Consider the following 72089-nt stretch of genomic DNA (forward strand, 5'->3'; position numbering starts at 1 on the left):
CTTTAACTTTTTCACAGCCTTCTTCACAGCTTTTCTAACGGCTGCATTTATCATGGTCTGAAGAACATCCTTGGAAATTCTAAGGCTTACAATTTCAGCATCATTAGCATGCGTTGCGTCATCAATGGCGCGATTGACTGTTGTCTTATCCGAGTTTGCCATACTCGATGTGGGTTCCTAACACCAATAAAACAATTCCTTAGTCGCAATCCATCAACTGCTATTCTTCATCCTGATGGCTTTAACATATATTAACCATGGCATTTATAGACCATATTGGTTAATATAGTACTAACATTCTCAATGAATGTTATTAAATATATATTCATTATGTTTAGCCTAGGTCACGAGGGGCCATCAACGGCATTTAAGGTTTGGGCCTAATTCATCATCTTGTTGACAGGGGATCAAAATGTCACATCCGTCTTTGTTATATTGATGAATTTTGGATAGCTCGAAAGCTTGCCATCAGGATATTAGAAAAGAGCGATTCCTAATAGATACAGACATCAATCTAGGATTCGTTGGAGTGTTTTCTTAAGTATTAACGACAAATTTTTCATCTCGGATTAAACGATAGGAGTTCTATCAGACGGAGACAATAATTCTCAACAATCATTATTCATTATAGAGTTATATGTGCCAGTGGTAATTAATTTCTGCATACTGTTTGATAAGGAAGGTACCTGCTATATATATATCATACTGCATTATCCCCTGGGCGTTCATCCTGAAGATTCATGCGTTTATTTTCCTGGCCTCTCCCGGCTTCTTTATAAGCTCTGGGCAGCTGGTTTTGATGTGCCCTTCCTCGTTGCAATTGTAACATGTGGCGTTCTTTAACCCCTTGCAATCTAAGGTTCTGTGACCCTTGGTCTTGCAAATTCCACACAATTTAGCACGTGGGTTGATTGTACATTTTCCAAAATGTTGCTTTTTGCAGTTACTGCATTTGGGTTTGTAATCAGGCGGACTCGAGTTCTTTCCAAACTCAGAATCTTTCCCACGCTCCGAGCTTCCCTTCTTCTTCTTGTTAGTTTGATGAGAGTTCTCCTCCTCTCTTTCCCTTCTTCTCTCGCTAGAAGCCTTAACAGACTTAAATCTGATTGCATCTAAGGTGAGAGATAGGGATAAGTCCACCGCGGACCTATATGTGGTTGGCCTAGATGCTTTAACATTTCCTTTTATCTCTGGTGCTAGGCCTCCAATGAAACGCGCTATGCGTTTAGGTTCAGGGGTGACTAAATAAGGGACTAGGCGGGACATAGTGTTGAAACTTGTCACGTATGCCTGACAGTTCAAATTTTCCATGACCAACGTCAGGAAGTCCGATTCTATCTTTTCTACTTCATGCTGAGGGCAATAGTTTTCTTTGACTAATGCAACAAATTGGCCCCAAGATAAGTTGTAGAGTAGAATCTTCCCCGTGGCTTGGAGTAATGACCTCCACCATGCCAACGCTTCTCCTTTAAATGATTGTGAAACAAATTTCACAACATCTTGCTCCGCACAATCGCTGATGTCAACAACAGCGTCCATTTCATCAAGCCATGTCATGCAATCGATGGCCCCATTTTCTCCTGTAAAGTCTCTGGGCTTGCAGGAGACAAAATATTTATATGAACAGGTCTTAACTGATGCCTCTTGATGAAACACAACTTGTCTAGACGGAATACTCCTTTGATTTGACAAGTCATGGACATCGTCCTCCCTTGACTCATGCGTTTTAGGAGTGGGCTTATTACAAGCCATAGATAGAGTCGAGTGGGTATCATTTGGTTCATCATACTGTCGATCAAGAGCTCGAGTAACAGCATAATCTATTATTGCCTGCAGTTCTGCTCCAGTTACATTAATTCTGGTAGCATCATTGTTGCCCTTCAAGTGACTGTTAGCTTCATCTAATCCAGCCATGTAGCTTGATTGCTACATAAATATTAACAATGATTTATTCAGAGATTATTATGGAATCATCATCTTTGACGATTTATCAACCATGGTAATATAAACCATATTGGTTAACTTGTTAGTTATATTTAATTAGTATTTTCCATTTTAATTTATCCTAGTTATAAAACATTAAGGATATTGAAGTGGCGCATAAGGCCTAGTCACAAGGACAATTCTAAATTTTTGTAAGCCATGATTTCAGAGAATCGAGGCATTTAAGGTTTGAATCACGTTCATTACCTTCTCTTGACAGGGAGTTGTAGACTTCAACTGTCTTTTGTCTTTTAGGACAATAGGTATAGCCCGTGGGCATTTCCCTTCTGAGGGATGGTTATAATATGATCATCTTCTCCGATGCTATTAGTCGAGATCGTATGGATCCTACCGACCATTATGCTTGGACCTGGTCCAACACTTTCAGACAGGAGGTCACAGACCACCACTGTCGTTGTCTTATCGGACAACAAGTTTAGCCCGTAGGCACTTCATCACTATCGGATGTTTATAACGTGATCATCTTATAGGATGGCACAAGCCATGATCTCAAGATCACTAGACTAGATAAGAACATTGGAAGAATCCAATATAAGGATGACTGCTGTGATTTTATCGAATCACATTTGTCAGGAGTGCTAACATGTTTTTAGGTGTTAACAAGGATTTGAATCCCTTGGGTAGGTTTCACCCTCTTGGCCGCGTAGGCTAGATTTCACCTTTAAGATTCCTTTTAAAAATGCCTACTGGCAGGGAAGGAAGGATATTTATTTTTATTTAGGATTTTATCATAAATCCTAATTTATAATTTAATATTAGCACAAATGGCCTAGTCGCGTAGACAAGTTTTATAAGCCATGATCGTCTGGGATCGAGGCATTTAGTAGTAGCACAAAAGGCTTAGTCACACGGACAAGTTTAATTTATAAGCCATGATCGTCTGGGATCGAGGCATTTAATAATAGCACAAAAGGCTTAGTCTCGTGGACAAGTTTAATTTATAAGCCATGATCGTCTGGGATCGAGGCATTTAATAATAGCACAAAAAGGCTTAGTCACACGGACATATATAATTTATATGTTATGATTTCAGAGAATCAAAGTATTTGAGGTTTGAACCTAGTTCATTACCTTTTTCTGACAGGGAGTCATAGACCACCCCTGCCTTTTGTCTTATATGAAAATTTGCATGGCCCATAAGGACTGAAGGATAATTATGTCCTTATAGGGACTAATAAGAAAACGATTTTCAGTAAGAGGAGTTTCTCTTTTTTTTTATTATTTTTGACTGCATTCTCCTCGGGTGTTCGTTTCATTTTAGTCGCGGTACGAAGCTCCGCATCTCAGGACCCCAGGTATGGAGAACTCCTATTACGGCTTCTTCTCTTGGCGACGTATCCAATATATAAAAATAATTGGAAGCAATAAATTTCAGATTAGAGTCGGGAGTAATCCTATGTTAAGTCTAGACTCAAGTATGTGCAATTGTGTCACTGAGATTAAACACAGTAGGATAGTGTTTAATTCACTCAATGTTGGCTCTGATACCAACCTGTCACACCCCGATTTCCACGTGTCTCACCAGTGGGCCCGGTGGGGGATTACCGTGACGATGTTGGCAACAATATAGTCAAACCACACAATTATATAATGCACAGCGGAAGCTTAAAGATAAATATATACTTCAACCTCTGGTTGTAATATCAAATGTATTACAGAAGTCGAATATATCCACAGCGGATCAAAATAATAATAAAATATTGTTCCATCAGATACTGCAATCAAGCTTGCGAGACTTATCACGACGCTAGGGAGCTAATACCAGCCAATTTACGTTTAGGTACCTGCACTTAATCTTTTTGGGGAAAATACGTCAGTTTACACTGGTAAATACATTCAACCGACTCTTTTGAAAAGAGTTGGGAAAATTGATTTGAATGCACAAGGCACAAAATATTTTGACACGTTGATTAAAATGCCCAAAGGCAAAATTTATCTTTTATACTTGGGACAATTTTGTTAATAAAAATCTTGTATCCGATTTACATGGTTGTCCAACATTTAGGGCCGGTGATTATACAATACAAGCCGGACAAGATTAATCGACACACCACAAATATAATCTCACAAGAAGAATACTCTCACGAGTGAGTATACGTTATACATATGCAACAGGAGGTGTTTTGCCTACACCTTGTGCTTACGTCGTGGCCATTCACTTTTTAAAATGAGCCAAGGATATCCAGGACACGGTCATTAACCCCCAATGTTATTTGTTATCAATCAATACAGATTAAAACGGGATTATGCAATTTAATCATCTCCGATTAAAAGGTTTCTACACCCGACCAAGCGGTATATTTAAAATACCGTATCCCAAGCCCGTATAAGGGAAAATAAGTTAAAAGTATTTACCTTTGCAATGTATATTCCTTAATCAATTAAATCACCGATATCTTTTACTGGGGCTCCTTATTCTGGAACGAAGGTTTTCAAAATAACCTATTAGAATCCTAACGGGTCTTTATATTAGCCGTAGCCTAGACCGGTTGGTTTCAAAAGATAGATACGGTTTAATCGCGCGGAAAGGCGAAAACCGTGAATGGAATGTGATTCTGACCCAACAAGTCTGGAGACTTGTTTTATATGGGTTTAATATTCACATTCTGGATTTCGGGGTCGAAATGATATGGTTTGACCCGTATCGGCTAATTTATGTAAACTAGTTACATAAGCCGAACCGTGCACGCAATAGGCGTAACGGGTAACCGTGAGAGTCCTACGCTTGCTTCCTAAGTCAATATACCTTTAAGAGGTTGCGGTATCATTAGGATACCTTCCGTGATGCCCGTAACGAGTTTAAGTTAACATTATGCCCCGTAGGGGTTTTTCGGTCATTTTAAAGACTTTAAAGAGCTTTTCGAGTTCTACAGGAAATCTGAGTTTCCCGAACAGTTTATAAAGTCTAAAATACTTTACTTATTATTTAAAATTAGTAGCAACTGGAATCGGGTCAAAAGACCTTGTAGAACTCATTTTATGGCCAAAAAGGGCGTATTCGGTTTTTACCGACCCATAGCCATAACCGTAGGTTATGAGCAGGCTAAAAATAATTAAAAATCTTTAAAATTCCCAAAATATTATTTTACAACAGTGGGTAAAAGTTTTGGTGATAAAATCTTGGCTTAGATAGGTGTTATGCTAATTGCGTCGTTTATTACAAAAGTTTATTTTAATTGCGCTATTTAGCATAACTCTTATTCTAGACCTCGGATTGACGTGAGACTTTAAGGACATGCTTATAATTTAGTGAGCAAGGTTATGGTCCGTTCACGTGTCCGAAATACTCGTTTTATTTTAAAAAGGGCGTTACGGTCAACTTTTAGGCGATTAACGGAAATGCGTAAAAGACTTGGACAAACGATGAACCGGTCACAGAGGGTTATACCATCACGTGACCTGGTCCTAAGAGAGTCCTAAGGCATATCTATACTTCACTAAAACGGGTCAGAACTGAAGTCAATGCAAAAGTCAAACTTTTGCGACATTCGGCTCCGAACCGGGTTAATATAGCAAATGGTCGATTCAAACGAGCGCAAACAAGTTTATATACTTAATATCATGTTTTATGATCATCAAAACAGGTTCCATAGTATATACATTACAGATTATGCAAGATTCGCCAAAACGACATTCTGTTGACTTTTTGGGTGCACGTTTGACTCGACATTTGACATAGTTAGAGTGGTGATCAGTGGGAACCCTTTTAGAGGTTTATTACCCACATAATTACCAACAAATAACCATTCTTGATTCGACAATTCACTGAATCATTTGTGAGTTATCGCTAAGTCGACCGTTAGTTACGACGGATCGACTTTTAAGCTAAAACTAAGTTAAAGCTCAAATGGGAAAGGAGTGGAACACTTACTGAGGTCCTATGCACCAAGTGTGACCACTTGAGAGGAAGTTGGAGCTCCAGAAATGACCAAATGATGCAGATGATGGGGTGTGAACTTATGGTTGCAACTTAGGCCTTATATAGTGGTTTCAAGCACCACAATTGATTGACAACAAAGTCTAGCACACACCACAACTGATCAACACTTGTCCTTAGTGTTAGGGGTCGTTTAGGGGTCATTTGGAGGTGTTTAAATGCAGATCATGGCTCTTGGAAGGCTGAACAGCCAAATTAAGCATGTTTCTGCATCTGGGCGCCTGACGCGGCCCGCATGGGGGAATCCATGCTTTTGTACGCGGGCCGCCTGAGTTTTAAAAATCAGGCGAGAAAAAGAGGAGGCTCGCGGCCCGCCTCAACTTAACCCTAAACTTCACGCGGGCCGCCTAAGGTTAGAATTTCAGGATTTTTAAATCTTTTTGTAATGATGACAAAATCTGGTAATTAATAACGAAATCTTTCGTAATGATTTACCTGACCTTTCGGGTTTGAAGGGGTAACTTTGCGGTTTGGCCCTCGGTTAATTACAACTAGGGACCTCGTGATATTTACCCGCGTTATTAAGTCCCCGGTTAGTTTATTAATTATTCAGAAAGCCTTAACTTTCATTATTGACGCTTTTAACCCTTCTCATACGAATTTGAGTATAACTCTCTCGTTTTAAAACGGAACTTCGCGGAATTTTTACAGTATATTCTAGTGAGCGTATAATACTGTTACGAAGCCTTGGGAACGTTAAAGGGTCACTCAGAGGTATAATTAAACATGTTGACACAGTTAACCCCTGTGGTTTGTAATTTCTCACTTTCTTCTGCGTTCCGCTTCCGTACGATCCGTGATTTATTCGTTTGAAGGTACGAGCATCGTTTAGGGATACTATACAGTATATTTATCTTTGTTTGACATTTATAACCCTCGAATTTATATACTTTCAAGGTTTGTCAACATTAGTCCTTTATTTAATATTAATGCCACGTGTAAACTTAGGACACGTGTCGACACATTATTGGACGCAAAAATTTCGAGGTGTTACAATACTCAACACTCTACATCTTTTAACCAAGAAACAAGATGAACAAGGGTGTAACAAGGAACTTACTACTAGCACAAAGGCTAGGGATGAATCTCTAGTGAAAAGATGAAGAAGATGAAGGTGAAAAGCAATGTATGAAGCTTCTTGGGGTTCCACAAGTTGCAAGCTTCTTTGAATGACCTTCTAACCTTGAACAAAGCTTGAAAAATGGAAGATGATGGTGGTTTAGTGGTGGTGATGGGGGCGGTCAAGGGAGCCGAGAGAGGGAGGGAGAGAGAGTGAAGGTGTGGGTGTGAAATGATGAAGTATGGCTGTGATCTTAAGGGCCATGCTTTTATAAGATACTTTCACATATCTTGGTAAGATCTACAAGTAAGCAATCTACTAAACAATTAGGATAAAATCTAACACAAGATTGGAAGTATGGTAGGGTGATTTTTGTGGGTCCTTGTGACCGAGTTCGGTTAGGGGGGGGGTTGGTTGTAACATTTTGCAACTATTAGGTAATGGTAAGTTAGTTTCCAAGTATGAACTTCCTTATGTTAGTTAGTTGCTTTTTAGTGGGTGTTAGGGTGTTCGGGGATCATGACTAGTCAAGAAATAAATAAACAATGTGTTTGGTAAAAATTTAGTGTCCCGGGTAATGTCCGGTCATTCGGTTGGATACCGTTCCGTTAAAGTGTTTAACTAGTCCGTAAAGTGTCTTTTATATATATTTTTGCAACACACTTAATTCCCGGCACTTAGGTAAGCATACAGGATTATTCTGCCATATTTTTGCATCCTACTAGTATGTTACAATGCTGAATTTTATTAATAAATGCAGAATTTTGCACTTAAAGTGCGTTTCGGGTGCTTTTTAGTGCGTATTTTGGTCTCTGGAAAGTCTATATGTTAACCCTTGTATGTACTCTTGGGTTTCAATGTATTCTTGTCATTGGACCTACACCTAGGCTCCAATTTTATTGTTTGACTGCTTTCTTACAGAGTTGTTGGCATATTGTGTCTTACCGGTGAGTTTACTAGTATTTCTGACGCAACGCTCTCGTTAATGCATAAAGCAATATTTTGTAGTATAAAACGTGCATGAATTCACTTGTATGGTATGTAATCAGACAATGTTGACATTTAAGCACATAATTGCGGTCATCAAATAATAATTAAAGTGTACGGAAGTTACCGGTTTGGTGCCAGTTGGCACACATTTTTACAAAAGGGTTAAGTCTTGCTCAACAAAGTGTGTTATGTGAAAGGTTAGGGTTGCATGATATGTTTGCAGTTTGAATTATGGGGGGATGTTGAAATATAGTAATTCATTATGCAAACATATAATATTATTGGGCTGGGTCAACTTCATATTATGTTATATTGTTATTGGGCTGGTTTATTAAAGATCTGTTAAGTTGTTACAGGCTGTTACTAAGTTGTTATGGGCCCAGGGTCTAAAGTGTAACGTTCAGGGACTAAAGTGTATAGTTCATAAACATCAAGGTGTCTATTGGAAGTTCAGCTGATTCCAGCTATATATTGGATAAGAGAGAAAGAAGATCTCAATTGTTCAAGATATTTCTTAGGGTTTCACTTTCATTCTCTCTGTATTTCGTTTTGTACTTGTTCATCTGGTGTTGAAGATCATCATCTCTGTATTGTTGTCTTATAGATTTTGTTAATCTCTTCGTCTGTATCCTTTGTATTTTTTATTGTATCTTGGTTTAAGTTCAACAGATTTCTTCAATCTGTTGAACTAGTACTTTGTATTGTTAAAGATCTCATAATCTTGAGATCTAGGGATTTGGTTGGGTTCTTTTGGGTTGGATAAGTAATAAAGATTTTGTCACATGTTTTGTCACTATTTCTGGTGTATGTGTATTGTTCTTGTTAGATCTATACCATTTTACACAAACACCAAGATAACGCCTAAAAACCAGTCTATCGTTGAATTTTCGGTGAAGAAAAGCTAGTCGGCCGGAGGGTCAACGGATCCCCTGATCCCCTTTCGTTCCGCCGATGGTTTCTTTGAGAAACATTGAAGTCGAATAACGTAACCATACCATAGGCAGAGACATTGGGTCAACTCTCTATAAGAAAATGAAGTTGGAAATATGAATAAAAAATAGTTCGGTCTTCAATTGAAACACTTTTAACCTGCCAAGAAACACTGAACCGATGAGATCATTTAACGACAAACGACCAAATTAAATGGGAAGTCATTGTGATTGAAACCGAAGACTGCTGCGTAACTCATATACATCATAATTTTACAAATTTATGTCACAAGCACCTCTCAAATTTCACAACTCCATTCAAAGAGCCTCACCATGGTTTCTATGTTGTCGCACACCGCCACCACCATCTCGCTACGAACCGGTTCGTTGCCGACGCCGTCTCACTCAATTTCAATAAATCGCAAACAACAACTCCCTGTCATCCAATTTGAGAGCATCAAATTATGTTAGAAATAAAAATATACGATCACAAATTTCTACATAAATCATGTATTCAGAAAGAATAATCTGAGGTGTATGTATAAGTTAAACGGAGGTTAAAACTTTCTAAAATTCATTAATGGTTTTAATAGAAAACAAGTCGGTGTATTACCTTAGATATGATCAAAATCAAGGTGGCCAGCCATCGGCTGCGATTAAAACTCCAGTGACGGCAAGTAATGGCGATGAGACACCGGCGCGCATGGGGTGGTGGTGGTTTGTGGCTGGTAGTGGTGATTTGTTCGTGAGACCTTCAAAGGTGTGCGGCAAGGGCGACGGTGGTGCTCCTAATCTGTATAGTATGATCTTGTGTGTGAAACATGTGATACCCATCTGCTTTATAATGATTATCAGTTACCAATTAACAAATATTAACTCAAGTCATTCATTGTGTGATTAATACATGTCGGTTACGAAATGGAGTGTGCGACCTGTGAAGTTCTTTGAATTAGATTGGAAAGTTGAAAAGGTTTTCCATTTTGTCTTAAAGGTGCATATTACAGGCGGATGATATTCAATTGATTATAATTAATTGTGGTTAAATTTTCATTTATTTAATTTTTTAATATTAATGTCGAAATACTATTTTACCCCTCACTAACTATATTAATTTGTTGTATTGCATGCATAAAATATTGTAATTACTTAAATTTTACTGGTACCCTTGTCAAATGCTTTATAATATAGTATAGATATATACTAGCAGTATGCCCGCACGATGCAGAGGGAGCGACACATTGCATCATTGTGATAGATATAGATCAAAAGAGAAGCAATCGGGTAATCCATTTCATTGTGTTGTGCATTGTTTGGTCGGTTAAGTTATTATCCTCGACGATACCAAAGTCATCGGTTAGTCTATTTTATTAACCAATCGGTTTTTGGTTAATCACTTCGGCTTATTCGGTTAGATTGACGGCTTTTGGTTTCGTTCATTTAATTTCAGTTAATATCAAAAACCAAACTTGGGCTAAAACTTTTGTTTAGAAATATATGAGATTGAGGTATAAATACATGAAATGAAAACATAAATATATGAAATGGAGATATAAACTATACAAATATAGTATAAAAGCTAGAAATATATGAAAATATGAATGATTAGGTCTAGTTCAGTTAATTTTGGTTAAACGAGAGTAAAAAAAATTGATAACTGGTTTTTGGTTAATTCGGTTTTCAGTTCAGTTAATTCAGTTTTTGGTAGATTTCAGTTAGGTTTCTCTTTTTTTTTGTTTGTATAGGTTAACGATTTAGTTATTGCTCAGCGATAACTAGTTTTGGTTATTAACCAATAATAGCGCGCGATGCGACGTGAAATGCAGAAATTGCCACGTTGTGCATTGTTCGGTTGGTTTAATTATTATCCTTAACCGAAATAGAGGTCATTGATTAGTCTATTTTATTAAACAATCCGTTTTCAGTTAATCGGTTTGGTTTATTCGATTAGATTGATAGTTTTGGTTTGATTCATTTAATTTCGGTTAATAGCCAAAACCAGACTTTGGCTAAAACTTTTGATTAGAAATACATGAACTTTAGGTATAAATACATGAAATGGATGTATAGGTATATGAAATGGAGGTATAAATACATAAAATGGGGTATACATATCAAATACATGAACTGAAGGTATAAAAGCTAGAAATGTATGAAAATATGAATGGTTCCGTTCAGTTAATTTTAGTTAAATGACGGTACAAAAAAAATCGAAAACCGTTTTGGTTAATTCGGGTTAGGTAATCAGTTTTTGGTTGATTTTGATTCGGTTTCGGTTAACGATTCCGTTATTACTCACCCTTATATACTGTTAATCACATAACATATCAATTTTTTTAATTTAAAAAACAATAGTAATACTATACTCAAATTAAAGAGAATAAAATACCCGTTTATATGATGTAATTTAAAAAAATATATATTAACGCACCAAAAAGTTATGTCTGTTTAAAAATATTGGGGGTGGTTTTTTTTTTTTTTTTTGTAAGGGGATAAAATGTAACTACTAACTAATTATCTATAGTTTCGTTAAATATGAGGGATTAAGGTGTAATCTAAATGAGAGAATTAAATTGACAGTATTTAGTCACTTGACATTCTACAGCTATTAAACATTTTAGGATAATGACTAAGTACGTTTAGCTTTAATCACTTGTACACGAATGCATCATCTATTTGTACCTTTTAATCCACACGTCAATACTGATCAGGACAACTATCGAAGAAACATCGACAAAAATGAGTAGATTGTCACGATAGTTTTAATTTTTTTTAAAACGTTATAGTTTAAAGGATATGGCAAAATGCGTAAAAGAATTATAAGTTTGTTGTGGGGGGAGGGGGGAAGTGTAACTAATTACCTATAATTATGTTAAAACTCAGAGATTTGAGTGTGAGTGTAATAAGATGGGAGACTAAAATATAATTATTGTTTAAAAGACCAATTTACCCTCATTTTAGGGGTATATTTATAAATTAAGAGGGAAAAAGTTCTTATTTTTTGTTATCTTATAATACCCATCCCTCATACATTATAATAAATATATATAGAGTTAGGTTCCGGTACAAATAGGTCACAAATTGGCTTAACGTAAGAAGTGAAGCAGGGAACTTTTTTATTTAATTTTTTTTCTTATCTTATTAAGCACATATTTTAGTTGCAGAATCTAAAAAAAATGTATAAATAACACTGGTAGAGTAATATAATTACCCTAGGATAACTATGTCCACTAGACTAAATACATTAACTTTTTTTTTTATTTTGTAACTAAACATCATGCTTAAGTAGATGGAAAAAAATTAAAAAAAAAATCTCCTTATTCACTTCTCATGGTCTTATCATTTAACATTTTTATTTTTAAAATTATTTATTTTGTTAAAATTTATAAAGAACAATTTGCTACAAATTTTTGACAAATTTAACATTTTATTTTTTAAAATTATTTATTTTTCTAAAATTGATAAATAACAAATAAAATAACTTTTTTTAGGAAATTTGTAGTAAATGGTGTTAGTTTGCTACAAATTTTCGACAAATTTGACATATTATTTTAAAATTATTTATTTTTCTAAATATGAATAATTACAAATAAATTAAGTGTTTTTAGGAAATCCGTAGCAACTAATGTCAATTTGCTACCAATTTCCGACAAATTTTTTTTCTTTAAATTATTTACTTTTCAAAAATTAAGAAATGAAAAATAGATTAACTTTTTTTTTGTCGAAAATATGTAGCTAACGGTATCAATTTGTTACAACTTTCCGACAAATTTAGAATATTTATTTTGTTATTATTTATTTTGTTGTGGTTACAAATTATATAAAATTTTAATTTATTTTTTCTGAATTTTGGCGAAAAGCTAATAAATGTTGTGACGAAATTGCTACAAGTGGTTGTTGTGTGGAAATTTTGTTGGAAAATTGTAAAAAAAAAAAAAAATGGGTTTTTTTTGGTTTTCTTTTTTGTTAGAAAACCGTAGAAAACTTCTAACAAAATTTGAGTTGTGGGAAACTTTTGTAGGAAAATATGTGGTTTTCTAGGAGTGTTTTTATGTTAAGACCAATGTTGTAGAAGGCGCTAGGCACTAGTCATGCGGTGAGGTACCTAGGTATTAATCGGGATTAATAGGGATTAATCAGATTAGACTTTTATATTTAATTTTACAAGTTTAGGAACCATATGTAAACTAGTGAAAGATAGACGGGGCTAAATATCAAAATATCCAAACTTAATATAACCTAATACCCACCCACGTTTTCATCAGACACAACCCATACTCTAAAACCAATTTCGCTTCTTCTGGATTATTTCTTCAATATTGTTCGATTTTGCACATTGGAGACAAGTGCAGGTCAGATTTAGGTTCTAGTCAAGGTAAGAACTCGTTCTAATTTGACTGTACTGTTCTGATTTCAACTCATTTTGATCCAATTTTGACCTCATACTTAACCGACTAGGCCCGATTTAAAGCGATTTTTGACTGATTTTTACGAGTTTGACCATTACCATCTAATTTGACCGATTTGGCTATTTCTGGGCGATGGACCTCCGATTACCGCCTAGGCGCCGATTAATCGATCACCTAGGCCGATTTCTGCAACATTGGTTAAGACCCATTTGTATTTGATTCTTACACTATATATATATATAACCACACATTCTCGCTAGCATACAAATTTACAAATATATAACTATAATAACACAGGATGACAAGCTTATAAAGTTATAAAATCTACATCTTACCCTTCTCAGACCCTGCCTTAGCTTTGCTATTAGTAGGATTCACTAAAGTGACGAGGTAATTTGTGTCCACAACCCTCAATAAGTCAATGAAACGATTTTCGTTAACGAGATCAGCCAATTTAGGGGTGAGGACGGAACATATGCACTCAATATGGCTAGCTCGAATTCGTTGGCAACAAGATGGTGATGAAAGCTGACCATACAATAAACTTTTGCATAAGTTTACAACAAGTCTCCTTTCTTTCTTGCACTGACCAGCACTCGGTGCGGCACTAAACATAGCCAATGTATGCTCATAGTTTTAGTATTGTAATGTTTAGGAACAACGAATTTCTTTAATCATGTCATCTATGGGATCGACTTGAACCTGGCCAAGACCTCCAAACCTAGTTGTGCCTAAAGACTTTCCCTTTGCCAGTGGGTCACTAACCCATTGGTTCTCATTGATAGTTGATGAAAAGAAATTATTATATGGGTTATGGTCGGGAACATGTCCTCTTTTCCTAATTCTATTCAAGTAGGTACCCGTGTTCTTGAGGAGTTTCATGCCTATTAGTCCGGATCCATACCTTGGTCGCTAATTACTCCGTCCATTGGATCTTGAAAATAAGTTCATTTTGCCAATTTTGTTTCAATTCGAATGCGAGTTCCTTGATTGATTCCCCATTTATCATCTATATTCCTTACTTCACCTGCTTGTTTAAGAATTTCGCTGTAACTTTCATCTTAAGTTGTTACTTTTCTGAATTATTAGTTTTCAATAACCTTTATGGAATTGTACATGTCCACTTTGTTTTGTTGCTATGTTAGTGTGATGTCTAGTCACACGCGTTTGAAAAATGATGAAAAAAGAGAAAAAAAGGTAGTAGAAAAGTAAAGTAAAAAAGAAAAAGGAGATAATATTGTCGTTTAATTGCAACTATTGTAAAATGAAACTTAAGACACCCATATATCAGCCATTGTTCCAGCGGACATTGAAGATCAATTTCCTGCCACAACCCTCCATAAAGCGCACCCTCATCAGTCCCTATCCGAACTGGTTCGTCCAATGAACGAAGTCTGTTGAGTTGCAAGAAGGAACATCAAAGATCACGTTAACGGGTTGGAGAACCAGCTTTGATTGCCATTAGGATAATATATTAAGGTAAACATCATATATCACATGCTTTGGATTAGACATATGGGTTGTTTGATTTTAAATCGTGATAAAATGTTTGGCTTGATTGGATGTGACTGATAAAACGAAGAGGAGACTATCTAATGCAAGCTAGGTGTATGCAAACTTTGAATATATTGTTTCAAAAAGTTAAAAAAGATTACATAACTTAACTAACTATAGTTTCTGATCCTAATTATTTTGTAATTTTAATACTACAATGTGTATTCATTGCATTTATTCCTTATACCAAGATGTCGAGAAAAGTTAAAGCAACTCCAGTCGGTATTGATCTTGGAACAACATACTCCTGTGTTGCTGCCTGGTTCGATCAACACAACCGTGTTGAGATCCTACCTAATGAACAGGGTAATACCATTACCCCATCATGTGTTGCTTTCAACGACACGGAACATTTGGTAGGTGAGGGTGCCAAAAACCAAATCACTAGGAACCCTCAGAACACTGTTTTTGGTAAGTTGATCTCATGAACAACTTTGATGTTTATTAGACATTCACACAAGAATTCATAGATGCTAGCTGATCAATTTTATGTACTTTGATGTTAATCAGATGTTAAGCGGATTATGGGAAGCAGATTCAGCAATATCAGATTGCAAAAAGACATAGAATCGTGGCCTTTTAAGGTTATTGAAGGATCTAGTGATAAACCAGTGATCGTACTTGAACACATGGGTGCAAACAAGGAGTTTTCAGCTGAAGAAATATCTTCCATGATTCTAAAGAACTTGAAAGAGGCTGCTGAGGCATACCTTGGAACACCTGTTAGAGATGCAGTGATTACCGTCCCTGCATATTTTAGTGACAAGCAACGCCAGGCAACAAAGGATGCCGGTACGCTGGCTGGTCTCAATGTCATGCGCTTGATCAATGAACCCACAGCAGCTGCAGTTGCCTATGGTCTAGACAAGTTTGCTGATCCAAACCACCCGCACCATAAAAACGTTTTAGTCTTTGATTTGGGTGGGGGGACATTCGATGTGTCACTTCTTGCTATCAGCAAGGAAGGAACCATAACTGTTAAAGCTGTTGGGGGTGACACTCGTTTGGGTGGAGAGGATTTTGACAAGGCGATGGTTGATCATTGTGTACAAGAATTTAAGAGAAGACAAAATAAAGATGTCAGTAAAAATGCAAGAGCAATGGGAAGGTTGAAAGTTGCGTGCGAGAAAGCAAAGAGGGATTTGTCTTCAACAACACAAACGTCGATTTCCATTGATTGCTTGTATGATGGAACTGATTTTACGATGAAATTCACCCGAGCAAAGTTTGAAGAGCTAAATGCTAGCTTTTTTATAAAGTGTATTGAACATGTGGAAAGTTGTTTAAGAGATGGGAATATGCAAAAACATGATATTGATGATATAGTCCTTGTTGGTGGGTCAACTAGGATTCCTAAGGTACAACAAATGCTAAGGGACTTTTTCGACTCGAAACTACTTTGCAAGAGCATTAAAGCTGATGAAGCTGTGGCTTATGGTGCAGCAGTGTTGGCTGCAAACTTAAGTGGTATTGGTAATCAAGTTGTGAAGGATTTGATACTTTTAGATGTCACCCCTTTGTCCCTTGGTACCCGTGTCAACGATGAAGACATGGATGTAATAATCCCAAGGAACACACCTATACCCACCATGAAAGAGAAAATTTATGTGCCACTTAAAGATAACCAAGAATCCATTATAGTCGATGTGTATCAGGGTGAGTGTCGAAACGTGAAGGACAACATCTTCCTTGATGAGTTTGAACTTCATGGTGTTCCACCGGCTCCTGCTGGGAAACAACAAATTAAGGTTTGCTATAGCATAGACTACAATGGTATTCTTGAGGTGTTGGCTGAGTTGGAATCTACCGGTAAAAAAATAAGTATAGTAATTGATGGAAGTGGAAATGTGTCAAAGGATGACATTGAGAAGATGCTCCAAAAGATTGAGCTATAAATTTTATTATTTAGCATTGCAGATTATATATGTTGCTTTAAATTATATATGATAAATTTCTTATTTAGCATTGCAGATTATATATGATAAGAGCATTGGTAATGTTTGTACTTCAATGAAGTTTGTATTGTTTGTTGACAACTACAAATTCTAATATATGTTTGCTCTAAATTAAGCATCTTTACAGGCACCTCGTATATATGATTCTGGAATTATTCTGGGGTGAGCATAAACCGAATTCACCATAACCGATGTAACCAAATTAACCGACTGTTTGGGTTTTTGTATTCTTGAAAGCGGGTTTTTCGGTTCGCTTCCAATTATGCTTGTGTTACAACTCTAGCCCTTTTGTATTTTTGTGGTTCATAACGTACTGAATAGTTTCGGTTTGGTTTCGGTGCTTGGGACTAGAGTTAAATTTTTTAGTGTTTATGGTTAATAACTTTCTTAGATATTTATAACTCTAGCCAGTTTGTATTGTTGTGATTCCACGTAACATATGCCTGCTTTTCTTTATTAAATTCATTATGGTAGAGTTTAGTTAAGAAGTTTGTTGATTTAAAACTCTTGCCACTCGGTATTCAACTTTGTTGATTTAAAACTATAGCCATTTGGTATACACTATGCCCGACAAAATGGGTGGAGCGGTTTGGGTAACAGGCTTGTTTGTGTTTGTTTGTTAAGAAATATATGTGTTCACGACCTATTCGAGAACACTTACCAAACAAGATTTTGTGTTTGTGTTTGTTTGTTAGGAAATGAAATTTTTTGTGTTCATTTGTGTTTGTTTGTTAATTTTAGGCAACGAACATAAACGAACTTTGATGAACACAAATAAGTGCAAACTAATGTTCATTGACAAATGTAAACAAACGAACACAAAATGTTCATGAACATAATATATAATATATTGACACTTATTAAATATTTTATTGTTGGATTTTTGAAGTATTTAAATAAAATGTAAAAACTAAAAACACTAATAAACTATCAAACACAAACGAACACCTTACCGACGTTCACTAGCATAAATGAATGAACGCGACCACTGTTCATGTTCATTCATTTAACTAAACAAACGAAATTTCTTGTTTGTGTTCGTTTGTTAACGAACGAACACAAATGAACTTCTTGCCAAATAGTTCACGAACTGTTCACAAAATCTTTGGTTCGTTTGCAGCCCTAATAGTGAGTTTTTATAAAAAGGGTCATTTTGGTCCAGGTCGAAATGGTTTTGGGTTGAGATGGGTCATTTAAAAAAAATTTCAACTTAGTCGGGGTAAAAGCTCCCTAAAAATTGCTTGGTTTTTAAGCGAGCCGAGTCAGGCCGACTTGGTCTATATGTAATAATTAATTTATTATATATTTCTTACTTTTAATAAAGAATTTCAATTGATGTCATATGAAACTCTCTTCTTTAATTTATTGATAATATTATTAATATTAATATATTATGAATATATACAACTATTACTATCAATACTATTACTAATAAATACGAATACTTTATATAGATAGACATTTTTAGTATATTATTGATATGTGGTTTGATGTTATTAATATTAATCTATCCTTTCTATAAAAGGAGAAAACTGATGACATAAGAAAAGCTGCGGACGGATGTTGCAAACGGATGGAGTGTGTGTGGTTTGGAAAGTAGTACGTTTTGTACATTTGTTTAAATTGTGGTTTCTAACCGTGATAAGTTCATTTTTACATTTCCGCTGCAAACATAATGTACAATTTTAAGACTTTTAAACTAAATCACCAATTGTATCATTTGGAATAATTTACACATTCCGAATACGGTTCAAAATAATTAGTGGCTGGATCCTGGGCAGTCGCACTCCTTGTGGTAATACTCCGCATGTGGAAATTTTGAGGGTGTGACATTAATAGTAGAATAAAGAATAGGTCTGTTTCTTGGACCGAATGGAGCAAGTTTGTATATATGTAATCGTTTTGGTTGGCCTCCCCGATTCGTGGGCTGGTGGTTTTTTAATGAAGTTTACGTTTCAAAAAAACATCTAAACAATCACATCTAAACAGACGGTTAACCATATTCAACTCCCAATCGACAATCAAACTGCATAGAACAGATGTGGAAAAAATTTAGATCAAATAACTCTCAATCTTATTAACTCAACTATTACAGACTCTTAAACCATAACTCGGTTTCTCTCGTGTCTTCTCTCTTAATAATGTCTAACCCTAACTTGGTTTATATAGGCTTACCCTAACTTGGTGGCCAAGACATTACCAAATATAATTATAACATAATTAGGAAACTTAACCAACTATGGCCAACTTGTCAACACCGATCCCTCAAGTTCACCGGCTTGTGACTTGAAGTCCGCAAATTACCAGCAATCACCCTCGTAATTTCGGACTCAAAAAAGGTAGGTCTTCAAGTCAAACATGTCTTCATTGCCTTGAATCTTTTGGAAGTTTCCTCGATCTCTAACTGTGTTTTTCGGCTCCTTCCTAGCTCGAACATTCTTGCAACCTTGTACTTGACTAGTCCTTTGTCCATGACTCATCCTTTGGTCATATGAACTCGCACCACCATTGACTCGGTTGCGATCATGAGCAAACTGTCACGTCCCCCGACCCCACCTGGACGGAATCGGGAGCCGCGAGCAGCCAAGTGGTACCGGTGGTATATTATTGAAAAACATTGCAGCGGAAATTTCATCAGGACCGTGAGTTAGGAAAAATATCAGAGTTTAGAAACACCGGATTTTATTTAAATAGATGGAATAAATTTCATGTTTTACAAAGGTAGCTTTTAATATAAACTTGATTACATAAAACAACTTTTCTTAATTTTTATTTAATTGATAAATCAAGCCACTTCTGTAAGCCTTTTTGGTGTCGTATCCAACTCTTATTCCGATCTACTGTAATTACCTGAAACGCGTTTTAAAAAGGTTTTGTCAGCGGGAAATACTGAGTGAGTTCATTCAGGTTTATACAAAAACGTATTTGTTATAATTCACAGTATTAAGAGCGATTACAATGTTTATATGTCAACCAACTACCCACAGTATTTGTCACTCGACTCGTTTCGGTGACTGTGGTCATATCACTGTTGGGTCTGTTCACCCAAAAGTGAAGTATATCACTATTTAGGTCCGTTCACCTAAAAGTGACTTATCATGATTTAGGTGCGCCCACCTAAACTGATAAAAACAGTAGTAATGTGCACAATACCCCACATACCGGCTGTAATTGAAGACTACATAGACTTAATCCCTGTAATTATAACTTTGGAAAATAATTTGGAGTATTGTAAAACAATTGATAAAAAGAGAATGACTCACATTATAAGTAAGCAGTATTGATTTAACAAGCTTCCTGATTTAATTCTTCTGAGAATTAGCATCTACTTTGATTGTAAGTGTATGGGGTAGTGTTTAGTCTACTGATAAGCTTGATAACCTAATTTAAGCTATAATGCACACGAACTAGGTAAGTAACTAATACAGCATTTACGATAAACTCACGAGATTAAAACCCTTACGACGAATGAAAAAGTGCAATACTTAAACATCTATCAGATTCGCAACGAATGACAGAGTACACCCCGAGTTCGGGTGGCACTCAAACATTCTGTCGGAATCACGATTAATGACAAAGTATAGCATTTAAACATCCTGTCGGATAGTTTCAATCGATCGGATATTGAATTGTGGCAGCGATCAAGTTAATACCCTGTATCGTAGCAGAATTTGAGCTAGTGTGTGTTTGGTAGTAATCAGGTGATATCTCGAAGTGTAAAACGAATTTGTTCGTCATTCCAACGCAGAAATCTAAGTCCCACACCCCTCTATTTATAGCTGGAAAATGGTCTCCCCCTAGTGTCGCGACAGGGAGACCTGTCTCCTTCGCGTGGCGCGACGGGTCCAATTTCAGCATAGGGTTGCTTCGTGTCCTGGTAGCCTAGCTGAGTCGACGGAAATTGAAAATTCTATTTTGACAACAAACTGTGATGATAATCGTCAATGGGGAATATCCCCCTGAGTTTTAGGGGTCCTGATCCTGATTCTGATTGTTCTGAAAATTTTAGGAGTTGTGCAGGATTACTTGGGTGTCTTAATTAGGGTTTTCCTATTGGGCAAATAAAATAATAAATAGTAGTTTTGGTGAGAGTTGTTATGGTTTGGGATAAAAAGGAATAAAAATGGTGAGAAAAGAGAATGGACCCACTTTAAAACTTTAGGATTCAACTAGAAAATCTTCTGGTATAAATTTTGGGTATAATTTCTAAGTTATTAAAAATATATAATGCGCTCATGTTAAGTATAGTACCCCTAATTCAACCTTATCCCGATGTCCCGAGACAGAATCCCAACGAACTTAGTCGGGCAGAGCCCTGACATGAGTTATTGGTTCCAGATCAATCGAAAAGGGTAGCGGTGATCGGGAGTTACAATACTTAAAACGGAGCAGGGCTTTATTACTATGTAAAAATAAAATAAATAAACACTAGAGAATTTTTAGAAGGGGAATTGGCATGTAATAATCCCACCTAGACCTTATTGGCCATTAATAATCCCACCTCAGAATATTCCCCCCACTAGTCCCACCTTTCACATATTTTTCCTACAATGGTCCCCCGTTAAAAAATCTTAACGGAGTTAAGCTTTTTTCCAAATTGCAAACAGATTTTTAGGGCATTTGATCAGAACGATGATACGAGTCCATTGATGTAAAACTTACTTCGAAATGGTGCTTCAAGTGACTTGATTTTGGTTAATTGGAAATTTAAACACCCGAATTGAAGCGTTGTTTTCATCATTTGGAGCACCGTTTCGAGGCAAGTTTTACATCAATGGACTCGTATCGTCGTTCTAATCAAAAGCCCTAAAAAATCTGTTTGTAATTTGGAAAAAAAACTTAACTCCGTTAAGTTTTTTTAACGGGGGACCATTGTAGAAAAAATAGGTGAAAGCTGGGACTAGTGGAGGGAATATTCTGAGGTGGAATTATTAATGGCCAATAAGATTTAGGTGAGATTATTACAGGCCAATTTCCCTTTTTAGAAAGAAGAAGATGGGCGATAGGTATGAGAAGGAATGTTTATTGAATTGTCCTCATTTATATAGTTGTTAGGAAACTCATGATTTGGTAAGACACGTACCTCCTTCTCATCTACATTCTATTCATGCATGCTATACATGAGACACCTTGCATGAAATTATGAAATGTAAGAATTTGATTATTTTCGATTATTTTATTATACATGTAGACACTTCACATGCAATTAAATTTTCTAATTATTTTATTAATGTATATATGTTACACGTACATATCTATAACCATTCAAATAATATTCTTATTTTATTATTATATATATTATAATTAATTTAACTGTTTTACTTATTTGGCGCTTATAACTTCTAAAATATGACGTTCTAGAAAACAATGAATATGTCATGAGAACGAGAATAATTTTATCTACATTTTGAACCAAGTTTCATTCAAAACAGAGTAGGTTCAAATATAATGTATTTTTATAATATAATTATTATATGGTTACTAGGCTCGTATAGGTACTTCATATTTCTAACAGTCGACGTATCCGTAATATACCTATCTAATAATATAAGTTTTTATATACTTTTATTTTTAATAGAAAGGTCACCCATATACAGGTCAATTTACTAGTATAATATTTCAACCAACTATATATAAAATATTGTTTTAAAACTACTTAGGTTGAATATTTATATTAAAAAAAACTAGTTACTAGTTACTAGTGGTAAATAAATTTAACCAAACCTATGATTCTTATATAAAAATAGGAATGTTACACAAACACTAGCTTTCATGGATCATTATATGTACCTTCTTGCGTTTGAATCCCTTGCTTAACCTTTTCTTTGAATTCTTGAACATTTTTCTTTGGACTTTGAATTTTAGGTTTCTTCATTAAACTTGGATCTTTGAGAAGATTCTGACTCGTACTTGGCGTATCATCTTTCAGTTCAACTCTTTGTAGATCCCTACCCGCAAAATTCTTTATTCCATTCGTGCTAACTTGTGTACCAGAACTTGCTATCTTGAGGTTGATCTTGTACAAATGGTTCTTGGTCCTTGTGTAACACCCATAAAATTTTGTCCAATTGTGAGGTGACACGTGTCCCGAATTTCCAAATTAAATTAGGTAAGGGGATTTATCATTCCACTGTGTAACAATACATATTAAATCCTCTAACTAATTCCCGACTGTGTGGATGAAGGAAGGAAATTATATTCTACGTTCATTGAAACGTATTTCGTATCTCCGACTAATCCTGATTCAGGGAAGCGGAGAACTTTTATCATGCGTTAACTTAAACGTGTCCCGGATCTCCGACTAATCTCAACCACAAGAAAGGAGATGGACTAAAAGTACCCAATGGCCAAAGATATTAAATCTAAGGACATGAGCTACACATACCCTAAATACCCTTTACATAACTTAGATATAAGTTTTGAAGGGATAGGACCATGTGTACAAATCCAAACATTTTCGTATTCAATAAAATCGTGTATTTTATTGAGGAGAATGCAAAATTATCAATCGTTGCGAAATTTCGATTATTTTCGTGTTCGATAAAGCGTTGTGCGTTATATGCGAAACGCATAACCGTACAACTGAACGAATCGACATCCACGATATTTCCAGGCAAAATCCAAGTTACATATGCCTTAACACCTTTATATAACCTCGATATTAGGTTAAAAGGGGTTAAAGTGACAAAACGCGACAATACAAGTCAAGGGGCTAAATCTGCCAAACGTTGTAACTTTTGCCCCTGCCAGGGCCTTACGGACCGTAAAGGAAAACCCTATACGGTCCATAAGGGGCAATGTTTTCATGACCGGACCGGACGTCGAACCGATCTTTTTACCGGTCCACTGGTTTGAACGGTCGGATCGGTCGAACCGGATTTAAGAACCGGATATGTTATAAATATTATAAAAATTAATATAAAATACAAAATAGTCTGATTGATTTTTTTATAATTTGTACTTGGTTAAATATACATGTAAATCATAAAATAATTAGAATAATTTGTTTGGTTGGTTAAAAGAAAATATGAAATACGAAATATAAAATAAAAATAGAACAATTTGTTGATTGGTAAATATATAGAAAGGGAATTGTAATTTTAGAAAACAAATAACGGCTAAACAACACTTTATAAAAGTAAAAAAAAAAAAACTTTTCAAAACCCACCGTGCATTTCTCTTCCAAGTTCCAACCCTAATCCATCTCACAGTTTCCCAGCCGTCATCCTTTTTTCCTTCTGCTCGTCAGATTTTGGAAACAATACTTCGTCTCCAACCTGTGGTAACCAACTGAAGACCAGCGCCACCACTACTTCGTCTCCGATTCTGGAAACACTACTTGTACGCTGATTGAGTCTCCGGGTTCATCTAATTCTTGACAAGTGACAGTCGATTTTAAAACTGGTTTATTGTTGTTCATCTTAGATCGGCCCAACCGGAAAACCGCTAGATTCCCGGCTTGACCGCCGGCTACTGGTCCGGCCGGCCACCCTCAAAACGGTTTATCTCTCTCAACCAGACCGCTCATGCTTACGGTCCCCGGTCCGACCGGTTCAACCGGCCGGTCCGGTCCGGCCTTCAAATCCTTGGTAAGGGGTCCCCAGGAGTGGTTTTAATGTTTGGGCTCCAAGGAAACCACTTATTCGAATCTATGGGCAATCTAGCCGGTCGTGACACGTCCCAAATATAACAACCCTCGGTAAAACTGACACCTTCATAAATTTTCGACACCCTAATATATTTTAAAATGTCTCAATATGTTTTTATATGCACCTCGTATGTGAAAACCGAGCCCAATATACAATATAACATATAAAATAAATTAAAAACAATAATTATTAAGTTGAGGCGGGCCGCATAGACCTCACCTCAACTTAACGCGGGCCACATCAGGATATAGCCAGACTTCGCCAAAACCTTAAGTTCATGCGGGCCGCGTATGATCTCGCTTAAGTCCATGCGGGCCGCGAGCGACCTAGAATGTGGCGCAGCCCGGTGATGACACGTGTCATCACCGTGTCAAGTCTAGAGGGTGACCGGGCCAAGCTATACGTTGACCGGAGATTGACGCGGGCCGCGTAAGGGTTAGCCTTACTTAACGCGGGCCGCGTGAAGACGCGATATCAGCCCTATAAATAGAAGGCAACGGGCCTTCAGTCTGTTCGCTCATTTCCTTTCTTTCTTTCTTAATTTTCTGTAGTGGCGTTACTATACCCGGGTATTATACCCCCTAAAATAGCGAGGTTCTGCTACGATGTAAGTATTGTAACCCCTGGAGACGTATTAGATACGCTGCCCGATTGATCTAGGGTTCCGTAACGGCTGTCGTGGTTCTGCCCGACGTAGTCGTTGGAATGCCTTCTCGGGGAGGGTATTACTAATGTTAAAATGGGTTATTATACTAACACACGTGCATTTGTGTAATTTATAGATTATCTCCAGGAAACCCTTACAAAAAACCTAAAACAGCAATGTGAGTTGATTCACTTTTTGTAAACCTTTTTGTTTACTGTTTTTACAAAACCTCACTTAATTAAATATATACAAAGCAGTTATTGAGTATTTGTAAAGAATACAATTATAGTGGGTATGTTGGGGTTTTGTATACAAAATTGGTTACTGGCGTGGTAACATCCCATAAGTTGAGTATGACCGTACCACTGATGTTAATTGTGATGTCTTGAATACAAATGTAATTGCGGATGTGCCCTCAATACTGCAAATTGGTTTTTACTTAAACTTGATTAAACTGGGAATCACTCACTAGTATTTCCCACTGACAAAATGTTTTAAAAACGCGTTTCAGGTAACAATATGTGAAAGCCAAATGGAAGCCAGCTGGACAGCACTGGAGGCTTGGAAAAGTGGCAATAAAGTTACCTAAGAATAAAATGGATGTTTTTATTAAATAAATAGGATTTATTCCTATGAAACGTGTGTATTGAAAACTTGGGTTTTTACCCATATGTTTAATGTGATAAAACATGGAAAATAAATTAAAAACAATAATTATTAAGTTGAGGCGGGCCGCATAGACCTCACCTCAACTTAACGCGGGCCGCATCAGGATATAGCCAGACTTCGCCAAAACCTTAAGTTCATGCGGGCCGCGTATGATCTCGCTTAAGTCCATGCGGGTCGCGAGCGACCTAGAATGTGGCGCAGCCCGGTGATGACACGTGTCATCACCGTGTCAAGTCTAGAGGGTGACCGGGCCAAGCTATACGTTGACCGGAGATTGACGCGGGCCGCGTAAGGGTTAGCCTTACTTAACGCGGGCCGCGTGAAGACGCGATATCAGCCCTATAAATAGAAGGCAACGGGCCTTCAGTCTGTTCGCTCATTTCCTTTCTTTCTTTCTTAATTTTCTGTAGTGGCGTTACTATACCCGGGTATTATACCCCCTAAAATAGCGAGGTTCTGCTACGATGTAAGTATTGTAACCCCTGGAGACGTATTAGATACGCTGCCCGATTGATCTAGGGTTCCGTAACGGCTGTCGTGGTTCTGCCCGACGTAGTCGTTGGAATGCCTTCTCGGGGAGGGTATTACTAATGTTAAAATGGGTTATTATACTAACACACGTGCATTTGTGTAATTTATAGATTATCTCCAGGAAACCCTTACAAAAAACCTAAAACAGCAATGTGAGTTGATTCACTTTTTGTAAACCTTTTTGTTTACTGTTTTTACAAAACCTCACTTAATTAAATATATACAAAGCAGTTATTGAGTATTTGTAAAGAATACAATTATAGTGGGTATGTTGGGGTTTTGTATACAAAATTGGTTACTGGCGTGGTAACATCCCATAAGTTGAGTATGACCGTACCACTGATGTTAATTGTGATGTCTTGAATACAAATGTAATTGCGGATGTGCCCTCAATACTGCAAATTGGTTTTTACTTAAACATGATTAAACTGGGAATCACTCACTAGTATTTCCCACTGACAAAATGTTTTAAAAACGCGTTTCAGGTAACAATATGTGAAAGCCAAATGGAAGCCAGCTGGACAGCACTGGAGGCTTGGAAAAGTGGCAATAAAGTTACCTAAGAATAAAATGGATGTTTTTATTAAATAAATAGGATTTATTCCTATGAAACGTGTGTATTGAAAACTTGGGTTTTTACCCATATGTTTAATGTTATAAAACATGGTGGTTTACTCTGATTAAATATTTCCTAACTACGGTCCTGATGAAAATTTCCGCTGCTAAATTGGATAAATAAATGTGATACCACCGAAACTGGTTCACGGCCGCCCGTTCCCGGGAACTAGGGACCGGGGGTTGTGACAGAAGGTGGTATCAGAGCTATGCCACTGATTCAGCCACAGAAGTGTTCTGCTGACATCAAAATTCAAAGTGTTAGGAAATAAATTATGGAAATACGTGTATAATTGTATTTCTTGCTATGTGTTATCTGACTATTTGTTAGTTTACAGTATGAGCGACCAAGGACCTTCTGACGCCTATCGTCAACTGTCTGGTTCGCCTAGGAGCGAAGGCACCTCCTCTTCTCAGCCTACCCTCTCAGGGTATTCTGCTGACACGGAAAAGGAATCTTTGTGTTTAAGGCTCAGTCTGAAGAGCCATTTCCTCAGAAAAAGAGGGGATGGTTCAGTAGGGGAGCGCACGAGCGTAGGAAAAGAATGAAAAAGTTGCAGGAGCAGCGAGTGTTAGCCGCAGCAAAAAGAGAGACTGATGCTTATAATCAGGATATGCTCAATAGGGGTATCGCTAATATCCATATTTTAGCAACCACTGCTGCTGACCCAAACCTGGAACAAATGCTAGCACCCCAACCACAAATCCTGACCAACCCATGGAAGTAGAAAACCAGATAGAAATACCTGATTACAACCCGGAGGAGATACCTAGGGTACCTGCACCAGATCCCCTAGACCCAAACAACTACGACCCCTGGTGGGACGATATTAGGGACTACGTGCAACAAAACCCAATACAGGAAAATGTGCCAATGCCCAACTTAGGAGCTTACCCAGGGTTAGATCCTCAAGATCCCTACAACATTAGTGATGCATATGTTAGGGAAATTTTAGAGAATCCATACCCGTACCAGGCCCCTATGCCTCCGTATCAGGAACCCGTACCCCAGTTTCCAAACCCAGTCCTAGAACCTGCACCTCCAATGAGTGCAGAAAATGTCCAAGAACTTAGGACTTTTGAGGAGGAAATTTTAGAAAGCAGTGAGAGAATGCGACAGGTGGGAGAACGCCTCGTATGGAAATACAATGAGCGTAATATGGATTTTTGGATGAATCCATATCAGTGAATGCGATGGCAGGAACGGTATTAATAATAATAATAATAAACTAATATATGTGTGTATGTGTTAGAAAAAAAAACTACGGATGCCTACTATTAGTATTGTAGCTTTACATTTCAGTCAGTATTGTAATTTAAATTTCAGTACTAGTGTGTAATGATGCATACTATATAAATAGAGTAAAAGTCGCAATGCTCGACGCTTTTGGTTAAAAGTGCGTGTCATGTGATTGGCTATATTCAAATATTAATTGTGATATTAATATTTGATAATTGTTTAAAATTCAGATGGCCGGCGAGGGAAATCAAGATAATCTGAATAACGATAACCAGAGTAACAATAACGTGGTTAATGAGAATCCAAACAACAATGGAAATCAAATGGATAATAGTGTCGTTCAACATATAGTGGCACAAGGAATTATAGATGCAATGCCATTTATTATTCAAACAGTTCAAGAAGCGAATAATAAAAGTAAGCATAGCAGTAAACGACCAAGTGAACCAGAACACAGCGTGAACAATGGACCCGTACTTCAAGCGCCCATTCCCAAAAGAAGAAGAACCATGCCACATGGTTGTTCTTACAAAGAATTCTGGTCCTGTAAACCAATAGAATTCTCGGGCAATGAAGGACCCATTGCAGCCCTACGCTGGATAGAGAAAACTGAGACCGTTCTGAAAATAAGCAAGTGTGCTGAAGAAGATAAGATAATGTTTGCTTCAAATCTGTTTAAAAACGCAGCCTTAGAATGGTGGAACACTATCCTCCAGTCAAGAGGAAGTGATAGAATTTATAACATGGAATGGGAGGAATTCAAAAATATGGTAGAAAGGAAATTCTGCCCTCCCAATGAAAAGGAACAGATAGCAAATAAGTTTCTGAATCTGAGAATGACTGGGGTAGACAGTAAGGGTTACACTACCACATTCTTTGAATATGCTAGGATAGTACCTACCCTTGCATCACCTGAACCAGTGTTAATCTCCCGTTATATCTGGGGATTAATTGGAGAAATTAGACATGTAGTCAAGGCAGCTAGACCTCAAACTATAGAAGAAGCTGTAGAACTAGCCAATACCTTGACAGATGAGTTAATCCGTACTAGAGAAGAAGACCAGAAGAGAAACCTAACCCAAAGGCTTACTCAAGAATTCCGTTCTGGGAATTCCAATCGTAGGAATGTAGGTTCTACCTCTGCACCATACTGCAAAGCCTGCAGAAAGAAGCATTCTGGAAGATGCTCTACTTACTGTAATTTTTGCAAGGCCCCAGGACACAAGGAAGAGAATTGCAAGAAGAAATCCAGTAATGGAATGTGTTTCAATTGTGGAGAAAAAGGTCACATTAGGACAAACTGTCCGAAATTGGCTCCAGCTGCAACCAACAAAAATCCTAAAAATGCTAGAGCATTCGTTCTAACTGCAGACGAAGCTAGACTAATTCCGGACGTCATTGCTGGTACGTTTTTAGTTAATGATATATTTGCTAAAATATTATTTGACTCTGGTGCAAACCAAAGTTTTATTAATACTTCATTCTGCAAACTCCTAAATCAATCATTAACTAAACTACCACAAGAATGTCTAGTAGAAACAGCAAATGGAGAAACCGTTAAGATTTCTGAAGTCTTGCAAGGAGCAAGAATAGAAATTTTTAATCAAAAATTTATTGCAAACCTTTACCCAATGAATCTGGTAGGATTTGATGTCGTGTTAGGAATGGATTGGTTAATAGCCAATAAAGCCAGTATTTTATGTGATAAAAAGGTAATTCAAGTAAAATCACCAAGAGGTGAAAAGATCACAATTAAAGGAGATAAGCCATCTAGATCCACTAAATTCATCTCTGTGATGAAAACTGCAAGTTGTATAAGGAAAGGATCTATAGTGTATTTGATTTCTATAATCACTAAAACGAAAGGAAAAGAATTAAAAGACATTCCAGTAGTGTCCCAGTTTTCAGATGTCTTTCCAGAAGAATTGCCAGGACTACCGCCAGACAGGGAAGTTGAATTCAGAATTCACCTGTTACCAGGGACAGCACCGATTGCCAAAGCACCTTACCGTTTGGCACCCGCTGAAATGCAAGAACTGAAGCAACAGCTAGACGAATTATTGGAGAAAGGATTCATACAGCCAAGCTCATCGCCATGGGGAGCACCGATTTTATTTGTCAAGAAGAAGGACGGATCAATGCGTATGTGCATTGACTACCGTGAATTGAACAAAGTCACGATTAAGAATCGGTATCCATTACCGAGAATCGATGATTTGTTTGATCAACTTCAAGGAGCTCGATTTTTCTCTAAAATCGATTTAAGATCAGGATATCATCAACTAAAGGTACAGGAAGAGGACATTCCTAAAACCGCATTCAGAACAAGGTATGGTCATTATGAATTTACTGTCATGCCATTTGGTTTAACCAATGCCCCAGCTGCATTTATGGACATGATGAACCAAATATGTAAGCCATATTTGGATAAATTCATAATTGTCTTCATAGATGATATTCTAATTTACTCTAAAAGTAAAGAAGAGCATGCAAAGCATTTGCAATTACTTTTAAGTTTATTAAGAAAAGAAAAGCTTTATGCTAAGTTTTCAAAGTGTGAATTTTGGTTAGAACAGGTGCAATTCCTCGAACATTTAGTTAACCATGAAGGAATTCATGTAGATCCAACAAAGATCGAGGCAATTACCAAATGGAAAACCCCAGAGTCACCAACTGAGGTTAGAAGTTTCTTAGGATTGGCCGGTTATTATAGAAGATTTATTCGAGATTTTTCTAGAATAGCCATTCCTTTAACTAAGTTAACCTGTAAATCTGTTAAGTTTGAATGGAGACCAAAACAAGAAGAAGCCTTTAAAATTCTTAAGCAAAGATTAACCCATACACCCATACTAGCGTTACCAGAAGGAACTGAAGACTTTGTAGTCTTTTGTGACGCTTCAAAGTTAGGATATGGATGTGTATTAATGCAACGTCAAAAGGTTATAGCTTATGCCTCTAGACAGCTTAAGAGTCATGAAGAAAATTATTCAACCCATGATTTGGAATTAGGAGCCATAATTTTTGCCCTTAAGATTTGGAGACATTATCTTTATGGTAGTAAGTTTACCATATTCACAGATCATAAGAGTTTAAGATATGTCTTCGGGCAAAAAGAACAAAATATGAGGCAAAGACGATGGATGGAGTTACTTAATGATTATGATTGTGATATCCAGTATCATGCAGGAAAAGCCAATGTAGTGGCTGATGCTTTAAGTCGAAAATATCACGAAAAGCCAAAAAGGGTACGTTCTCTTAAATTAAATCTTCAAGTAGATTAAAATGATCAGATTAGGAAAGTTCAAGAATCAGTAATCAAGGAAGATGCTGAAAAATTAAAAGGAATGATTAAAGAATTAGAACAAGGAACAGATGGAATTTGGAGGTTCCATAAAAAGAAAATGTGGATACCTAAATTAGGAAATTTACGTCACCGTATATTAGAAGAAGCTCATAAGTCTAAATATACGATGCATCCAGGAAGTGATAAAATGTACCAGGATTTAAGGAAAAATTTCTGGTGGATAGGAATGAAAAAGGATGTAGCAGCTTATGTTTCTAAATGTTTAACTTGCTCACAAGTTAAAGCTGAACATCAGAAACCCTCAGGTTTGTTACAACAATTAGAATTGCCAGTCTGGAAATGGGAATTGATAACAATGGATTTTGTTACCAAATTACCCAAAACAAGGAAAGGTAATGATACAATCTGGGTGATTGTAGATAGACTAACCAAGTCAGCTCATTTCTTACCAATGAAGGAAACCTTTAGTATGGAACAATTAGCCAAATTATAAGTAAATGAAATTGTTTCATTACATGGAATTCCTTTATCAATTGTTTCTGATAGGGATAGCCATTTTACCTCTCATTTTTGGTCAAGTTTCCAAAAAGCAATGGGAACCAGGTTAAATCTAAGCACAGCTTATCATCCTCAAACGGACGGACAAAGCGAGAGGACAATCCAGACGATGGAAGACATGCTTAGAGCTTGTGTAATTGATTTCGGAGGTAATTGGGACGAACACTTACCTTTAATAGAATTTTCTTATAATAACAGTTATCACACAAGTATCAATGCTGCACCATTCGAAGCACTTTATGGACGAAAGTGCAGAACCCCAGTCTGTTGGGCAGAAATTGGGGAAAAACAATTATCTGGACCTGAGATAGTACAAGAAACAACTGACAAAATCATTCAAGTCAAGGAACGACTGAAAGCAGCACGTGATCGACAAAAGAGCTATGCCGATAACAGACGCAAACCATTAGAGTTTCAAGTAAGAGATAGAGTATTATTAAAAGTCTCTCCCTGGAAAGGAGTGGTAAGATTCATTAAAAGAGGAAAGCTTAGTCCTAGGTATATTGGACCTTTCAAAATTCTTAAAAGAATAGGACCTGTAGCCTATCAGCTACAACTGCCAGAGGAAATGGCAGGAATACATGATGTATTTCATGTATCTAATCTCAAAAAGTGTCTAGCTGATGAATCACTCGTAGTACCTCTCAAGGATATAGAGGTTAATGAACAACTCAAATTTGTAGAGAGGCCTCTACAAATTGAAGATAGGAAAATTAAAAATATCAAGCATAAGAGATTAATTCTGGTCAAAGTAAAGTGGGACTCCAAAAGAGGACCTGAATACACATGGGAGCTTGAATCAGAAATGCAAAAGAAATATCCACACTTGTTTCAGTAGATCTCGAGGACGAGCTCTAAAACAAGGTGGGGAGGATATAACAACCCTCGGTAAAACTGACACCTTCATAAATTTTCGACACCCTAATATATTTTAAAATGTCTCAATATGTTTTTATATGCACCCCGTATGTGAAAACCGAGCCCAATATACAATATAACATATAAAATAAATTAAAAACAATAATTATTAAGTTGAGGCGGGCCGCATAGACCTCACCTCAACTTAACACGGGCCGCATCAGGATATAGCCAGACTTCGCCAAAACCTTAAGTTCATGCGGGCCGCGTATGATCTCGCTTAAGTCCATGCGGGCCGCGAGCGACCTAGAATGTGGCGCAGCCCGGTGATGACACGTGTCATCACCGTGTCAAGTCTAGAGGGTGACCGGGCCAAGCTATACGTTGACCGGAGATTGACGCGGGCCGCGTAAGGGTTAGCCTTACTTAACGCGGGCCGCGTGAAGACGCGATATCAGCCCTATAAATAGAAGGCAACGGGCCTTCAGTCTGTTCGCTCATTTCCTTTCTTTCTTTCTTAATTTTCTGTAGTGGCGTTACTATACCCGGGTATTATACCCCCTAAAATAGCGAGGTTCTGCTACGATGTAAGTATTGTAACCCCTGGAGACGTATTAGATACGCTGCCCGATTGATCTAGGGTTCCGTAACGGCTGTCGTGGTTCTGCCCGACGTAGTCGTTGGAATGCCGTCTCGGGGAGGGTATTACTAATGTTAAAATGGGTTATTATACTAACACACGTGCATTTGTGTAATTTATAGATTATCTCCAGGAAACCCTTACGAAAAACCTAAAACAGCAATGTGAGTTGATTCACTTTTTGTAAACCTTTTTGTTTACTGTTTTTACAAAACCTCACTTAATTAAATATATACAAAGCAGTTATTGAGTATTTGTAAAGAATACAATTATAGTGGGTATGTTGGGGTTTTGTATACAAAATTGGTTACTGGCGTGGTAACATCCCATAAGTTGAGTATGACCGTACCACTGATGTTAATTGCGATGTCTTGAATACAAATGTAATTGCGGATGTGCCCTCAATACTGCAAATGGGTTTTTACTTAAACTTGATTAAACTGGGAATCACTCACCAGTATTTCCCACTGACAAAATGTTTTAAAAACGCGTTTCAGGTAACAATATGTGAAAGCCAAATGGAAGCCAGCTGGACAGCACTGGAGGCTTGGAAAAGTGGCAATAAAGTTACCTAAGAATAAAATGGATGTTTTTATTAAATAAATAGGATTTATTCCTATGAAACGTGTGTATTGAAAACTTGGGTTTTTACCCATATGTTTAATGTGATAAAACATGGTGGTTTACTCTGATTAAATATTTCCTAACTACGGTCCTGATGAAAATTTCCGCTGCTAAATTGGATAAATAAATGTGATACCACCAAAACTGGTTCACGGCCGCCCGTTCCCGGGAACTAGGGACCGGGGGTTGTGACACCAAAACACTTATATTAATCCTAGAATGATGCTAAACACTTGACATCATCTTGTTCATCCTCAATTGCTAAAAATAGCAAGTTTGATCAAAGTTTTCAAGTGCTCATTTCATACTTTCACTTCTATCTTCTGCTCTGCTTTGTAAGTTCCTAATCATTTTTGGGAGCTTCCTTGAAGTTCTAAACATTCCTAGGATCACTAGTAAGTGCTCATTATCAGTTCTTTTACATTTTATAGGCTTTGAAAGCCGAAAGTCAAGCAAAATCGTAATTTTCTTTGACTTTCGGTTAAGACCATTATGGTCAAGCCAATGTTCGAATCGAACATGGCTACGTGATCGTAATTAGGTAGATGTTAATCCCGCAAAGGTAACCTAATGGCAAAAGGCGGCCTCATACGCCTGCGACCGCAGGAAACATTGTATAGCCAAAGCTCACCGTCTCCGGTTCAAGGAAAAAAAAATTATAATAAATATAATTCAATTGGCGCTCAAACGCCATTTAGGGTTTCTGTACATCAATTGACGCCCAAAAGTCAAACCTCCGCTCCACCATCACATATACATTCTTGTAGAGCCAGGGGCAGAACCACAAGAGGGTCAGGGGGTTGGTTGACCCTCCGGCCAGCAAAATTTTTAGTTTACCTGGTACTTGACGAAATTTATTTTGTACAGTTGAACCTCCTGATTATGTTGCGTAAAGATTTAGAATAGACAAAAAATAGAGATCTTCAAAGATTTTCCGGCAGACATGCGACGGTCCGGCCACGGCGAGCGGTGGTCTGACGATAGCGCTTGGTGATCCGATGGACTTTAGCTAAATGTTTAGTGGAATGAAGAAGATAAAGAGTTGGGTTTTTGAAAAGTGAAACACATCATGTCTGATTCATTTTAATATTCATTAATGGGCTTTAGGGGAATAGGGCTTTATATAAAAAATAAATTTTGATTTTAGCCTAAAATTAAAAACCTAAATTTTTAATGTTTTATTTTATTATCTCATGAAAACTTTACTGTGCCACAGACCTGTTCTTTCTTCTTGGAAAAGCTTTATTTTGATTCTTGAGATTTGAAGTGGACAAGTCAGGTCCACCATTCCATCGGCATCTAATATTATATCATGGGGTCATCAACGCCAACACAAGCAACAATAGAATCCATGGTTTACATATTGACGATGTATGGGTCGTGAATCCCCCATCGGTAAAAGACCACGTTTTCTCTTTTTTTTGCATGCAAGTTCGCAGAACCATTAAACTCCAGGCCGGTGTTACAGTGTCCGTTTTTATCACAAGTGTCAAATGAAGAAGCCGTAGCCTTGGTTAGTCCTTTTATGTTAACTGCGATTAAAAGTGCAGTCTGGGAATGTGACGGTGACCGGGCCCCCGACCCAGATGGTATCAATCTAAAATTTATTAAAAGGTTTTGGGACGTGTTGGAAGGGGATTTCATGAGACTATTTCAGCACTTTTATTCGGCCGAACAGTTAAATAATGGTTGCATGTCGTCCTTTTGCTCTTATCCCAAAGCATTCTGATCCAGGTGGTCTCCATGAATACCGACCGATTAGATTAATTGGTTGTATAAACAAAGTGGTCTCAAAGGTACTCGTTAATAGATTGAAGATGGTAATTGACAAATTAGTCTCGGAGGAACATACGAGATTCTTAGCAGGGAGGAGCATTCTCGATGGGGTCATAATATTAAATAAGGTTATACCATGGCTGAAAAGAAATAAAAGGGAAGGGATGATCCTGAAAGTTGATATTGAGAAAGCATATGACTCCTTAAGTGGAGAATTTCTTAACTCTATGCTTTGTCAAATGAATTTTCCCGTTAAGTGGCGTAGCTGGGTTATGTCTATTGTAACTTCGGCTCGGGCATCGGTTCTCGTGAATGGCTCCCCAACACAAGAATTTACTTGTACGAGAGGATTGAGGCAGGGTGACCCACTGTCCCCATTTCGGTTTGTACTTGGAATGGAAGCTTTAACCTGGCGTAATGAAAAAGGCATGTGATATCGGGGTGTTTAAAGGATTAGGCCTGTCACCAAACGAGGCTCCAATTTCTCATTTCCTTTATGCCGACGATGTGATTTTTGTGGGTGAGTGGTCTTTTAATAACTTGATAAATTTGAAGCGTCTACTTATATGTTTTTATTTAAGTTCGGGACTGAAAGTAAACCTGAAAAAAAATAGTCTTTATGGGGTTGGAATTGAGGATACTCAAGTTCAATTATTGGCGAATATGATGGGGTGCACGAGAGGATCGTTTCCTTTCAAATATTTGGGACTACTACTGGGAGCTAACATGAACTTGATCAATAATTAGGATCCGGTGGTGGAAACATTTCAAAAGAGGTTGTCCCTTTGGAAGGCAAATACAATCTTTTTTGGTGGCCGCATTACTTTGGTAAGTTCCGTCCTTAATGCCTTGCCTACATATTATTTTTCCTTATATAAGGCACCATGGGGGTGATAAAAAAGTTAGAAAAGTTGCGTAGAGAGTTCTTATGGGGATCGATTCCTGAGAAAGAAAAAATGAAGTGGGTTGCATGGAAGAGCATGATGATGCCAAAAGATTTTGGGGGAACGGGGTTTGGATCTCTTCGAGTGGTGAATTTAGCAATTTATCTAAGTGTGGTGGAGGTTTAAGGTGGAAAGGGATAGTTTATGGAAAAAAGTGGTGTGGGAGGTACATAACAACTCAAGAATGTGGAGTTTTATTCCAGCAAAATTATTTGTGGCGAGTCCGTGGAAACAAATTTACAATTTAAAAGGAGAGTTTAATGCAGTGGGTTTGTGTTTGGAGTCTTTGTTTCGCGGGTCTCCGGGAAGCGAAAGTGAAATATCTTTCTGGAAAGAGAGATAGCTATTTGAGGAACCTTTATGCGATAGATTTCTGGCCTTGTTTCAGTTGGAGAGACACAAAAATGCATTTATTAAGGAGCGTGTGTTGGTAGGATCCGATGGTTTGGAGCTGGCTTTTACGTGGATTAGGTTACCGTCCAATACGGCTGAGTTATCCGAGTTGAATGACCTTTCGGATGTTGTCGCTAGTTATGATATCGGGTCGTGTGCGGATAAATGGAGCTGGGTTTTGGACAGTTCCTGCAGGTTCTCGGTGAGTAGTGTCAAAGAGAAGATGCAACATTTGATTTTTGCAGATCCTGGGCTAGATTTTGAGTGGAACAATTGGTCTCCCAAAAAGGTTAACTTCTTGATTTGGAGATTAATTCAAGATAAACTTCCGACCTATGCAGCCTTGGCTAGACGTAACGTTATAGTTCAGGATAATCGCTGCAAAATGTGCGGAGAGGAGGTTGAAACAGCCTTACATTTATTCGCCTCATGTCGCATTGTGGATCAAATTTGGGAGTTTGTATCTCGGTGGTGTAAAATACAACACGTTTTTGCCTTAGAGTTAAAAGACTTGGCAAATATATGTAAGTGCAACAGAGGTTCACATAGGTGGAAAAAAGTGGTTAGTTTGGTAACCCAAGCGGCCGTATGGGTTATTTCGAGGTGTTAAAACAAGGCGGTCTTCGAAGGAAAACAACCATATGTTAACAGGACGAAGGAGGAAATCAAGATGGTTGGGTATACGTGGCTGAAAAGTAGAGTCAAGAATGCTAGCAATTCATGGGGTGATTGGTGTAATTTTGATTTAATTAATATCGGTGTATATGGTGTATGATGTTTTTAAAATTGTTGTATGATTTTGGTGTTTCATCTGGCTAACAGTTGGTTGCCCAGATGGTATGGAATAAAAATTTTTGTTGGTCTTTCAAAAACACATTATGAAGTATGTTTTTTTCCTTTTTCATTATTAATTATTATATTATTTCATATTCATGAGTTAAACTGTTTCAACAATTTTATATTATAGATTTACTGTGAATGTGAATTAGATTTGTTTTATTTTTTGAATTGGATTATCAATTGATTTATAAACTTTTATGTCCTAAGTTAATTTTGTTTTAATCGTAGAAATGTAAAGATACAAAGGTATTTTAATAGAGAACCCAAACCAAGTATCGCGACTTCATCAAATCCATTAAACTCTAGTGAAAATAGTAACACAAGAAGTCGAGATGAACTTGAATTATCTGAAGATGAAATTGTTGGTCACCCGGCATTGCGTAAACCAATAAATGATTATTCAAGTAATATACATGAAGAAGTAAGAAGACGGTACATAATGAAAGGTCCTTGTCAACCAAAAGGTCATGTTTTCCCTAAAAAAAGAAAGTTATTTGTGGATTTATGAGAAAATTTCAAGAAACATTGTTTGACAACTTTTGTTGGTTAGAATATAGTGTATCTAAAGATGCCGCATTTTGTTTAGGGTGTTATCTTTTCCCTACTGGTAATAAAAATGGGGAAGATATTTTTATCAATCATGGTTTTAAAAACTCGAAAAAGGCATGTGAGAATTTTCGTGATCATGAAGGGGGTCATAATAGTAGACATAATCATGCAAGAGTTCAACTCGAGGCATTCAAAGATCAAAGACATAATGTAAACTATATGATGTCAAGAAATTGTAAGCAATATGAGATTGATTATCGTATTCGATTAACCACTGTTGTTGATGTGATTCGATTCCTTTTACAACAAGTTTTGGCTTTTCGCGGGCATGATGAGGTTATAAGTTCTAATAGTCGAGGTAATTTTCTTGAACTTGTCAAATGGTATTGTGAGCACAATGATGAAGTAAATAAGGTGTTTAACTCAAATGCTCCTGGAAATAATCAATTGACTTCACCTAAAATTCAAAAGGAAATTGTTAATGCTTGTGCCACGGAAGTAAGAAACATTATTGTGAATGAGGTTAAAGATAAGTTCTTTTCTCTTTTTATTGACGAGTCTCGTGATTGTTCTATAAAAGAGCAAATGGCAGCGGTTTTGAGATATGTTGATTGGTGGGGAACTTATCGGACGATTTATTGGGGTAGTGCATGTTATTGACACTTGTGAATCATCTTTAAAAAGTGTTATTGATATTTTTTTTTCAAAACATGGTCTAACAATGTCTAAAGCTAGAGGTCAAGGTTATGACGGAGCTTCCAATATGTGTGGTGAGCTAAATGGATTAAAAAAATCTTAGATGAAAATAAGCATGCATTTTATATTCATTGTTTTGCTCATCAGTTGCAGTTAGTCGTTGTAGCTACACCATCTGAATATGCGTCGGGGAGTAATTTGTTTGATTACCTTGCAAGGATGTAAATATTGTTGGAGCTTCATGTAAAAGGAAAGATGTTATCTGTCAAAAACAATATGATGATTTCGTGAAACGTATAGAAATGGGTGAACTTTGTACAGGAAAAGGTAAAAACCAAGAAATGAGCTTAGCTCGATCCGGCGAAACTCGTTGGGGTTCTTATCTTAAAACAATACATCGACTTTTAGACATGTGGAAACCAGTGAGAGAAGTGCTTATTGCTTTGTCTAGAGAAGGCCCTAATGGAAAAACTCGAGGTAATGCACTTAGTTTGGCTGAAAAATGGAAAGTTTTGAATTTGTATTTGTTGCGCATTTAATGTTGAACTTATTAAGAATGACAAATAATCTATCACAAGCCCTACAATTAAAGAATCAAAATATTGGCAATGTCGTTCGATTGATTGAAGATGTTAAATATGATATAAAGAGATATAGGGATGATGGTTGGGAGGAACTTATGGAAGAAGTTAGTTCATTTTGTTCTCAAAATGAAATTCATATGCCTAATATGGATGGAAGATGTGATTCCGGGCCGAGTTAGACGGACAAGTGATGGTGAGCCACAAACGTATCTCCACCGTTTTCCTGTTGATAAATTTACCGGGTATATTATTGTCATTTATTTTAGATAAAGATATTTTACTTATCTTTTAGGTAATATAATTACATTTTCTTTGCATGATTTTAGGTTGTTGATCTTCTTTTTAACGAGATGAATGAACGTTTTACTAAGTCAAACTCACAGTTGCTTATGTGTATAACTTGCCTTGATACTGGAGACTCATTTCAAAGTTTTGATCGTGAGAGGTTATTACGACTTGTGGAATTATATTCGGAACATTTTGTGGCTATGACTAGGACAACTAAGGATATAACTTGACCGATACATTTCAAATATGAAAAGTAATAAAGTATTTTCTGATCTTCGTGACATCGCAGAACTTGCAAAGAAAATGGTTGAGATGAAATATCACATTACATACGAATTGGTATATCGACTAGTTGAGTTGGCTTTGGTCTTGCCTATTGCAACAACTACTGTTGAAAGATCATTCTCCGTGATGAAGTATATCAAGAATAATTTACGCAACAAGATGGATGATAATTTTCTTACAGATTTATTGGTTTGCTATGTTGAGAAAGATATTTTTGCAAGTCTGGAAAATGAAGCAATTTTACAACGACTTCAAGCTATGGGGCCTCGAAGATTACATTACCGGTTGATACATTCATTGGTAAAAAGAAGTGACTGATGTACAACAAAAAACATTTTTGTTTTATTTTATTCTTTGAATAAAGGAAATTTTATAAATATACCTACTAGAAATTTTGTAAAAAAAGTTCTATTACGACCCCCAATCAAAAAGTTTTGGTTCCGCCACCTTGTAGAGCTGAGGCAAACTCTAATTCTCCGTCTCTCTCGTTGTACATAAATATATATTTACTGAAATTATCAACAATAAAGTGTTTCTGTTTGCTTCCTCCTTGAAATAATTATAGTTAGTTGTTTGATTTCAGATGAATTTTGCATAAAGATTTTGCTGCCATGTAGTTACATATGTATGAGCTTTTATGTCGTAATTATCCTTCAAAGCTCACTATCTAAGTTCAATATTCATTAAAAAAATACTTGTTAAACGAACGCGGTATGCAGTCTTTTATATGCCTAGTAACAGTTATTATGAACAAATAATAGTAATACTTTTCGAGTACATCTAGACATGGTTTAAAAAAAAGGTTGAGGTGGGCGGTAAGAAAACGTGTATGAGGTGAGGCTATAGACTTTCTGTGTCAATTTCAAATTCGTGTCTTTTTGATGTTTGACTTTTTGAGCTTACGCCTCAGTTAACAAGGGGCTTACGTCTTGTGAGGCGAAGGGTAAACGCCTCGAGGCTCGATTCCGTTTTTTAAGCCTTGCATCTAGATTAATACAACAATAGTCTGATATAAAGTATTATTAAGATAAAAAAACAGTCTGATATAAAGTATTATTAAGATTAAAAAAAACAGAACCGATTGAAACTATAATATGTATCTTTACACACATACATAGTAAGGTAACATCATATATTACATGCATTTGATTAGACAAATAGGTTGTTTGATTATTAATCGCTGGCTCGAGCGAATGTGATTGACAAAACGAACAAGAGTAGACTATATCATGCAAGCCAGGTGTATGCAACTTGGTTTATATTGTTACAGCAAGTAAATAAAAATTAAAATAACTGATATAACTGCAGTTTCTGATCCTATTTTTTGTAATTTTAATACTACGATCTGTATTCATTGCATTTATTCCTTGTATCAAGATGTCGACAAAAGTTAAAGCAACTCCAATCGGTATTGATCTTGGAACAACATACTCCTGTGTTGCTGTCTGGTTTGATCAACATGATCGTGTTGAGATCTTTCCTAATGAACAAGGTAATACCATTACCCCATCGTGTGTTGCTTTCAACGACACAGAACACTTGGTAGGTGAGGGTGCCAAAAACCAAATCACAAGGAACCCTGAGAACACCATTTTTGGTAAGTTGATATGATGAACAATTTTGATGTTTATCACACATTCACACAAGTAATCAAAGATGCTAGCTGATAAATTTATGTACTTTATTTTGTATGTTAATTAGATGTGAAGAGGATTATGGGAAGCAGATTCAGCAATATCAGATTGCAGAAAGACATAGAATCGTGGCCTTTTAAGGTTATTGAAGGATCTAGTGATAAGCCAATGATTGTACTTGAACACATGGGTGCAAACAAGGAGTTTTCAGCTGAAGAAAGATCTTCCATGATTCTAAAGAACTTGAAAGAGGCTGCCGAGGCATACCTCGGAACACCTGTAAGAGATGCAGTGATTACCGTACCTGCATATTTTAGCGACAGACGACAAGCAACAAAGGACGCTGGTACACTGGCTGGTCTCAAAGTTATGCGCTTGATCAATGAACCGACAGCAGCTGCAATTGCCTATGGTTTAGACAACTTTGCTGATCCAAACCACCCGCACCAGAAAAACGTTTTAATCTTTGATTTGGGTGGGGGGACATTCCATGTGTCACTTCTCGCTATCAGCAAGGAAGGAACCATAAGTGTTAAAGCTGTTGGGGGTGACACTCGTTTGGGTGGGGAGGATTTTGACAAGGCGATGGTTGATCATTGTGTACAAGAATTTAAGTAAAGACAAAAGAAAGATGTGAGTAAAAATGCAAGAGCAATGGGGAGGTTGAAAGTTGCTTGTGAGAAAGCAAAGAGGGATCTGTCTTCAGCAATACAAACGTTGATTTCCATTGATTGCTTGTATGATGGAATTGATTTTTCAATGAAGTTTTCCCGAGCAAAGTTCGAAGAGCTAAATGCTAGTTTCTTTATAAAGTGTATTGAACATGTGGAAAGTTGTTTAAAAGATGGGAATATGCAAAAACATGATGTTGATGATATAGTCCTAGTTGGTGTGTCGACTAGGATTCCCAAGGTACAACAAATGTTGAAGAAGTTTTTTGACCCGAAACTACGTTGCAAGAGCATTAAAGCTGATGAAGCTGTGGCTTACGGTGCAGCGATGTTGGCTGCAAAGTTAAGTGGTATTGGTAATCAAGTTGTGAAGGATTTGATACTTTTAGATGTCACCCCTTTGTCCCTTGGTACCCGTGTCAAAAAACAAGATATGGATGTAATAATCCCAAGGAACACACCTATACCCACCATGAAAGAGAAAATTTATGTGACAGCTAACGATGACCAAGAATCTATTACAGTCGATGTGTATCAGGGTGAGTGTCGTAAAGTGAAAGACAACATCTTCCTTGATGAGTTCGATCTTCATGGTATTCCACCAGCTCCTGCAAGGAAGCAAGAAATGAAGGTTTGCTTTAGTATAGACGCCAATGGTATACTTGAGGTCTTGGCTGAGTTGGAATCTACGGGGAAAAAAAGAAGTACGGTAATTGATGGGAGTGGAAATGTGTCCAAGGAGGACATTGAGAAGATGCTAAAAAAGATTGAGCTTTTTAGAATTGCAGATTTAAATTAAGAGCATTGCTAGTGTTTCTACTTAACATATGTTGATTTATATTATGGTATCTTTACAATGCGCCTAGTATATATGATTGGAAATTAAAAATATTTACGAGTCATGTTCCGTTTAGAAACTATATGCCCCTACAAACTTTTTACGAGTCATGTTCCGTTTAGAAACTATATGCCCCTACAAACTTTTTACGAGTCATGTTCCGTTTAGAAACTATATACCCCTACATAATTTTTAAATATCATACATACCTACACCAAACTAGAAATATCATACATACCCTTTAAAGATTTTACAATTTTACCAGTTTCAAATATATAATGGTTTAGCTATTTTATATTAGATCAATAACCACACAAATGTGGAAGGTGCTGAAGCAAATTGTCAGAAAATCAAGCCAGAATTATCATTGGAATTACTCTTCCAATATGATATTACGACTAATACATATTTATACGACTGCGAGTCACATCTGATCGACGTAATCTGATACTACCCCCGTGTGTTTGGTCATCTGAGTCTCTGTATTCAAACCTGCAAACTGAATTCTTTGTGGTTGATACATGCTTTGTTCAATTACCTAATAACCTAGAAGCCAACCATATGTATCTTCTTCCCCCAAATTGTACTCACTACCTTTCTTGATTTTTTTTGAACGGCCAACAAAACTCAACTCTTATAAAGAACCCACCAGAAAGAAGCTGGCAAAAATACAACGAAACATCCGAAAGTTGACATGTTTTATATGAATCATTGACCGGTTTGACTAATTACTCCCATGTAATTTCTATATTCCCATTTTTTACAGTTTTTACTATTTTGGTTTGATATGGATGCTTGCATGAAAGTTTATGAAAATGTTATGATTATAGCACTAATAAATGATTTGAATACTGTTTTAATGAATTAATGCCTATAAGATGTTAGGTTAATTGTTGATCTTTTAACTGATTATATGCAATGTTTTCAATGTTGTAGAATCCTACTCAATATAGGTTTTCATAGTCACATGATTTGACACAAATAAAGAAAATGATATGTTTGGCTTTTAAGCCGTTATGTTGATGAGTTACTTTCAAAAGGAACGTTATGTTTAAAAGGATTGGTAGTATGGAAAACCTAACAAGTTTATGAAGGAAATGGTAAATGTTCTAAGTCTTGCATGGTCGAAGTAGCGGTATAGATTTGATGGATAGCGCCTTGGAATAGTGCCTAGTTCAAGTAATTAAATATATTACTAACCTTATGGCAGCGTCATAAGAGCAACTGGGGCGGTGCCTTTATGACCTGTCACTAGAGGATTGTACAGCTTATGAGACGGGAGTGGTGACTTTCACTCGAGGGGTGAGCGTGACTCTATAATATAATGTGCTTTGTCAATTTATGGACAATGAGCCATTGGGGTTGTGATGTACAAGACATTAGGGCAATGCTATGATATTCCTAGACACTAACTACTACGAAACCTACATGGTACATGTTATTTATCCCACATTTTCAAAAGATGACACAAACTTGGTAAACAAACAACTGATCCATGAATACAAAAGGAAAATTCTCTATTAACAACCCAAAACACACCTTTCAACATACATATCTTAGTATTTGTAACTTAATACTTAAAGTTGATCTCATAATCCCCACTAGTTTCAATCTCGTCGTCTAAATCAATCTCATCGTCGTCTGGATCCGATGACCCCTCACCCATGACTGTTTTTCCAATCCTTGTGGACCCTTCCCCTGGAGTCTTAGCCTCTTGTATGATCCGGTTGATCTCCTCGATACTTTGAAGTGATTGATCACTGCTTGTGTTTGCATAGTTTGTTCTTTCGCCTTCCACTAGCTCCTTTGGCATGTTTTTCTTAAACCAAGGATGTTTCTTGATTTCTTCTATAGTGATCCTCTTTACAAATGATTGAGCAACTTTAGTTTCATATTTTCTTAAACCAAATAATCGAACCAATTTAGAAGACGAAAACCAACCTTTAGTTTTTTAATATTTATAAACAATATTATCTATCATAAAAGTTTTGTTCTAATCTTTATAAATAATATATTTCTTGCTCAGTGAAGATGGCCGGACGTTCTCGATTCTGCATCATGCCGTGCCATCTATATTGAAAAAGAAATAGTACCTTGGATGGGTTAGCAACAAAGATACGAGAAAGGAGGTGTCTACAATCTTTGGAAACACGCACATAATCAGGTATCGAGTACTGAACACTCAGAATTCTCTGCATATAATAAGAACAACCCAATGTTATAACCGAGTCATGACACTCTTTTAAGTTAAAGAAGCATATAATTAATTCGGAGCTAGATAATACTTATTATGTGAATTAAAGCTGTGGTTATCATGATGTCAAATTAACAATAATTCTGAATCTGGAAATTGCAAGTCTTGACTTTTGACTGTAAAGTCAGCATGTATCTCTATTCTTCTAGGAACATATGTATAATATAATTTGAACAGTTTTTGATATATCGTACCCCGATTGTGTTACGAAAATTTCGAGGGTCTCTGGGATCCTCAAAAGGGTAAGCTCCTACAAGCATAACGTAAAGAGTCACCCCACAGGACCAAACATCTGCAATCTAACACAAAATAGACAATCAGACATAACGATATGCTTTTATGTGTCGGAATTCGATCCGTTTACTTATGAAGTGGTCATGCTTATTCTCTATCCGGATTAAAAGGGTATTTTTTTTAAAGGTTTGCTTATGAAGGAAACGGGTCAAACAGTCGCCCAAGTGTAATTTAATGCATAAATGATAAAAACAAACATTTTGACTCGTTACCCAACCCATGGGACCCACCAATTTACCACCTCTAGTATTTTGCTAGAAAACAAACCAACCAAAAGATGCAATAAAGTACCTTGCCATCATATTCTTTACGAGATATAACCTCCGGGGCAATGTACGCTGGTGTTCCCACTTTCGATTTTGGTTGAGAGTGCAATAAGCCAGACTGAAAATACGACCAGAAAGTGCATGATAATCGAAAACTTTACATCAAAAGATAAAATTGTCTAACAAAGGTAGTTTTTACTTTTTAACCTTTGAATAACCAAAATCACAAATCTTGAGACGAGGGGTCCGGCTTCCATCTAAGAGAGTGTTCTCAAGCTTCAAATCTCTATGACAAATTTCCTAAAGTTCAAAAAAAAAAAAAAAAAAAAAAAAAAAACAGTGATAAACACAAACAATATAAATAGCTCAAAATTACTAAAAGTTATTAGCATGCTAAAAAAAACAATCTTTACCATTGCATGACAGTAGCTGACCCCAGATATAAGCTGTTGGAAGAAAAACCGAGCCTGTTTTAACAAAAAAAATATCATTTCAAGGTGTTAGTTTTTCGCGGTTTCATTTGTACAATAGAGAAAGTGATGACGTGTATGAACCTCGTCTTCACTGAATCTGCCAGCATTGCAAATCTGGCCAAAGAGTTCACCACCAGCTGCATATTCCATCACTATGGCCAGATGTGTTGGAGTTAAGAAAACCTGCACACATTTATTACTCTTATACTACGGACCTGTGGACCGTTATACCCTTGGTAAGCTTTGGTTTGTTTAAAGATTGAATTTTATTCATCTTTGGTTTAACTTCTTGCAAACCGCTTGCGAATATCGTTATTTTGTCATGAAGTGAGTGGAAAGTTATGTTTCTAGAAGCACATAGTTACCTCCTTGAACCGAATGATGTTTGGATGTCTAAGTGATCTGTGATTGATGATTTCCCTTTGAACGTTTTCATCAATCTGAAACAAGAACATGCGGCGTTAGTACCTTCCGAAAATCGGTCATAAAGGAAGTTCTTGAATAGCATGAGATCAAGATTAGTCACTGTGTCACACAAGATCAAAGATACCATTTAACACAGTGGATTAAACTAGCGGGCCCGCAGGCCGGACAGGTTTGGGTAGTTTAACTAACAGTGGGATTGTGGAAACATGTCACGTTGGGTTAGGTTGAACCGGACCGCGTGCACGATTTTACCATATTCTCTGATTTTTTTTATAAAAGTTGACGTGTAAATTATGATAAAAAAATATTATTACATCAAGAATTAAAAGTTTAAATAAAATGCTTTAGGAGGTTGTATGCATTAAAAGTATACTTTTGGCGGACCTGGTTGAGTAGTTGACCCTTCCCCCCTTTAGATAATCTTTTTTTATATGACCCGTTTGAGATTAAACATAACACAACCAAACCGTTAAGCAAAAAGGGTCGAAATTGGCACCTCTAAATTTATACACAAGAAGATTCATCTCTAAATATTTCAAGCCATATCCTTTCACCATACCATGAAAATTTCAGCACTTTCCTTTTCTGTATATCTCATAAAAATTGTAATATGGAATATTTTAAAATTGTACTAGTTATGTGCTTGTTATTATTACTACAAATAAACAAATTATATTCACTTTTGACATGAACCAAATTGATTTTATTTTATAAAACGGCACGTTTTGATCCAAACCCATTTTGCCTAGAACTTGTTTTGACCCCAAGCTTATATTCAAAGTTTAAAACACTATATCCATGTGAATACTAAACTGACTAGTCAAATTGGGTCAATAAATAGAATCACATACCTTTGATCCTCTTTCAATGTATTTAACTGCAAGCAACTCTTTGGTCTTCTTAACTCTAACCAGCCTTGCCACTCCAAAATTCCCGGAACCAAGCTCTTTTAATGGCTCATATTTCTCCTCCATTCTAACCACACAACACACAAAAAGTCAACTCAAAGTCAACCCCAGATCAAAAAAACATTCACAAAGCTCAAAGAGAAAACTGAAAAGTGTCAGTGAGTATTACTTGCGAATGTTGAAAAAGATGAACAAAAGTTGATACCTTTGAGTTCAAAACTAAATGATATATAAAGGGTTTTGTGGGAATTTAATATAGATTTGATTTTTAAAAATATCTTTAAATAATTGAAGGGGGGAAGAGACACGTGTGCTAAATATACAAGCTAGTAGGGCACCCTGCATTTAAAGAGTTGGCTGCCTTCAAGGTGCTGGCAAGTGGAGATTCTGCAGATTTGTGACATGTGTAATATATCTAGCTACGTTTGAATGTATATTGGAGCATGAAGTGGGTCCGGTGTGGAAAATATCATTTATTTGGCTTTTCTTGTTAGTTTAAAGTCAAATGAAAACTTTATATTATAAATGCCACATACATTTAATAATCTAAGGGGTATATATATGCCTCGTGTCACACTAAACTTTCACAAAATAAATGTGGATATGTTATTTAAATGCGGTTTAATATGTATTGGACCACCCTTGTACCACGAATGTCTTTTTATATAACTTTTTGGTTATCAACTCATTCTTATTAAATCTTCATATTCAGACTTTATATAACTTGAAAGAAATATATCATATAATAGATAAGAAAGATAGTAGTGTAAACTGTTAATAAAACACGCACCCCTTGTCCTGCATTATTAAGAAAGATGTGATGCAAAATAATTTTTTTTTCTTTTTTGCACCTTACATAAGACCATCTACTATGGTATATGATAATGATTGTGAAAGACACGTCATCCTTCACTTGATATCGTTAATCCGGCTTAAGGTCAAATAAAAACTTTATATTATTAGGCTGGAGGGTGTGGGATGGAGCCCCTAGGGGCTTTATCAAGACACATCAGCGTCACCTACGATTCACGTCAGTCAGGGGGCTTTATCACCCCCCCCCCTTTTAACTTGAATGGTGTGGGATGAAGCCCCCTATTAAACAAAATTAAAAAAAAAATGATGTGGGCCCCACCTGATAAAGCCCTTCTTCCTCGTTACCATGATGGAGCCCCATCAATGGCGCCCCGGTTTAATTTGCTTAGTGTGGATGGTGGCGCTGAGGGGGGCGCTATAGGCAGTGAGATGGCACGTGAACCCCCCACACCCTCCGGCCTTAGTGCCATGTTTATGCATCGTAGTCACACAAGCTTTCAAAAAAAAATGTAGATATGTTATTTAAATGTGATTTAATTTAATATATTTTGGTCCACAAACCAAAGTTTAGTGTCGGGTCTTTTTGTATTACCTAGTTTGTTACATTTACCTAGTTTAACTTGGTGAGGAATCACATAGACATGACTTTATTAACTTGTTCAACTTAAGTGATAGTTAGAGAACACATTGTTGGTATCAGGTCCCTTTTATTCAGATATATGGCTGGCAATTGGGTACCTGTTAAGACACGATTAGACCTGTTTGACTGAAAAATACACCCTTTGACTTTTTTAATTTTTAAAATAATTAAAATTACAATGTTAGGATCTATAATTTATTCATCTTTGTACATAAAACATAAAACTGTTTTATAAACATGAGGCAGAAAGTAGTTAAACGAGTCATAATCACGTTTGAAACTTATGTTGTGCGCGCCGTCAGAAACCTGTTAAACCTGTTAAGACACGATTTGCCAGCCTTATTCAGATATGAACCTGTGTCTTGTTTTAGGATGAACTGAAAAATTGAGAATGATGATCGAGATTTTGTTGTAAAGGGAAAAACTTGTGCTTCATTCAATAAACATAAATGACTATAAATAGCCATACACAAACACCTACGTGGGAACATGGAAGCCACAAAAAACTGAACTACCTAAGAAATGGTACACCCACTCTTTTACCCATGTGCACATTCTACAACGTACACATCCAAAAGAATATTCGGTCAAAGTATACCAAGTCTACCTAGTAACTTAAATAAAATACTAATAAAAACCAAATAACAAAAACCAATACTAAATGTCAAGATTAAACCTAACATTATTTGGTATCAGAGCTTCGTTCGTTTTCAAGGGGCTGTCAGTTTGAATCTGATCAAGAGTTGAAGTGTCACGAAAGCAGCTTCCACTCTTGATCATCCTGTTCGTGATAAGGGTCTAACCGACGGAGGTGCGTGAAAAACGAACGTGAAAGATCCGTCAAAACAGTTGGTTTTGGATTTAGTTCGTTTAGCGGGTTAAAGAAAACGGTAAAAGCGGTAGCTCGTTTTCTTCTTGATCGGGTGAATAGAGCTCTTGAACGGGTTTGATCGGAAAAAGAGTTGAAGCTGTCAAAAGTCAAGAAAAATGGCGCTAGTACCTGTTAAAGAGGCTGGTTCGATGTCGTTTCAAGTTCCGGTTTTGACCCCAACAAACTATCCGGTGTGGGCAGTCAAGGTTAAGGCCATTATGGATGCAAATGGTGTATGGGAGACTGTTGAACCGAGGGCATTAGGTGCTGAACCGGATGAAAAGAAAGCAAAACAAGCTTTAGCCTTTTTGTTTCAAGCTATTCCCGAAGAGATGGTGCTGCAAATGGCTAGCTACACCGATCCCAAGCAAGTGTGGGACGGACTGAAGACCCGGTACTTGGGTGTAGATCGGGTAAGAGCGGCTCGACTTGCAACATTAAGAAGGGAGCTTGAAAATATGCGCATGAAAGAGGGTGAAGCGGTTGACGATTTCGTGGTGAAACTGAACGGCATAGCATCGAAGGTAAGGTCTCTAGGTTATGAACTTGAAGAAGTTGATTTAGTGAAAAGATTACTTGATTCGATGCCGAAGCCATTCTTCCAACTTGTGGCTTCAATCGAACAATGTTTTGATTTGGAAACAATGTTATTCGACGAAGCCGTTGGTAGGTTGAAAGCGTATGAGGAGCGCTTGAAAGCCAAGGAGAAGACGGAGGACATTCAAGGCGGTTTGTTGTTGGTTAGTCATGAGAAATCGCACGGGTGTAAGCATTGTGGCGTTGGAAGCTCGAACCGAGATGGCTTTGGGCGTGGCCGGGGAAGAGGCCGTGGGTCCGTGAGGGGTCGAGATGGTAACGAGCGGGTCCGGGATAAAAGCCACGTGAAATGTTACAAGTGTGGAGAATATGGTCATTATAACAACGAGTGTCCGAAAAATGAAGAGGCGAATCTGGTTGAGGTTGATGACGAACCAGCACTGCTGTGAAGCCGTAAGAACAACCTGATTTAGGAGGTGAATGTTGGGTAAATCAGGTTGTTCTTACGGCTTCACAGCAGTGCTGGTTCGTCATCAACCTCAACCAGATTCGCCTCTTCATTTTTCGGACACTCGTTGTTATAATGACCATATTCTCCACACTTGTAACATTTCACGTGGCTTTTATCCCGGACCCGCTCGTTACCATCTCGACCCCTCACGGACCCACGGCCTCTTCCCCGGCCACGCCCAAAGCCATCTCGGTTCGAGCTTCCAACGCCACAATGCTTACACCCGTGCGATTTCTCATGACTAACCAACAACAAACCGCCTTGAATGTCCTCCGTCTTCTCTGCGGTCTCGGTCTAGTTGCCGCGGGTCTCTTGCGGCTCGTCGGTCTTCTCGGTCTTCCACCGGAGTTCACTTTCCGGCAGCGGTCACGGTCTTCGGTCTTCTTTGATGTAAGCTTTCGGTCTCTGCTTACACCTACGGTCTTCCTGGCGAGAGTTCTTCGATCTGATTTTCAAGCCACCGGTCAATTATGGCTTTGTTCTTCTCGCCAACGTCGGTCTCTCTCTCTCGGTCTTCTTTCTTCCTTTGCGATTCACATGAAATCAGGTTGTATTCGCGGGTCAGCGGGTTTCGGTTTATGGTTATGGGTCATCCGATTTGTTTGTTTTCAAAGTTTTATGTTGAATAATAAAGAAAAGGAGTGGGTAAAAGGGTTGACCGATTCTTGTGGATGTATACGTTGGAATGTGAACTATGCAGGAAGAATATGCCAACTCTGTACCGGTTCTTTAGGTGTACTAGTATTTTCATTGGTGGAAATTATTCCACGTTTTGTTTTGTACTGGCTATATATAGCCCCATTCTTCATTCAATAAAATAAGCAGTAGTTGTTTTCCTTTCTTTACTTTTACTGCATGTTTCGTACACTTCATTTTCATATTCATTCGTGAGTTTTGAGTGAGAGTGATAAAGGCTTGATATCCAACACACATTGTAAAGAAACCAAAAATTGATAGAACTTGGATTAAAATTTCCAACAAAGTCAAACGTTTCGATAAACCGAACAAACAGTTGAATCCAAGCTTAAGGGGTTAACAAAATCCAATCTTGAGACATAGGCAAAACTATGATCAAAAGTCAACTTACACAAAACCCTTCTCCCGGAAAACATCACGAGTGGTTTAGCCAAAATAAATTCCGCAAAACTAATACAAACACCCATTGTTAACTTCAATTCTTTTAGCCTCGGTTACCTGCACACAATCAAAAAACCAAGAAGCTGCTGCTTCGTCGTTCCTGTTGTCGTCGAAGATTAGTTTAGTTCATTTATATACTTCATACAGAAACATTCAAGGTAAATGTAACATGTATTTCATTACCTTTTGTCAACAAAACCCCACACCTTCCAACAGTTTTGACACTCATTAGTCTCCCCCCGGCTCGTCAGTGTCAAATGTGGTGAGATACCTGATGGCCTTGTCAATGTCATGTGTGGTGTGTTGGGTTATTCGGTTTGTTTGTTGGTCACACAAGTCGACACGTTATCGGGTCACGGCTAAGGATAATGCAAGGTTCAAGTTTGCATTTCAAGTGGTCACGTGAGTGTATGCATGACAGCAAACTTGGAACTATGAAGCATTTATTGGTTTATATTTGGATTATATTAATAGTTTAAATTAGGTAGACTTGGTATAAGTTTGACCTATTTTATTGGAAGTGTACGTTGGTGATGGGTAGAAGAGTGGGTATCCATGTTTACCTTTTCTTTAGGTAGAAGATAGGTTTATTTATTTATTGTTTTGTTTTCCACGTTTGTTTTGTACTGGCTATATAGGTTTATTTATATAGCAGTCAATTTCGATAATATTATTCATCTTTACCTTCTGTATATTCACATTCAAGTTTACACAGTTGTGAGTTTGTGTTGAGTGTGAAGTGGGACCGGAACCAATATGGTGAGATACCTGATTGCCCGCGATATATCGTCATCTCCTTGGACTTTAGGCAGGTATGCACTGTCTCTGTTGAGTCTAGGGGGGGTTATTGCACGGACCTCCCGGCCGCTGGAGTGATCCCACTCCACAAGCTAGCAACGTCCCAATGCTGCCTGGCGGTGAATACCCCATCCCGAGCTGAGTCCGTTTCCCTCTGGGAAGAAGGTGGCAGAATACCCCCTGCCTGGACTCGAACCCGGGTCTCTATGAAGAGTAGAGGTGGGACTGACCAACTGGGACACCCAGTTGGTGTCTCTGTTGAGTCTAGTAATGTGTGCACGGTGAATTGACAGTAGGTTATTCACCAGTGTGTTTTGACCATTTGAAGATGCTGCAAATTGGCTGACCCTGTGTTTTAGTTCACTCAAGTACCGCCTGGCAACTTCAGCAAGAGTCGGGAATCTGGACTTGGCAATGGTCACACGAGCTTCAGTGGGGTGCATAATTCGAAAATATTGTCGGTATGGTGTCTCATTGATTCGCTTATATGCCTCACACAGATTTATAACCTCGTGTTTCACCCGGTAGTCCCTAAGTACGGGTGAATCAGTTAAACAAAGTGCTTCCAACATAAACTGCAGTGGAGCCATTTCAGTCCAACTGATGATTTCTGCCAAATAGTTACAGACACCGTTCAACGGTCTCCAACCGTCCCGATTACCAATGATAGCCGTTAACAACCCAGCACGGAAGTTACAGTGTGCCGCCACTATGGTCCGAATGTTCTTTGCAGTTGATATTGACAACAAGATGTCCCCTCCACCTGGCACGAGATCGCCACAAACTCCTGCGAAGCTCTTAATTGCGGCTGCCCTTCTTAGCATGAACCGCTCGTAGCTCCGATTATCAATATTTTTGTAAATAACCAAGGCGAGCTGGGCAAAAATGGCGTATGCGGTGGGATTGTTAATCCAACCTTGAAGTGTTATGTGGTAGGGGGCTGCGGTATCTTCGGTGACCTCTTTGACAGTGTATCCTGTTTCTTGAAGAAGTTCTTTGGCCAATGGAAGCAATCCGGGAAATAAAAGAGCAAGAGTGCTAAGGTAGAATGCCGCGCTCTGGTGGGGAGCATGACCGGCATTGCATTCAACCGCACTAGTGTGGAACATATTCGATGTTGGATCTGGACTACTAATCAGCATTATCAACTCCTTTCCACCTTCGAATTTTCTGAGAGCATGAGACAATCCAGCGGAGGGACCGTCCAGTTCGTTCATGACCTGCGTCACAACAACGTAAACAATCAGCGACTTTCAGCAAACGATTTATATGCTAAACCCTAATGCGACTCATATGGAATGGAAATTGAGTACCATAAGAGTCTTACAAAGGTGGTTGCACAAAATATAGATGTAGAAACATGTGGTCAATATAATTTCATGAAAATAGCGACAACCAAGTGCGAAATAGTAATGTTCCTTGAATTCATTCATCGGAGGATACTAAAGGCTAAAGGCTACAATTATGTTGACTAGCTACAATTAGGGAATACTAAATAAAAAGGAGAATATACAAAATGGTTACAGAATATATGCCAATAATATCTTGGAGATATTATCGGCTAACACCAAGCACAAGCAAAAACGTAAACTTAGTTTCCTTGTGCAATGTTTGTCAAAATCACTTTGAAATATGTCGGTTTGTCGCCATTTCCTTTTTTGGTTTAAGCATTGAACATAAGAAAATGGCTACAACCAATTGAACATAAGAAAATGGCGACAACCGATCACAAACAGAAAACGTAAACTTAGTTTCGCCCAAATAACATCAACTAAACCAATAAAACATCTCAACAAAATAAACATATACAACACGATTCCAATGCATATTGAAGAAAAAATCGGCACCCTAAAGGTCGAATTCGAGCTTGACACCACCTAAAACAATTGTACATAATCGACTCTGCAACCCATTACACTACCCATTCTTCCCAGTAGAAGTGTTTAGTATTCGATTCGAGTTCGAAATTCAACTCGATTCGAATTCAATTATCAAGATTCGAATTAGGATTCCAAAAATTTGAAGTCGATTCAATTCAAATTTAAGTTCAGTAATCGAATTCGAAGCAAATACGAATTTACAATTCGATTCGAAATTCAAATTCAAATTCAAATAATACATACATATACATATATATACACACATTAATACACACACACATGGAAAAAAACCTTCTAAATTTTCGCATAACTCAAAAAGACAAAAAGTCCGTAGCCCGTACTACTTTTACCATTCCCAAAATTTACATATTTACACTCTAAACGTCCATAATCCCTACTACTTTTACCATTCCCGCATTTTACATATTTACATCACAAAACTCTAAAAGCCCATAATCTCTACTACTTTTACCATTCCAGTATTTAATATAACAATAGTTTATTAATTTTGTAGATAAGTATTTTATAAATTATAAATAAATAGTTTGTAATAGTTTTACAAATAAAAGTAATAATAACTTATTATTTAGGGTGAATTTGAATTAAATTAAATTGAGTTAATAGCCAAAATGGTCCCTGAGGTTTGCTCACTTTTGCCACTTTAGTCCAAAATCCAAATTTTTTAAATCTGGGTCCCTGAGGTTTGCATTTTGTTGCCATTTTAGTCCAGATTTCAAAAAAGTCTAATTTTGTCAAATTTTTTACAGAATTTTGTCTTTATCCTCATTTCTCATAAGGGCAATTCTGTCATTCTAGATTATTATAAAGTAATTTATATTAAAGAAAAAAAAACCCTCTTTAAAAAAAACCCTCTCTCTCTTCACAAGCACCACCACCACCTCTCTCTCTCTCCCTCTACTCCTCTCTGCCGCCACCACCGCCACCTCCTCACGCCGGCGACATTAAAACACAGATGAAAGATCAGTGGTTAGACACTAACGGATGAAAGATCAGTGGGTTAAAACACAGATGAAAGATCAGTGGGTTAGGGCAAGACCCAACAACAACAAAACCGCCTCTGTCTCTCTCTCTTCTCCCTCTCTCTCTTCCGGATGGATCTAGGTTGTTTGCAGGTGGTTGGTGATTAGGGTTGTTTGCAGGTTGTTTGGGATTAGGGTTTCGGTGAGGGTGGTGATGGTGGAGACGGTGGGGGGTTGTGATGGTGGATGGGGTGGTGGGTTTAATAGTGGTGGTTGCTGACTTGGGTGGTTTGCAGGTTCTTGGGATTAGGGTTTCCAGTAGGGGTGGTGGGTTGAATCGTGTTGGTTGCTGATTTGGGTTGTTGCAGGTTTGGGGTTAGGGTTCCGGTGGAGAAAGTGGCGGTTGGATGCTTCGTCTGATTCGTCAAACTTGCTGATGCTTCGTCTGATTCGTCAAACTTGCTGATGGAGACGGTGGGTTGTTGCAGGTTTGGGGTTAGGGTTCCGGTTGAGGTCAAACTTGCTGATGAATGCGTCGTGCTCGTCGGATGCTTCGTTTGATTCGTCGCATAGAGATGGAAAAGTTGAAAGTGTCGGTGTGGAGAGTGATTTGGGTTGTTGCAGGTTTGAAGGTGGTTGTGGTGGTGTGTTGTTGGAGGTGGTGGGTGAAGGAGGGAGACAGAGAGATGGTGGTGGTGGTGGATTAATAGTGGTGGTGATGAAATTGGGTGCAGGTCTGATCAACCTGGGTTTCTTTTTTTTCTTTTCTTTGATTTTTTTAATATAAATTAGTTTATAATAATCTATAATGACCATTTTGCCCTTATGAGAAATGAGGATAAAGACAAAATTCTGTAAAAAAATTGACAAAATTAGACTTTTTTGAAATTTGGACTAAAATGACAACAAAATGCAAACCTCAGGGACCCAGATTTAAAAAATTTGGATTTTGGACTAAAGTGGCAAAAGTGAGCAAACCTCAGGGACCATTTTGGCTATTAACTCAATCAAATTTGTTCGAATTCGATTCGAGTTCGAATTCAAGTAATAAAAATTTGAAAAATTCGCTTGGATTAGTTTGAATATTCATTATTTGATTCGTTGAACACCACCACTTCCCGGTTTAACACGCACGTCATTACCCATGACTACCTGTCTAGAACTGACACAGCAGTGCATATGGCATAAGAAAACTCATAATGATAATAATCTAATACAACTTGCATACATGATACCCACACTTCAATCTGAAACAACCATGTAAGGCACGTAAAGCGGAAATCTAGCATACAACCCAATCACATCACCAAGACGTTATCTAGACTCATCGCATCAAAGACAATGACTGCCTACATCCTTAGACTCATTGTCGCCTCAACGCGACATTGCCTACATCTTTAGACTCATTGTCGCCTCAACGCAACAACTGCCTACATCTTTAACATTACCAGGATGCTACACTTCACACACAAACATCTAGACACGTACAACGGCCTAGAGCTCCCACAGCATCACATCAATAAGGATTTACTACACCCTTTTCTACATTCTACCCAACTCGTCTCATTGCCCTATGAGGACGTGACTAACCATACACACTCAAATATGAAGCCTCAATAAGGTTTTTGACACTCAAGATCCTACATAAACCTGGGCCATATCACACACAATAACCCGTAACGAAATAACCCATCCTCCCCGCTAATCCTGTTATCCCTGTGAACACGACACCACAACTCACTAAAGAAACCCATTCAGTCTACCGCTTCCAACTCCACAAGTTTACGTGACTCTTGAAAAGGTTGACTCAACATAAGACATTACGCATACCTGACGTTCAGTCCAACCGATGATTTCTGCCAGATGGTTACAGACACTGTTCAATAGGCTCATACCGTCCCGATTAGCAAGGATAATCTTTACCAACCCAGCACGGAAGTTAGAGTTTCTGCCAACTATAGTCCGAATGTTCCTTGCAGTTGATACCGACAACAGGATGTCCCCTCCACCTGGTACGAGGTCACCCACAACTCCTGCCACATTCTTAATTGCAGCTGCCCTGCTTTGCATGGACCGCGCGTAGGTCCGATCATCAATATTTTTGTAAATAACCAGGGCGAACTGGCCAAAAATGGCGAAGGCGGTGGAAACGTCAATCCAACCTTGAAGTGTTATGTGGTATTGGGCTGCTGTATCTTCGGTGACCTCTTTGACCGTGTATCCAGTTTCTCGAAGAACTTCTTTGGCCAATGGAAGCAATCCGGGGAATAAATTAGCAAGAACGCTGAGGTAGAATGCCGCGCTCTGGTGGGGAGCATTACCGGCATTGCATTCGACCGCACTAGTGTTGATCATACTCAATGCTGCCGCTGGAGTTCTCGGGACCAGCATTATCAACTCCTCTCCAGCGGAGGGAGTGTCCAGTTCGTCCGTGACCTGCATGACAACGTCATAAACAATCAGCGACGTTCAGCAAGTGATTTATACTCTAAACCCTGATACAACTAATTTGGAATGAAAATTGAGTACTGTAAGTGTCGTAAAAAGGTGGTTGCACAAAAACCTAATCCATACATTGATTATGAAATAAATGCTCCATTGTCAAACATAGCAAAAGGAATCTACCATGACACGGGCTACTGCAGCTCTCTCCTCAGCGGCTGCTGAGCTCTCGGCCTGATCACGGCCTCTCTTGCGGCCCCTGGCCGCACTTGGCTCCAGTTGGTTGGACATAACTGCAAAAAGAGGCAACTGAATGTAACGAAATAATTTACTCGACAAAACTAACATTTTTGGGGGGGTTTAATAACTTTTTTTAACATTTTTATTGATTTTTTTTTGTAAACCAGGTTTCAAACAATTTTCGCCCAAGACCATCCTAACACAACTCTTAACTTCAATCAAACCGAACCATCCCAAAGAAATACCCACATTACAATACAAACAAGTTTCGCCAAAATTCAAGCATAATCCACACATATAAATATAAGTTTTCATATTTAAACACTCAATACACAATTTTACAAATTACAACCAACATCAACAATCAAAGCTCCAAAAATCCTACCACCAAACGGGTCAAGTATACTTATACAAGAGTAAGAATATTAACCACGTGTGTAAAAAACAAGTAAAGTACCAATCAAACAACAAACCGATCATAATTTGTTTAAACTTTAAACACATAAACCTCATCCCCGTTTGAAACCATAGCAACCCCCACATATCATAACTCCCAAACTGGGTGCAAACAAGCCAAGCTACTCCCAAGCTAAGCCAGAAAAAAAAAATCTCAAAACGAGCCGAGCATAAACGAACTTGAGCCCGGGACTAAAAAGAAGTTCATTTACTAAAAGAGCCCGATCCCGAGCTTCGCTTATTGAGCTCGAGCCAACTCGCGAGCCTAAACGAGCCCACCGTTTATATAATATTTAATTAATATATTATATAGATATTTAAATATAATAATAATATTTACTATTTATAAAATTATGAAAAATAACTTAATTATCAATGATAAACAAATATAATCAATATAAACTAATTAACAAATAATAAATGAACCGAGCCCGAGCTTCGAACTTGAAAAACTACTTACGAGTCAGCTCGGCTCGTTTGCACCCCCTACTCCCAGATTACATCAAAGATCAAACTATATCAACATTTATGTCTTCAAACTTGAAAACAGTTACCCACTTCAAACGTATAAACAAAATCGACTAAAAACTCCACATTATCCAACCGACTTCACTCATGCATAACCCCCTATTCAACCAATATATTATCAATGAATCTGAAGCTGATATCATATATAGGCAAACCGAACTAATCCCCATGCAACAATCTTCCCCCAAAATTCACAGAAACAAAGTTAGAAAAGAAATAAAATCTACAGTCTACTAAATAAACACACAAGTTTAACGAAAAACAAGAAAATACACCGAGCGAGATGGTGGATGGTAGCGCACGGCGAAGGTAGGTGGATGGTCGGGTGGTGGATGTTGGTGTTGGTGACCGAGAGAGAGAGAACGAAGGTGAAAGGTTTTTGAAATCCAATATATTTATTTATTTATTTTTATTTATTTTATTGGTAAGGTGGGAGAAGTTACTGGTGGCTTCCGGTGTTTAAAATGTTTGTGGCTTGTGGCTCAGCTCGGTTGAAGCTCGTTCGAAAAAAACCTGGCTCAAAACCGGCTTGGTTGAAAACGAGTCGAACCTGAACTAGGCCTAGATCGGCTCGTGAGCCATGTTGGTTCGTTTAAGCTCAAGCTCGAGTCCAACCTGACTCGGGTCGACTCGATTACAACTCTAGTAGTGACTAAACTTGTTGGTGGGATCCGAGAGTCGAACCTTACTTTACTTGTTAAATGGTGGTAGAGGTATAAGTCAGACACCTTTGGGTCAATGTAATCAAATCCGTAAACAATAACAAAAGGGTGCATAATTCAATTCAGGAAAACAAGTCCATCATATTTTGAACGAAAAATATTATTCTATCGGTGGCGGACCCAGAAATTATTTGTTGGGGGTGCGGATGAGGTGTTTAGCCATATTTTCAAGGGGTGCGGTGGGGTTTTTTTGCCTAAAATATACAAGAAAATTTTTTTCCAAGGGGTGCGGCCGCCCACCCTGACTAAAGGGTAGGTATTCTATTCTATTCCACTCTACTCTACACCAACTAATACATAATACTCTATTTGCCAAAGTTTGAACATGCTGACTTCTCCTCTAAAAGGCAAATGGAAGACTTGGACCTAAATAAGGCAACTCAAGTTTTCACTTGGAACAGTAAGAAGTATGGCCCTTTCTTCTACCTTGTGTCAAGTATGTGGTTGTCATACGGAATCGGTTAATAACATTCTAGATCAATGCTCGGAAGCAATGTCTACTTGGGAACAAATTTGTACATGGACCAGAATTCTTAAATTTTCTCCTTATGATTCTATCGACAACTTAATGGTGTCTATGATCGGGTTGAGGGCATCGAAGATAAGAAAGAAAATAGTCCAGGCAATAATATACTTAACATGTTGGAGACTTTGGAAAGGCAGGAACGATAAGTTGTTTAATGAGGTGATTGCATCCGCTCACAATGGTCAATGGTGAAAGAAGTGAAAGAAACGTTGTTTGCATGATATTGCATAGAAAACATGATATTGTATCGATTTAATACCATTTTTTACATCATTTTTAGCAAATTGATGCATTACTTTAAATGTGATGGTTTGGAAATGCATTAATTCAGTGACGGATCCAGAAACTTTTTTTAGTGGGTTCGTTTTGGTAGATTCTCATTATTTTTTTTTTTTTCAAATCATACAAGGTTCTCACTATTTTTTTTTTCCATTTTTTCCAAACCTAGTGGGTTCATGTGAACATACAATACAGGGTTGGTTGGATCCGCCATTGCATTAATTCTATATTTTTATGTAGTTTTGAGTATCATATTCATATGTACCAAGTGTGTTGTTCTTTCGGCTCAACAGCAAGGCCCAAAAGTTGTTGTTGGGTTTTGGGTTTGTTCCTTTCGGCCCAATAAAAAGGTTATCCAAACTCCATGTCCTAGCACCCATTTTTCCTTTTTTCTTCTTCGTTTTGGTAACAATTTTCATTTTGTTTTTTTTTTTTTTCCACACATTAACAACTTCCTGGTTCATTTTCCTAAAAAATAAACGTTAATAATTATGAAGAATAAGAATTGTGAGGAGGAAGAAGCTAGTAAGGTCGCTTTTGGAATGAATTATAGGGGCTAATTCCTAAGAAGTAAGAACTAATACAAAACCAGCCTAATGTGTATAACCATAACGAACATGACCCATATCTGGTGTAGTCTCCCCCTACACTCCTATGACAACAGCAGGATAATCAAATTTTTACAATAGTTCTATTGTTTAATGTAGCCCATCATGTGATTCTTGACGAATATCGATCTAGGATTATGACCAAATTGCTTTATTTTTGGTTAATCGGTTTCAACTGATAATGTTCAAGTCTTTTTTATGTTTTTGTATTGTATTGCAGGGGCGGATGTAGTGTTATGTTAGGGGTAGCACCCGCTATCCCTCAACTTTTTCTGAAAGTGTAATTTTTTATTTGTTTTAAGTTTTTTGTATTATGTTACTTCTTCAATGAAAAAGATGACGAACGTGTTAATCTGCAACATGCTTCTTCTTTCTTCTCTTTGTGCGCTCCATCTAGCGGCATTCTTTTCTCTTTTGAACGATACCCTAACAGTGTTAATCTTTGGGTTTATAAGTTTACTGGGCTTTCCTGTTCTTTTTACTTCTTATTTTGACTTGAGCTTTCCCTTTATTTTTATTTCTTATGTTTGACTTGGACTTCTTTTGACTTGAGCTTTCCCTTTATTTTTATTTCTTATGTTTGACTTGGACTTATTTATTTCCTTTTTTTATTGTATCCACGTGTTTTAAGTCTAAAGTCTAAACCTATTTGTTAGGCTTTCCTTTTTCTTTTTCTTTTCTTTTTAACAACTTTTATTTTTCTTATATATATGGGTCTACATATTTACACACCTTAATGCCTATTTTCACACCCTTGTAGACGCCTCGTATAGGGCTATACGAGGCGTATAGGGTTGCTTTTCCCGACCAGCTTCTGCACCTCGTACAACGTCACATTAGTCACATCAGACGGGGAGTCTAGGCCTGTACGAGGGACCGATATGAGGGTACTAAGACGCCTCGTATAGGCCTATACGAGGCGTCTTAGTGACTGATTTGACTATGTGTCTGACTGTTTGACATGTGACTTAAAGCTATACGAGAAGTCTAGAGTTATACGAGGCGTCTATGTCTCACATAAAGTGCAACATACAATGCATTCTTTGTCCACCCGATCATTCAACATTTCATTCATTCTGCTTCTTCTTGTATTTCTTCGAAAGAATTGTTGTTTGCATTTGTGTTCTTATCATCCCCAAGTGTTGAAATGTCATCATACTGGGACGACAACTATTTCTTCTGGCAGTATTCTAGCGACAACTGGGAGACCGAAAGAGTTCCGGTAACAGTTATTAGCTTAAATGTTTTAATTAGAAGTTGTTTTAGTTTATTATTTACTAATGATGATACGATTGTTTATTTTGGAGGAGTCTGGCGTTCCCGATTCTAATGAGCAAGAGGAGGTTGTGTCTAGTATACAAGGAGAACAAAACAGACCGTTTCTAGATTTGAACAAGCATCCCCCTGTTGATGAAACAGCCCCTGTAGATGACTCATACCATGCTAGTCAACCAAGTTATCCGACGCAACAAGGGTATCCGGATTATAGATACGGGTGTGAATATTCTTACGGAGGAGACAGTGGATATGGAGGAAATGGTGGATACGGAGGAGACAGTAGATACGGAGGAGACGGTGGATACGGAGGAGACGGTGGATACGGTGGATACGGTGGTCATCAGCAATTCATTTCCCCGGGTACTCCTTACGTTCATCAAAACAATCCGGACGTTGGAGGATATGGTGGATATGGTGGATATGGTGGTTATGGTGGATATGGTAGATATGGTGGTGAGACACCTCCCATCCCGGACAGTCCGTACTTAAAAAAGCAGGTATTAATTACTATTTTTTTATTATTATTTAATTATTATTATTATTATTTATTATTTAGTTATTTATTATAATTATTATTATTATTATTTATTATTATTATTATTATTATTATTATTGTCGATGTTACAGGTTTTCAACTCTTTAGATGAACTAAAGAATCGGATACAAGAAATAGCAAACGTGGATGGTTACGTTATTGTCACCCGTCGATCAAAGAAAACCTGGGGAAGAACCGGGAGGGTATGGCTTGAATGTGATCGTGGTGGTGAGCACCGGACTACAGCAACACTTAGAAAAGCCGAAAGCAAAAAAACTGGTTGCCCGTTTTACCTGCTGACTGTGCGAAACCACCCGTATGAAACCTGGGAGATTAAAGACGGAAAAATTGAACATAACCACGAATTTGTGAGGACCTGTCGGCCCACGCGTTTGTGCGAAGGTTTACTCCAAGCGAAATGAAACTGATCGAGCAGCTGACAGCTCAAAACATGGAGCCGCGCAAAATATTTCAAACGATAAGGAAGCAGGACCCCGACAGGTTTCATGTTCAGAAAGACGTTCAAAACGTTGTGGCGAAGATTATAGCCGAACAAAGACAAGGATTGACTCCCATCCAGTCACTAGAAAACATGCTGATAAACAACGACTTTATTTACGAGACACGGGAGGAACCCGGAACAGAGATCGTAACAGAGATCTTCTTTCTTCATCGGGACTCGAGAGACATGTGGCGTGCATTCCCCCACGTCATGCTGATCGATGCGACGTACAAGACAAATATATACAATATGCCATTTATCCAGATTGTTGGTATGACGCCTACCAACAAATCGTTTATTATCGCGCATGCCGTTGTTAGTAAAGAACGGGGTGATAACTTTGTGTGGGTGCTTGAGAGGGTCAAGTCAATGTTGGATGAATGTATGGAGCCACGTGTGATTTTAACGGATAGAGACCTAGCCCTTATGGGCGCGTGTGCTAAAGTATTTCCAGACGCCTCCAGGCTTCTTTGCAAGTGGCATATACAACAGAATGTTATGAAGCACTGCAAGGGTGCCTTCACAGACGAAGACTGGGAAAAATTTTTGTCATTCTGGGGGACATTGATTGAGTCTCCATCCATACCCATCTACGAGTACCACTTGCGCAACATGCGAAAGCGACTTGTGGAGTGCAAACGTTCTAGTAAGTTTTTCTAATAACATACGACTCACCTATGCAAATTTTATTAAATTATTTTTACTTTTTAGGAGTCTTCAATTACGTGTACGATAACTGGCTAAAAGACTATAAGGAGATGTTCGTCTTTGCGTGGACTGATAAAAGGCGCAACTTTGGTAATCGTACCACAAACAGAGTTGAGAGCCAACACGCCAACTTAAAGAGATACGTCCTAGATAGGAGCTCGCTGGACCGTGTAGTTGGTTGTGTCCGGGATATAGTTGAGACACAGTTCGGTGAAATAAGGAAGACTTTTCGAGAAAGCATCGAAAAAAGAATGAACCACCACAAACACCCGTTGTTTCAACACCTACTTGGAAAAGTATCCCATACAGCCCTTGACTTGTTGAGTGGAGAGGCAATTAGGAAGCTAGATGTCTTGGAGCGCTTTCATTCATCATGTGGTTGCCAAATGTGGTACAGCTGTGGGTTGCCCTGTGCTTGTAGGATTGAAAAGTACATGCGTGAAGGTAATAATTGTTAAACGTACAACACTTGTGTGATATATATATCCGTTAATCATGTGACTTAAACAATGTTGTTTTTAACCGTGCAGAGCGTCCAATTCAACTCGAAGACATAGACGTCTTCTGGCGGAAACTTAACTTCCAAAGTTGTAAATTGATAGACGATGACGTTAACGTGGTCGAAGAGCTAAATATTGTTAGACAACAATTAGAGTCGCACCCCCCAGCTCAACAAAAAAGCCTGATGTCAAAGATTAAAGCGGTGTTGACTCCAAAGAAATCTACCAAGAAACCACCAGTTGTCCAACAAAATACTCGTGGCCGACCAACAACAAAGCAGGTACAACAAAGGTTGGATGAGGCCTCTCGTATAGATGAAGAATTGAGGAGAAGCTCCTTCGGTGATGCAAACACGTGCTTTGAAGGTTCCCGACAAAGTAAGTACGATAAACCTCGCCACAAATCGTGCGTTCCGTCACAGGCCTCTCAACAGTCGGTTATAAGGTCCCAAAAACCCAAAGCGAGCCTAAGCCGTTCAAAGAGTTCTAAGAAGAAAGAGACACGAGATGATCACGGTTTTCCCCTGAATACGGAAACAAAATATGTTTTGAATATAATACGGAAACAATATATCCCCTGAATATAATACGGAAACAATATTTGAATGAGATAAAATTTTAATCGGAAGAATAATATTTAAAAAAGTAAAATGTTAAAAACATTATAATATTTAATCGATATAATATATTTAAAGAGCCGATTTTTAAAATAGTTGATTTTTAAAAAACAATAACTTTTTTATAGTGTAAAAAACAAAAAAAAAAAAAAAACAAAACTTTTTTTAAAACCAAAAAAATTTTCAACCAAAAAACACATCTTCAAAAACTATCAAAAAAAACCATACCAAAAACCACCAAAACACCCCTTATTTCAGCCAAAAAAAACCCTAGCCTAAGACGCCTCGTATAGGGCTGTACTCTTCGTATAGGGTTTCTTAAACTTTGTGCCTGACACCCTCTGAGACCCCCTTGAATTCAGTGCTTAGACGCCTCGTATAGCCCTATACAAGGCGTCTAGGGCACAAAAAGTGTCCAAATAGGCAGGGAGGGTGTCCAAATAGATTTAGCCTATTGAAATCTAATTATATATGTAGGAAGAGTATTAATGTGATAATTATTAGATGTCTATTATTAAATTAGCTCTGAACAAGCCTAAAACATGTCTAATACCCCTAAAAATGGCATTTTTATACTATACGTCTTGCTTAAAAAAAGCTCGCTTTCCTAGCGCCTTGCGTCTAGGCTTCGAGAGAGGCCTATGCGCCTTTGACAACATAGATTAAATATTGTTGATGATGGGCAAGAGTGACATCTTTTTGTGGAAAAAAAAATAAGATTGAGATGTTAGATCTGATGGAAAGTTATTATAGTCAAAGAAACAAAAAGACTTTCATTACTAATCGACATCATTTTGAAGTTAAAGTTTTTAATATAGTTTTGGATATGCAAATTCAATAACTTGGAAATGGATTCAATGAGGTCTCAACTAGTTTGATAGAAAATATGTCTGGTTTAAATCCTTGTGATTCGTTTTCTAAGTTTGACATATCTTTGATAATACCATTTTCTGAGATGTATCCGTGTGATTTTACTAAAGAAGAGATGTGTCCGTATGATTTTACTAAAGAAGAAAGATAGTGTCTTCCGGGTAATCTTATGGTCTTTTATCTCACTTTAAAGGAAGATGATACATTTGCAAAATTGAATGGAATGTGTAACCTCACTCTTGTAATGGTGGAAACCGGAAAACATTATACTTTTCCTTTGGTTTATCGGATATTGAATCTAGCGTTGGTTTTACCGGTTGCAACCGCAACCGTTGAAAGATGGTTTTCTAAACTGAAGCTAATCAAGACGGATTTACGCAATCGAATGGATGAGGAATATTTGAACAATGCTCCAATTTGAGCGGTTGAAAGAGAAACTTTTGATAAAGTAAAAGAAGAGAATGTAATGGCTCGATTTCAAATTTTCAAAAATCGAAGAGGATAAATCTATCAAGGTTGTGTTTAACTTTATTTATTATCGTGATTTTTTTTATTTCATTTGCATTGTATGAAGTACGATAAAAAAAATTGAACGCCATCCCTAAAATTTTAGTCTAGATCTGACACTCATGTATTGTTTCAAGAGTTTGGTGCAGTCGTGTTTGATCTCGGAGATTATAACTGTTGATCTACACCTTGCAAATTGTTGCTACCAAAAGTTAGCAATGTACTTCAGATAATACGCTTTAGATAAATCATTTGTTTTAAAAAAGAAAAAAAAAAGGTTAAAGTTAGGCATATGTTGACCCTAGATGTAGTGTGCAATTGTGCATACATTTAATTCTATTTTGAGCAAACGCAATCACCGGTACCGGATCTTTGTCCTTGTAAAAAAAAGAGTGCTATAAGACCAAGCGGTATGGGGCCCGGCTTAGGCCCGGCGCCGGTCCCCCACACCGCCCCCTTGCCCCGTCCCGTCCTTTCCGGCTGCCACCCGACGTTCTTCACGGGCCTCCCTTCTCTCACATATACCTATACATACATATATATATATATATATATATATATGGTGAGGTTCTAGAGTGAACACTAGTGTATTTGTGAACTGAGTGAACAAATCCTGACCATTGATTTACATCATCAGATCGTAATATACACTAGTGTATTTTCATCATCAAATCTTGGCCATTGATTTACACTTGTGTTTACGCTTGTGTATTGATAATCAAGGGCTAGGATTGGTTCACTAGTGTTCACAATCAAGGGGGTTGTTCACTAATGAACCTAACCCTATATATATATATATATATATATATATATATATATATATATATATATATATATATATATATATATATATATATATATATATATATATATATATATATATATATATATAAAGGGGTTCATCCCCCACCCCCTTAGGTCCATCCCTTCCAAACCACTTTCACATGATACCGACGTAACGACCCATTGCCTTGAGAATGAGGCTCTCCATACCTACACCACCTATAGTCACATGCTCTGTGTGTACTATTCATTCATTTTTTTAATGCAAAACATAAATCTGTGGTTTTAAAAATAAGTAAATAATTGATAAATGGTGGATGCATGGTTATTTGAATATAATATAATAATACTACAAATTATATGGCTATCCTACTCATGCTACATTGAATGTTCCATCTTAGAAGGGTCAAAATTCAACGTTGCATGTGCATCATTTGTTAAAATGGAGAGGGACTTGTTAATCACTCTTGATCACAAACATTAAAGATGCATGCATGAAATGGGTGGTTAGAGTAAACATCATTCAATCATATCCAAATTTTCTTTTCATAGATTCGTTAGACCAACATAGTAGAAAGTAGAAACAATATATTGCTATACTTCTAGAATTTTAATATGAAGTCAATAAAAGGTATATAAATTTAAGAAGATAATCTTGCACAAAGTATAAAGTATTATAATTGTAGGAAATGTAGGATATAATATTGGTTATTGATCTAAGAATTTCAATGATCGAGATTTAAGTAGCACAAAAAAAAAAAATTGAACCACGTACAAAAACAAATGGGAAATGACAAGATATGAAGATCCACTATTTTTTACTTTTGAATCTACTTCCCCTACTATTTTTGAACACACATAACTTTCTCATATATTAAAAAAATTACACCATAAAAATAACATTTTATTCTTTTAATTTGATTAGGCTATTATTATAGTTTTTTTCATTTTTTTAATTTACAAGCTACGTGATTACGCCTTATTTTGTATAACGTTAAGTGATATTTTGTATAACGTTACAAAATTACGTATCAGAACGTAATTACGTTATATGCATTTTACCCTGAAATAATTATAACGCTACGTGATTTTGTAACGTTACGTATTATATACCATGACGTAATTACGTACTTGTAGAACATATTTTTATGGCTTCCTGCTATATATTTGTATGGACCATTACCCCTAACTTAAAGTATACGTGTCAACTTTTTTATTATCTTCTACACTTCGCATGAATTTCATGTGTTGTACATATTTATTTCATTAGAAGTCGAAAATTTAAATATAGAAAGTGTGTTGGATCTTGTGAGATCGTTGATACTTGTACTGGATTGATTTTGTTATACTTTGTAGCTTTATTGAAGTCTAGGGACTAAAGTTGTAATGTTTTGTAAGTAGCAAATCTGACTTGGTGTAGTTAATATTCCAGCATAATTATAATTATGCTGGCAAGTCAGACACTATATAAACTAATGAGATGTTGCCCTAGCCAAGCTTTTGGCTAGTCTTGGTGAAAACCTTATGTTGTTTATATTTGATCATTATTGATAGTCCAGGCGCTCTATTGCTTATTTACTTGTTTGGATTCAATACAACACTTGTTGTAATCATCAAACCATTAGCTTCATCTTCATTCTATGATTTTTCTTAACTTTCTCATAGTGCAAACACCTAATCAATAGGTGTTTTGGACTAAAAGAATCAACCACTGTGATCCGGATTGATATTGAGATCTACAATTTGGTATCAGAGCCTTAGTGCTCTTGGTTGTTGTGTTTGTGTTAAGATTCTTCAAGTTTTGAAGGTTTTTTCAAAAGTTTCAAGTTTTTCAAATTTTTGGGCTTAAAATGGATTGATTTGGTGATAGGTTTTTGTTAATCAGTGACTGGGGAGTCATTTTGGACATTTTGATGCAAAGAAACATGGTTTTTGAGTCGTTTTTTGGTGATTAGAGGGTTTTAGTTCGTGTTAAACCCTCTGGTCAGCGTAGATAAACTTGAATACAGCGAATATACTTTTGAATATAGCGGATTTAATTGGAATATCGCATAATTAACAAATTCGCCGATCAAACACGAGCGAATTTGTTAATTGGTGGCGAAATAGAGTCATTAACCCTTTAGCAAATTTATCGAAGGCGACTTCGAGGACAGTGATAAAGAACCACAGCGTTTTTATCACGGTGATTAGCGAAATTAGCCAAACTATCATGTTTGTTAATTGTCTCAGCGGAATTAGCTATCTTCGCTCGTGCAGGACCCATCCTCGTTCCGGCGAAGTTATTTGATCAACGAAGTTGTCGGCGAAGTTGTTTTGGTTCGCGAATTTCTGTCAGTTCTTCGGAGAAATTAACCTCATTACCAGCGAAATTGCTCTTCATCGAGCATATCAGCGAAATTAACCTCTGATCAGCAAACTCTTGTTTTTAATCAATCAAAATGTCTTTGAATTAGTTGAACCCAATTGCTCAAGCTGAACTTGAGACCGGAACCGCTACAAGACCACCAAAGCAGAAATGAGAAGTTGATTTTGGTACTTGGAAAAATTGTATCAAATCGTTCTTCGAATACACTGATTACAATCAATGGATTTACGTCACCGTTGGACCCCACGTACCAACGGTAGTTCGAGGAGATGTGATAGTTGCTAACAACGACCCCACCACCTACACTGAAGAAGACAAAGCCCTAATCCAACGTGACTGTCGTGCACATGCTGCTTTAACCATGGCTTTGTCAACTGATGACTGCAACATGTTCAAGGAATACACCACTGCAAATGATCTTTGGCTCGCTTTGATCGACTACTACGAGGGAAATGAAGAGCTAATTCAGAACAAAAGAGACATGGTGCAGAAGGAATACGACATGTTCGGTGGAATTCGTGGAGAAAGCCTTTCCAATCATATCAGTCGCTTTCTGAGTATGATGACCAAGATGAAGAAGGCAGGAAATCCCATCACTAGCCGTGCTGCCATAAAGAAGCTTTTGGACTCGCTTCCAAAGGAATGGAGCCTGCAGTGCATGATGATCAAAAGGGATTTTCTCAACAACCCAAATCCTGTCACTCTGTCCGATTTAATCAACACTTTGAAGGCTTTTGAAATGGATGTCAACAAACGAGAAATGAATACGGCTGATTACTGCTCAGACTTCTGCTGGACTGAAGAACGTGGCACTTCTTGCATCAGAAGGTGTCAGTCAACAAGCTTCAAACACGACCTACTTTAACGCTTCCGCAAGCGCGTCAAAAGCTCCACAATCCAGTGAAAAGACAGATGTGGTCGGTGGCACTCAAGCCTTAAAAGTTTCAACTGAAAATGTGGCACTTTTCAACATGTTTCTGAGCAGCTATGAAGCTCTGATGTCGGGAGAGCTCAAGAAGGAGATGTTCACTGCTGAAGATATGTATCAAGTTGATCCAGATAACATGGAGGAGATGGACTTGAAATGGCAGATAGCTATGATCACTCTAAGGTTAAAGAAGTTTCAGGACAAGACTGGGAAGCGTCTAGCTCTTGGAAAAGCTGG

The 72089-nt window shown here is 37.4% G+C and overlaps 3 protein-coding genes across 3 annotated transcripts; 1 reads left to right on the forward strand and 2 right to left on the reverse strand.

The window, feature by feature from the left end:
• Positions 1-14579: 14579 nt before the first annotated feature.
• Positions 14580-43628, forward strand: LOC110899791 (heat shock 70 kDa protein 18). The gene is given in 6 exon segments (XM_022146681.2): positions 14580-14805; positions 15072-15291; positions 15391-16388; positions 37832-37841; positions 41915-42121; positions 42226-43628. Coding segments are annotated over 5 exon segments (2838 nt in total). The 5' UTR covers positions 14580-14805.
• A 1491-nt stretch (positions 43629-45119) lies between these two features.
• Positions 45120-48497, reverse strand: LOC110899792 (serine/threonine-protein kinase SAPK3). The gene is made up of 10 exons (XM_022146682.2): positions 48458-48497; positions 48232-48355; positions 47320-47394; positions 47036-47137; positions 46895-46948; positions 46689-46781; positions 46507-46599; positions 46116-46220; positions 45761-45859; positions 45120-45528 (listed from the first exon to the last, which is right to left on the reverse strand). The coding sequence occupies exons 2-10, from the start codon at positions 48352-48354 to the stop codon at positions 45238-45240; spliced, it is 1035 nt and encodes a 344-aa protein (XP_022002374.1). The 5' UTR covers position 48355; positions 48458-48497; the 3' UTR covers positions 45120-45237.
• A 3987-nt stretch (positions 48498-52484) lies between these two features.
• On the reverse strand, positions 52485-60494 carry LOC118485490. The gene is made up of 4 exons (XM_035981635.1): positions 60395-60494; positions 59081-59190; positions 58286-58891; positions 52485-54815 (listed from the first exon to the last, which is right to left on the reverse strand). The coding sequence occupies exons 2-4, from the start codon at positions 59186-59188 to the stop codon at positions 53688-53690; spliced, it is 1842 nt and encodes a 613-aa protein (XP_035837528.1). The 5' UTR covers positions 59189-59190; positions 60395-60494; the 3' UTR covers positions 52485-53687.
• Positions 60495-72089: the final 11595 nt, after the last annotated feature.

This window comes from Helianthus annuus, chromosome 13 (genome assembly GCF_002127325.2).
Source record: "Helianthus annuus cultivar XRQ/B chromosome 13, HanXRQr2.0-SUNRISE, whole genome shotgun sequence".
In the NCBI taxonomy this organism is placed as follows: domain Eukaryota; kingdom Viridiplantae; phylum Streptophyta; class Magnoliopsida; order Asterales; family Asteraceae; genus Helianthus; species Helianthus annuus.

Excerpts from the sequence above, each read along its gene's own strand:
- LOC118485490 (XM_035981635.1), bottom strand. The coding sequence starts at position 59,188 with ATGTCCAACCAACTGGAGCCAAGTGCGGCCAGGGGCCGCAAGAGAGGC. Across the intron at positions 58,892-59,080 it reads CTGCAGTAGCCCGTGTCATG|GTCACGGACGAACTGGACAC; the intron begins GTAGATTCCTTT and ends GTTGTCATGCAG. Across the intron at positions 54,816-58,285 it reads TCGGTTGGACTGAACGTCAG|GTCATGAACGAACTGGACGG; the intron begins GTATGCGTAATG and ends GTTGTGACGCAG.
- LOC110899792 (XM_022146682.2), bottom strand. The coding sequence starts at position 48,354 with ATGGAGGAGAAATATGAGCCATTAAAAGAGCTTGGTTCCGGGAATTTT. Across the intron at positions 47,395-48,231 it reads ACATTGAAAGAGGATCAAAG|ATTGATGAAAACGTTCAAAG; the intron begins GTATGTGATTCT and ends TTCTTGTTTCAG. Across the intron at positions 46,221-46,506 it reads GTAAAGAATATGATGGCAAG|ATTGCAGATGTTTGGTCCTG; the intron begins GTACTTTATTGC and ends ATTTTGTGTTAG.